At 43.3% G+C, this 60,948-nt stretch overlaps 2 protein-coding genes across 2 annotated transcripts; one reads left to right on the forward strand and one right to left on the reverse strand.

Annotated features, from left to right (window-relative positions):
- Positions 1 to 22,621: 22,621 nt before the first annotated feature.
- LOC148703053 (disease resistance protein RPS2-like) lies at positions 22,622 to 45,500 on the reverse strand. Its single transcript, XM_089923759.1, has 3 exons — positions 45,140 to 45,500; positions 24,313 to 25,372; positions 22,622 to 24,004 (listed from the first exon to the last, which is right to left on the reverse strand). Exons 2-3 carry the CDS (start codon positions 25,235 to 25,237, stop codon positions 23,403 to 23,405), a joined length of 1,527 nt encoding a protein of 508 aa, XP_089779885.1. The 5' UTR covers positions 25,238 to 25,372; positions 45,140 to 45,500; the 3' UTR covers positions 22,622 to 23,402.
- Positions 45,501 to 47,491: 1,991 nt separating this feature from the next.
- Positions 47,492 to 51,122, forward strand: LOC103713000 (uncharacterized). Its single transcript, XM_008799746.5, has 3 exons — positions 47,492 to 47,902; positions 48,946 to 49,013; positions 50,765 to 51,122. The coding sequence occupies exons 1-3, from the start codon at positions 47,579 to 47,581 to the stop codon at positions 50,916 to 50,918; spliced, it is 546 nt and encodes a 181-aa protein (XP_008797968.2). The 5' UTR covers positions 47,492 to 47,578; the 3' UTR covers positions 50,919 to 51,122.
- The last annotated feature ends 9,826 nt before the right edge of the window (positions 51,123 to 60,948 follow it).

Consider the following 60,948-nt stretch of genomic DNA (forward strand, 5'->3'; position numbering starts at 1 on the left):
TTCACCAAAAACCTTTGTTGGTTTTACGGGTTCACCAACGAACCTTTACAAATAGTTCGACAAACAAAAAGAAAGATTCAAACTCCTAAATGAGCAAATGAAACAATATTAACTACAAAGAAGAGTTAGAAAGTATTTATCGCTTTGAAGTGGCTTTGCTCTTCTTTGTCAAGGATGCTTCACTCTTCAAGGGAGGATGGAGCTCTTGATGACTCTTTGAATCTGCTCCACCCCTTTCTTTGATTCTTGAATGAAGCACTTGAATGAAGAAGATTAGGGCACTTTTGTTTTCTTGTGTACTCTTTGATATCTCTTTCAAAAGTTGTTCTATCTGATAAATAGTGCCCCTTTAAATAGCTTCCCACATCCTTTGGACAAGCCCCAATGGTTAGATTTGAAAAACTAGCCGTTACTGACCTTGGGAAGGACAAAAAGTACATCTGCAGAACTAGCCGTTATGCTTCAGCCCGTGTTTGGGTCGGCTCAACCTGTCCTTGGGTCGACCCAACTTTCACTTGGGTCGACTCAAACATTCCTTGGGTCGACCCTCTCAGAAAACATAGAAACTTGAAATTTCAGCCTTCCTTCCCATGGGTCGACCCAACCATTCTTTGGGTCGACTTAAAGTTCACTTGGGTCGACTCAACTTCTTCTTGGGTCGACCCTCTCAGTAATTCCAGAGAACCATTTTCTGTCTGCCTTTCTGTCTTGCCTTTGGGTCGACCCTCTCAGGGTTTGGGTCGACTCAAGCTTGGGTCGACTCAACCACTGTTTGGGTCGACCCTCTCAGTAAATCTAGAGAACATATTTCTTTCATGTTTTGAGGTTCTTGAAGTTTGGGTCGACTCATGCTTACCTTGGGTCGACCCAACTCACTGTTCATCTGTGCCAATTTTGCAGAAGTGTGCCAAATGACTTCTTGATGTGCCGGGGTCGACCCAATCATCCTTTGGGTCGACTCAATCTACACTTTGCTGCATCTCAAGGTTAGATTCATTCAAATGAACAAAGACATGTATCTATATCAATTCATACAAATATACTGAGAGTAATGAACTTATAAATGAAGTATCAATTTAACTTATAATATACTCTAGATAATTGCTTGTTAATCATAAAAATAACACTATCATCCTCAATCTCCCCCTTTTTGATGATTACAAAATAAAGAGTATAAGCCTATTGATACTTGTCTTTAAAAAACAGTTTATAAAAGGGTTTAAATTGCTGAATTTCAGCTTTTCATATATAAGAGTGAAATCTCCCCCTATATTATTTAAATATTGCCAATTTGACTCTTTGAATTGCTCCCCCTTTCATTTATAATTTATTAGCGATGAAACTTCAAAAATTTGAGATAAAATATGAGTTTCAGGTTATGTATCGGGGTGCGAGAGGTGCGTGCCAAATTCTGAATTTATATGTGCCAAATTCTGAAATTTGATAGAAAATTTTTGATTTAATCAATTTCATTGTTACAAATTGCTCCCCCTTAGATTTATAAGCTTTCTTATATGATTTTTAATTTGTTTGCCCAATTATTTCTCTTTTCTTGCATAAATTCTTATTTCTTTTTCTCTACTTCTCCTTTCTTTAACTTTCTTTACTTTTGCTCTTATTATTCTTTCTTTACTTACTCTAAAGATATCTTTACTTCTCCCCTTTTTGTTGCTTTATCTAATCTACACAAAATCTTTACTTCTCACCTAAGATCTTTACTTCTCCTCAAATAAATACTCTTTCTTTACTTCCTAAAATAAATAAATACTCTTTCTTTACTTCTCCCCCTTTTTGTTATCATCAAAAAGATACATGGGAAAGATGCAATAAACAACAAACTTCAAACTTCATTGATCAAAATAGGAACATTTTCATACATTCATGTCCAAAAACAAAAAAACAGATACAATGTTCCTTAATCAAGATTTAAAGATACATGATAAAAGCAAGATACATATGAGAACTAGATATCTAGCCTAGGCTCTAAACATAGATGCTAAGATCAGCCTAGGGAGACTCTAACGGCTGGGATCTAGTCCTCATCCTCCTAGTGTACGTGGCGAGGGGAGGTCGAGCCTGGTGAGACTGTGTCTGGCGTGGAGCACGACGAGCTGGATGACTCTGTGCCGAAATCTCTGACTCAGCAGCCTGTGGCACAGATGGTCCATGGGTCTCTCTCTCTCTCCGGAGTGCTCCTATCTGCTGCCTCAGATCACTGATCTCAGCAGACATGATATCCAACCGGGCGTCCAAGCGGCTCGTCAGCCCGTCAGTGATAGTCCTCGCCTGAGCTGACATGAGCTCAGTCATCCTGCTCCAGAACTCATCCGTATCTGTCGGAGGAACGGATGACGATGGTCCAGCCTCTGAGGGTGCAGTAGGATGATCCATATGCTCCTCATCCTCATCCTCTGGTGCATCTCCCTCTGGTGCCTCACCCTGAATGCCTGCTCCAGTGTGAATCCACTGCCCGTTCACTTTCTCATATCCCATGCGTATAAGTGTCCGTGCAGTGTATGTATCAGTATGATGTAGACTCTTGGATGCCTCCTCCTCGAGAGCTAAACCGTGCTGTCTAAAAATCAAGGTGAGTATCATACCATAAGGTAGTGATACCCTGTTGCTGCACATCACCTTCCTCATCTGTCTCAGTATCATGGCCGGAAGATTTAGGAGAATCCCCTGAATCATACACTCCATCACTGCTAGATCTCGCTCTGTGATGAGATCGAATCTCCCGGTCTTTGAAAATAAAATCCTATTTATCATATTGAGCAGTAATCTCATTTCAGCGGAAAGAGAACTAGCTATTACCTTCGTGGAAAAGTCGAAGTTCTCATTTTCCATGATCAACTGTAGAGCTCTCATTTTGTTTTCTGGCTTTTCCGGAGTGGCTCCTATGCAGGGTAGATGAAGTAGCTCACTCAAGCTCTCCTCGGAAACTCGAATTCGAACCCCTCGAACTTCCGAAACAAGCCCTCCCATACCAGTTTTGAGGAAGGCATAGAACTCCTGAACCAATCCGGGGTAGATCACCACATCTAGGGAGCAAAGATACTCCCAACCTTGCCTTTGGATCCATTCCCACAACCGAAACCCTTCTTGATTGAAGAACTCGGAATGGATCCTTCTCCCCGTAGTAACCGGCCTCCCCGCAAATCTTGCAAGTATCACTGAGGGGGAAGGAGGAGGAGGGGCCTCCGCACGTGCCTCACGTCGTGGAGACACCGTAGATGGCTCGGTAGGTTGCCTTTCCTCCCGTTGGATCCGTGTGACTCTTCCGGATCTCTTGGCTACGGCTCGTTTGGGTCCCATTTCTCCAAGATCTTAAGGAAATCTACTGTTTGGAGGAGTTTAGTGGAGATTGGAGAGTGGGGACTAGGTTTTTCGGAAGAAGACAAAGAGCAAACAGTGCCCTAGAAATGCTCTCGGGTCCCCTTTTAACAGTGGGGTCCCGACGTTGGGTCGACTCAAGATTTTTCTTGGGTCGACTCAACGTTGGGTCGACCCTATTCTGGGTTGGGTCGACCCAAGTGCAGACTTTTTCTTTTCTCTTCCTTTTTGCTTCTAAAAAGTTTTCCTTGCTTCCAATCCTTATAAACTCTTTATGGGACAATGATACATGAGTAAGGAATCTATAGATAACAAATTTGACTCATGTTTCATGGGATTTTTGAAGTTAGAGGAATGTATCATGAGACTACTAGCTCCCTTTTATATTTCTTCAATAAAAAGGATCACATATGCCTAATTCCCTCCTTAGCATGCAGAATCTATCTTCACTCAATGGTTTTGTAAATATGTCGGCTAATTGTTTTTCAGTGCATATATGCTCAATGCATACATTTCTATTTTGCACATGATCCCTAATAAAGTGATACCTTATTTCTATGTGTTTGGCTTTAGAATGCTGAACTGGATTTTTAGTAAGATTGATGGCACTAGTATTATCACATCTAATAGGAATATTGTCTACCTTAACTCCATAGTCCTCTAGTTGTTATTTAAGCCATAATACTTGAGCACAACAACTGCCAGCAGCTATATATTCAGCTTCAGCTGTGGAGAGTGCCACTGAATTCTGCTTTTTACTAAACCATGATACTAAGTTATTTCCTAAGAATTGACATGTGCCACTTGTGCTCTTTCTATCTAATTTGCATCCGGCAAAATCAGCATCTGAATATGCAAGCAAATCTAGACAGGAGTCTCTCGAGTACCATAATCCTATATTGGTAGTTCCTCTTAAATATCTAAGGATTCTCTTAACAGCACTTAAGTGTGACTCCTTAGGATCGGATTGGTATCTAGCACATATTCCTACACTAAATACAATGTCGGGTCTACTAGCAGTAAGATAGAGCAAGGATCCAATTAGTCCTCTATAGAGCTTAATATCAACACTCTTCCCTTTTTCATCTTTGTCTAGCTTACTAGTAGGATTCATTGGAGTGCCAATTCCCTTATGATTTTTATTCCCAAACTTCTTCAGTATTTCCTTTGTATACTTAGTTTGATGAATGAAAATACCTTCTTTGGTTTGTTTGATTTGTAATCCTAGAAAGAAGCTTAGTTCTCCCATCAAACTCATTTCAAATTCTCCATGCATTAAATCAGCAAATTCTTTGCACAGAGTATCATTAGTGGCACCAAAGATTATGTCATCTACATATATTTGTACCACTAATAGATTTTTGTCCTTTCTTTTGAGAAATAAAGTTTTATCTACATTTCCTCTACAAAAATCGTTATTAAGCAGAAATTTGCTTAGTCGATCATACCAAGCCCTAGGTGCTTGCTTTAATCCATATAATGCCTTATGTAATTTAAACACATGATTTGGCAATTCATGATTTTCAAATCCTGGAGGTTGTTCTACATATACCTCCTCCTCAATAATACCATTTAAGAATGCACTCTTCACATCCATTTGATATAATTTGAAATCCATGAAACATGCAAATGCTAGAAGTAATCTAATAGCCTCTAATCTAGCTACAGGAGCAAATGTCTCATCAAAATCTATTCCTTCTTCTTGATTGTATCCCTTAGCTACAAGTCTAGCCTTATTTCTTATAACTAATCCATTTTCATCTAATTTATTTCTAAATACCCATTTTGTTCCAATTACTGAATTATGCTTTGGTCTTTCAGTTAATGTCCATATATTACTTCTTTTGAATTGATTTAATTCTTCTTGCATGGCATTTATCCAGTTAGTATCTTTTTCAGCCTCTTCATAAGTCTTAGGTTCTAATTGTGAAACGAAAGCAAGATAATCATTTAAATTTCTAAGAGATGATCGAGTTCTTACCCCTTGAGATGGATCCCCAATGATTAAGTCTTTAGGATGTCCATGTGCATACCTCCATTCTTTTGGCACGTCTTGGGGTTGTGGTGGCACGCAATCATCTCCCTTATCTTGATTTGGCACGTCATCAATTTTCAACTTTTCAAAGTTGATAATTCCTGTATCATCATCAACAGTATTTTCTTTCCTAGCAGACTCACTATCAGACTCATCAAATATAATATTGACTGACTCTTCCACCACTAAGGTTCTTTTATTGAATACTCTGTATGCCCTGCTAGATGTGGAGTATCCTAAGAAGATACCTTCATCTAACTTGGCATCAAATTTGCTTAGATCCTCCTTGCCATTGTTTAAGATGAAACATCTACATCCAAATACTTTAAAATATTTTGCAGTAGGTTTCTTATTTTTCCAAAGTTCATAAGGGATTTTCTTGGTTATTGGTCGTATTATAACTCGATTTAGAATATGGCAAGCAGTGTTTATAGCTTCAGCCCAAAAGTACTTTGGAAGATTTGACTCACACAACATTGTGCGTGCCATTTCTGCCAATATCCTGTTTTTCCTTTCAACAACCCCATTTTGTTGAGGCGTTCTAGGTGCTGAAAATTGATGTGATATTCCATTTTTAGTGCAAAATTCTTCAAAGTGTTGATTTTCAAATTCCGTACCATGATCACTTCGAATTGCTACTAAGGTGAGTTTCTTTTCATTTATGATATTATTATATAGTTTCAAAAATTCTGAAAATGCTTCATTCTTATGTGCCAAAAATGAAACCCATGTATACCTTGAAAAATCATCAACAATGACTAGTCCATACTTCTTCCCTCCTAGACTTGTAGTTCTAGTAGGTCCAAATAAATCCATGTGTATGAGTTCAAATGGTCTAGCTGTTGATACTACATTCTTCGATTTGAAAGATGATCTAGTTTGTTTTCCCAATGAACATGGTCCACATATTTTGTCCTTTTCAAAGATCAGTTTTGGCACATCTTTTATTAATTCCTTCTTAACTAGTTTTGATATTAATTCCATACTAGCATGTCCTAATCTTCGATGCCAAAGCCAACTAGTTTCATTTTTCTTTTCTTCATTAGTAATTAAGCATAAACCATTTTTCTTGCCTAACTCATGAAGATCTACTAAGTAAATATTTTTTTGCCTTTGTCCTACAAGTACAATGCTATTATCTTTAGGATTAGTGATTATGCATACAGATGCTTCAAATGTAACTTTAAACCCTTTATCACAAAATTGACTTATGCTAAGAAGGTTATGTTTCAAACCCTTAACTAATAAGACATTTTCTACAAAAATAGATGGAGCAATGAAAATTTTACCCTTTCCAATGATATGCCCTTTACCATTGTCTCCATAGGTTACTACTCCACCCTTCTTTGATTCCAAGGTGACAAATTGATCTTCGTCACAGGTCATGTATCTTGAACAGCCGCTATCTAGATACCATCGTTTTTCCACTTTATCAGCTGCAAGACACACCTCATCGTCATTGGCCATATGACACATTTGGGCCGTCTCTTGATGATCTTCCTCCTCCGAACTTGATTCCTCACTTTCACTCCATTCAGCCATGAAATTCTTCTTTTTCAACTTTCTTGCCATCCACTTCAAATCTGGGCAATCTATCTTATAATGCCCGGGTTTGTTACACTCAGAGCAAATGGGAGTTTCTTTTTCCTTTTCTTTGTCCTTACCCTTTTCTTTGCTTGAGTTACCTTTAAGGAAGGGTTTCTTTTTATGGAATCTATTCTTACCTCTCATGAATTTTTTGAATTTTCTCCCAAGCACAGCCATCCCTTCTTCATCAATTTCTTCATCATCATCTGAATCTTCCGATTCAGTTAGTTGTTTAGGGGTGGTAGTCTTTAGGGCAATGGGCTTTCTTCTCTTGACCTCATCTTCTGAATTTTGTCTCATTATCAACTCATGGGTCATGAGTGATCCTAGAAGCTCCTCTAACTGCAGTGTGTTGAGGTCCTTTGCTTCCTGAATAGCGGTTACCTTGGCCTCCCAATTTCTTGGTAGAGACCTGAGAATTTTTCGCACCAAATCAGAGTTAGAATAAGACTTTTCTAAACTCTTAAGCCCATTTATAATGTCAGTAAAACGAGTAAACATATCAGTTATGGACTCGGTAGGTTCCATTTTAAACAATTCATACTTGTGTACTAATATGTTTATCTTTGATTCCTTAACTTGATTGATCCCTTCATGTGTGACCTCAAGTCTGTCCCAAATTTCTTTGGCAGTAGTGCAAGTAGATATTCTATTAAATTCATTAACATCTAATGAGCAGTAAAGCATATTTATAGCTTTTGCATTTAACTGTGCTAGTCTTCTATCACTTTCATTCCAATCCATTTCTGGTTTGGGTATGATAGTACCCTCTATGTTAAGTGTGGGTGTGTGAGGTCCTCTAGTGATGATTTGCCACAGTTCATAGTCTGAAGCTTGAATGAATATCCTCATTCTAGCTTTCCAATAAGTGTAGTTTGTGCCATTAAATAGAGGTGGTCTATTTGTGGATTGCCCCTCACTCATAGAGCATCCCACTTGGGTTGTCATGATCTTTAACTCTTGATTGTTAGATCAATGAGCACTATTAGAGCACCTCGCTCTGATACCACTTGTTGCCCAAGGTGACAATCCAAGAGGGGGGGGGGGGGTGAATTGGTTTCTTCTCAATTTTGGTGTTTTAAAAGCTTTCTTAATTAAGTGCGGTGGTTGCTTTCTTAGATTATTTGAATGAGTTAAACTAGAACAAAGATGGAAAATAATGCAAGAATAAATGTAAACACAAGCACAACACAAACACAGCAATATATAGTGGTTCGGTGCTCTCCTTAGCACCTACGTCCACTTCCCAAGCGACCTCTTGGGAATTCACTATAATCTCGCGGATTACAGTTGGATTGTTTTCCGGGCTCACAATCCAAAAACCTTTGTTGGTTTTACGGGCTCACCAACGAACCTATACACTTTGGTTTTCCGGGTTCACCAAAAATCTTTGTTGGTTTTACGGGTTCACCAATGAACCTTTATACTTTGGTTTTCCGGGTTCACCAAAAACCTTTGTTGGTTTTACGGGTTCACCAACGAACCTTTACAAATAGTTCGACAAACAAAAAGAAAGATTCAAACTCCTAAATGAGCAAATGAAACAATATTAACTACAAAGAAGAGTTAGAAAGTATTTATCGCTTTGAAGTGGCTTTGCTCTTCTTTGTCAAGGATGCTTCACTCTTCAAGGGAGGATGGAGCTCTTGATGACTCTTTGAATCTGCTCAACCCCTTTCTTTGATTCTTGAATGAAGCACTTGAATGAAGAAGATTAGGGCACTTTTGTTTTCTTGTGTACTCTTTGATATCTCTTTCAAAAGTTGTTCTATCTGATGAATAGTGCCCCTTTAAATAGCTTCCCACATCTTTTGGACAAGCCCCAATGGTTAGATTTGAAAAACTAGCCGTTACTGACCTTGGGAAGGACAAAAAGTACATCTGCAGAACTAGCCGTTATGCTTCAGCCCGTGTTTGGGTCGGCTCAACCTGTCCTTGGGTCGACCCAACTTTCACTTGGGTCGACTCAAACATTCCTTGGGTCGACCCTCTCAGAAAACATAGAAACTTGAAATTTCAGCCTTCCTTCCCATGGGTCGACCCAACCATTCTTTGGGTCGACTCAAAGTTCACTTGGGTCGACTCAATTTCTTCTTGGGTCGACCCTCTCAGTAATTCCAGAGAACCATTTTCTGTCTGCCTTTCTGTCTTGCCTTTGGGTCGACCCTCTCAGGGTTTGGGTCGACTCAAGCTTGGGTCGACTCAACCACTGTTTGGGTCGACCCTCTCAGTAAATCCAGAGAACATATTTCTTTCATGTTTTGAGGTTCTTGAAGTTTGGGTCGACTCATGCTTACCTTGGGTCGACCCAACTCACTGTTCATCTGTGCCAATTTTGCAGAAGTGTGCCAAATGACTTCTTGATGTGCCGGGGTCGACCCAATCATCCTTTGGGTCGACTCAATCTACACTTTGCTGCATCTCAAGGTTAGATTCATTCAAATAAACAAAGATATGTATCTATATCAATTCATACAAATATACTGAGAGTAATGAACTTATAAATGAAGTATCAATTTAACTTATAATATACTCTAGATAATTGCTTGTTAATCATCAAAATAACACTATCATCCTCAGAATTGTCAAGGCATGTTTCCATAATTTTTAAGGATTTTTTGAAGATTTTTTGAGATGAAGAAAACAGATCAGGGGCAGCCGAGACGTCTCCGGTGTGTTCCAGAGACGTCTCTGGCACGTAGAGGAAGAACTGGCACGTCTGGAGACGTCCCCGGCACCTGCCGAGGCGTCTCGCAGGGTCGGAGTCGACTCCCGACTCTGCGGAGTCGACTCTCTCAGAGACGGCAGAAAGGCCGATTTCAAAGGATACGCGCGAGTCGTCTCCGAAGGACGTGGAGTCGTCCCCACGCATAAAGGACAAACATCCCGAGACGTTCCCAGAAAGTGCGGAGTCGACTCTCTCAGGAATTCCAGAGGACTTGTTTTTCGGTGATAACACGTCGGAGTCGTCCCCATGCAAAAAGCGCAAACATCCCGAGACGTCCCCGTAAAGTGGCGAGCCGACTCTCTCAGAAAAATAGAAAAACAAGAAGTCAAGCAGTTCTTCTTCAGAGTCGTCCTCAGAAAGCGCCGAGTCGACTCCAACATCGTCAAAAAAAATTTTATACAGCCAAGACGTCTCGCGTTGAAGCGGAGACGTCTCCGGAGCGCCTGGGACGCGACTGACACACTTTTTCAGGTTTGTTTGAATTTCAAACGGTCATATTTTTGTGTCTAACGGATCTATTGCTTTTGGGCTATAAAAAGGAGCTTTTAAGTGTCTTCAAACAACTTCTTACCAACCAAAAATCAAGATCATTCAAGAGGAAAAAGAGGTTCAAGGGAGTTGGTGCTTTCAAGAGGAGAAATCAAGTGCATTCAAGTCTTCTTCATCTGATTTCGTGCTCAACTACTCACTTCCACTCGGCATTCAAAGCTCGCATTCAAGCCAACGTGATCCACATCGGAAGAACCACCATCACCCACGCTTCCAACGGCAAAAAGGGTTCTTCTGGTTTTGATATTTCTCATTGTTATATTTGCTTGTTGGGAACCCGCCCATGCCGCTGATATTTCAAAAATTAAATCAGATGGCAGCGGAAGAGGCATGTGCGGGATCGACGTTCATCGCATGAACGTTGTTTCGAGACCTTTCGTAATTAGGTAAGAATTAAAACTTTTAAAACTATTAGGAAGATCAAATCTTCACCTTGTGCGGGTAGATGATCACCGCAAATCTGAATTCGTGGTTTTTGGAAGAGGGTTCGCTTGAAGCCGTTCAAACGTCCGGTCTCTACGGGTATCCACACGAAGCAGGATCCGATCCAAGCTTTCTATCTCACCGGGGTGCTAGCTCCCTTGCAGAGATAACTTTTGATGGCTGATCTCCTCTCTTTCTTTCAACTCATGAATATACTTGAGAGGAGGAAGAAGAAGGAAGAAGAAGAGGAAGAAGCAAGGCCCCTGCAGCCTACTTTCTTTTCCCTGCGTTGGAAGGAGGAAAGGAGGAAGAGGAGGGCGCCATGGCTTCTTTTTCCCTTCTTCTTGCTGGCGGCTGAACCAAGGGAGGGAGAGGGTGGCCACGTGATGGAGAGGAGGGGGATTCCTATATCCATTAGGTCAGCCCCCAAGAGTCCTCCTTTTATAACATCTAGGGCTCCTACAAGTTAGGAGCCCTTGATGTATTACCAAGAGGGGCGCCGGCCCCTCTTGTTGCCGCACCAAGAGATCCAAGGAGGAGGGGCGTGAGCCCCTCCCTCTCATGTTGCCCTAATCCTCATCTAATGAGGATTGGGTGGCCCTAATGTGGTTTAGCCTTAATCCAATTAGGTTAGCCCAAGGGTGAACCAATTTGGATCCAATCTAGGCTAGTCCTAATCCAATTAGGACTTGAATGAACCATGACTCAATTGAACTCTTCAATCCTAATCCAATTAGGAGTCATGTTGATTCATTAGATTAATAATTAATTTAGACTTAAGAAATCCTAATCCAATTAGGATGTATTTAATTTTAGTCCTAATCCAATTAGGACTCTATTTGAATCCGAAGTCCTAATCCAATTAGGATTTCTAGAAATCCTACTCCAAGTAGGAATCCAATTTTAATTCAAAATTCCTAATCTCATTAGGATTGTAGGAATCCTATTCTAAGTAGGAATTCCAGTCCTACTCCAACTAGGATTCCCAGTCCTAATCCAATTAGGACTCCAGGAATCCTACTCGAAGTAGGATTTGTGTTTAAGTCCAATTAATTAATTCCCTTTGTTCCTTCTTCAACTTCTTATCAATCAAATTGATTACTTGTGATTCCTAATCACGATTTCAACCATCGGATCGGTCAATACTTCTAGTGTGTGTGACCCCATAGGTTCTATTCTGACTGGTAGTGAGATATATTGTGATCTCTATCTCAATATCATTGAAAACTCCTTTCAATGGGTTGGAACGATTCCAACTCAACTCGTTAGGGTTTATCGATCATCAAGATAATCCCTATGAGTCCCACCATCCACCAGTGACACCTAGCAGCATATAGTGGCTACCCAGCAGAATGGAATGATGAACCTCTAGGTGCAGTTAACGTGTGATACAGTCCTACTATTGTGGATCCCTACAGGACGGAGGTCATGGACAACTCGTCAAACCCCATCGTCTGTCATATGTCAAGATTTATTCGACTTGAGTTCGATAGTGGAAAACTCTTTTTCCACTTTATATTACTGCCCTGGTCAAGGTCTTAGAACTCAGTCTAACAAATCACATAGGATCACTCCTCTTCTATCAAGGTCGATAGATTCCTTATAGGTGCATACCCTACTCCTACAGTGAACTTACTGCAGCCAATCTACACTGCATGGACCCATATGGCTAGAGACCATGTATGTGTGTAGTCAAACTACAATAACCTCACTGTGAGTAGCCGAAGCACCGCAGGTCAAAGGACCAGTCACACTACTGCAACATCAAGCAAGTCACTGACGAGTGGATAGACATCCAAGTGACTTCTTGTCTTGATCACGCTCAGTACCCTTGTTCTCTAACAAGCACCTGCACTATCACTTCAGTGTCCCTACACTGTGGACTCAAGTCTCGTCCATCCAGAAGGAAAGTGATCTGTGCACTGATCGGATCGATCACCGTCCTCGTGATGATCCATTGATCAGGAGCATTTAGAAATTAATCACCAATGATACATGGCTTAAATTCTCAACTATTGAGAATATGTATCATCATCTTATTAATTTTTTGGACGATTCATAGACACATAAACAATATGAATGAAAAGATGCCTTTTATTTATTCAATAATAAATAGTCAAGTACAAAATTATGTCCCTAGAATCAACAATGTGTCAGCCAAATTGGCTTCTAGGGCATACATCTAACAATCTCCCACTTGCACTAAAGCCAATTGGTCATATATCTTAGGCCCATCTTCTCAAGGTGGGCTTCAGTCTTTTGCTGACTCAGCTGCTTAGTGAACGGGTCTGCCACGTTATCCGCGGAGTCTACTCTCTGCACCTCTACATATTTCTTCTCCACATAGTCACGTATGAGGTGAAAGCGCCGCTCTATATGCTTAGACTTCTGATGAGACCTTGGCTCCTTAGCAAGGGCTATGGCGCCATTATTATCGCAGTAGAGTGTTATGGCATCTGATGTCATCACGTCCAACTCTGCAATGAATTTTTTGAACCAGAAGCCTTCCTTAGCAGCTTCAGAGGCGGCGATGTATTCAGCTTCCATAGTAGAATCAGCAATGATCGGTTGTTTAGAACTCTTCCAATTTACCGTACCACCATTGCACAAGAACACATATCCAGATGTTGACTTCCTGTCATCGACATCAGTCATGAAGTCTGAATCTGTGTATCCTTCTATCTTTAACTCTGATGATCCTCCAAAAACCAAGAATAAATCTTTAGTTCTTCTCAAGTACTTAAGAATATTCTTCACAGCTGTCCAGTGTTCTTCACCTGGATTCGACTGATATCTGCTTGTGACACTCACAGCAAGAGCTATATCAGGTCGTGTACACAGCATGGCATACATGAGGCTTCCTATTGCCGATGCATAGGGAATCTTGCTCATGCGTTGAATCTCTTCAGATGTGTTGGGGCACATCTTCTTGGAGAGATGAATTCCATGCCTAAGGGGTAAGAGACCCCTCTTGGAGTTTTCCATGCTGAACCTCTTCAGCACCTCCTCTATGTACATCTTCTGTGAAAGGCCAAGCATCCTTTTAGATCTATCTCTATAGACCTTTATTCCCAAAATATAGGATGCTTCCCCAAGGTCTTTCATGGAGAATTCTTTTGACAACCAGACCTTGACCGAGGTTAGCATGGGAATATCATTCCCAATCAGGAGAATGTCATCTACGTACAGTACGAGAAAAACGACAGCACTCCCACTAACCTTTTTGTAAACACACGATTCCTCTTCGTTTTTGATGAAATCAAACGTTTTGATTGTATCATCGAAACGAGTGTTCCAACTCCGAGATGCTTGCTTTAGTCCATAGATGGACCTTTGCAGCTTGCAGACCTTGTGATCTCCATCACTGGAAGTGAAACCCAAAGGCTGTTCCATATAGATATCTTCATCAAGATATCCATTCAGGAAAGCAGTTTTCACATCCATCTGCCAGATTTCATAATCATGAAATGCTGCAATGGCAAGCAATGTTCGGATGGATTTTAGCATGGCTACAGGTGAAAAGGTCTCCTGATAGTCAATGCCTTCGCGCTGACTATACCCTTTCGCCACAAGCCTTGCCTTATAGGTCTCTACCTCTCCATCCGAACCTATCTTCCTCTTGTAGATCCATTTGCATCCAATAGGTACAATACCTTCTGGTGGATCTACTAAGGTCCAGACTTGGTTGGAATGCATGGAGTCTAACTCTGACTTCATAGCTTCCAGCCATTTCTCGGAATCGATATCAGATGTCGCCTCGTTGTAGGTTTTGGGATCCTGTATGTGATCCCTATCTCCCACTAGGAACATTTCCTCGGTATCCTCTTCTAGTATACCTAAGTATCTATCGGGAGGATGGGAGACCCTACTAGATCTACGAGGTGGTCGAGGGACATCGTGTACTGGCTCTTTATAAATGGGTTCAATAGGATCCATGACTCGTTGCTTTTCAGAGACTTTCTCTTCAAGCTCAATTTTCCTCCCACTGCCTCTATCAAGGATAAACTGATTTTCCAAGAAGATGGCATGACGGCTCACAAACACATTGTGATCCTCTGAGACGTAAAAATTGTATCCTAATGACTCTTTAGGATATCCTATAAAACGAGCACTTATGGTCCTAGCCTCTAACTTGTCCGCCTGTAGTCTCTTGACGTGGGCCGGACATCTCCAAATCTTGAGATGACCCAGACTTGGTTTCTTACCATGCCATATCTCATACGGTGTGGTAGGAACGGATTTAGAGGGAACTCTATTCAATAAATAAATCGCTGTGAGTAAGGCATCTCCCCAAAGGAACATAGGTAGATCAGTGAAGCTCATCATGGACCTGACCATATCCAATAGGGTCCGATTCCTCCTCTCTGACACCCCGTTGAGTTGAGGTGTACCCGGAGGTGTCCATTGTGAGACTATGCCGTTTTCTTTGAGATAGTCCCGGAATTTCCCACTAAGGTATTCTCCTCCTCGATCTGATCGAAGAGCCTTAAGAGGTTTTCCAGTTTGTTTTTCTACTTCATTCTTGAACTCTTTGAACTTTTCAAAAGATTCAGACTTGTGTCTCATAAGATACACATACCCATACCGTGAATAATCATCGGTAAAGGTAATGAAGTAAGAATAACGTCCCCTGACTAGCACATCGAATGGGCCACATACATCTGTATGTATTAGGGTAAGTACTTCAGTGGTCCTCTCCCCATGTCCTACAAAGGGCAGTCTAGCCATTTTTTCTTGAAGACAGGACTCGCAAGTTGGATATGACTCGGAAGTCAATGAGCCGAGAAGCCCATCTTTATCCATTTTGTTCATTCTGTCTTCTCCAATATGGCCAAGTCTGAGGTGCCACAAATATCTTTGGTTTATCTCATCTCTGGATCTTTTGGATCCTTTGGCACTTCACATCTTGCTCGGTAACATTCACAGATACATCCATATGTAAATGATAGAGACTGTCAATCATGAAACCGCGTGCGACTATTTTATTTCTTAAATAAATAGAACAGCAATCTTTGTCAAATGTAAAAACATGACCTTCCTGTGCTAGACATGAAACAGAAATCAAATTTCTGCTAGCAACAGGTACATAATAGCAGTCTCTAAGTATTAAACTAAATCTAGACGGTAGTCGCAGATGGTAGGTGCCCACAGCCACAGCAGCAACTTTTGCCCCGTTGCCAACCCGAAGGGTTACCGCACCTTCCGCCAGCCTTCTACTTTCCTTTAGACCCTGCATGGTAGTGCACAAATGAGCACTAGATCCAGAATCTATAACCCAACTAGAAGTAGAAGAAACCGTTAGATTAGTTTCAATTATGAGCAAGTCTATACCTTCTGAAGGTGTGTCACCTTTCTTGTTCTTCAGGCTCTCGAGGTATGAAGGACAGTTCCTTTTCCAGTGGCCTTCGACATTGTAGTGAAAACATTTTCCTTTGTCGTTAGCCTTTTTCTTTTGAACTTCCTTCTTTGGCTTCTTGTCTTTCTTCTGCTTCTTAGCAGGCTTCTTTTTCTTCCAAGTAGACTTTCTCTTGGAACCAGAAGTCAACTCAGCAGCAAGGACATTGCCCCTTGAACCTTTCAAGGCTCCCTCAGCAGTTACCAACATGTTTATGAGTTCAGTTTTAGTGCATTCAATCTTATTCATGTGGTAGTTTACTATAAACTGACCAAATGAATCAGGAAGTGACTGTAGGATCAAATCCACTTGTAATTCCTTGTGCATGTCCATACCGAGCTTCTCAAGCTCCTCTAGGTCCTTGATCATGGTCAGACCGTGATCATGGACAGACTGCCCCTCGCGCATCTTCGTTTTGAAAAGCCTCTTGGACACTTCAAAACGAGCTGTGCGACTCTGCTCACCATACAACTCTTGCAGGTGTGCCAGTATGTCCCTAGCAGTCTTCATATTTTCATGCTGGCATTGGAGTTCATTAGACATGGATGCCATCATATAGCATTTTACTCTAATGTCATCATCCAACCACTTTTTATGCATCTCACGCTGAACATCAGTAGGACGTGTTGGTAGTGTAGGGATATCTAAATCGAGTATGTAGCCTATTTTCTCACAGTCCAAAACAATTTTGAGATTTCTAAGCCAGTCTTTGTAATTGGTTCCGGTCAGTCGGTTGGTCTCAAGAATACGGGTCAAAGGGTTTGAAGCTGACATTGTATCTGCAGAGAGTAAAGATTCTAGTTAGACTTTTGTACTTGATCCTAATCTGTTCTAAGGTCTTTTAGAACAAATGTAACTCCCACTATTTTCTCGAATTCCTCACACTCCCCTGGTAGGAAAACGGAAATCCCACACGACTAGGGTTTCTAGTGGGTACTGCGGTCCCACCGATTTACATGCCACCTCACCTAACAGTTATTGGTGACACATAGATGGATGAGTGTACAACTCTTGTACAATACTTCTCAAGCATGGTGCAGTGTAACTTGGTCTCTAAGCCATGAAGACCTCACCTAACAGTTATTGGTCCCATTTCTTAGTTAAGTCAGACCCACCGTATAACCGTAGGAATAAAGTCGTCATTGGGTCCTCACCTAACAGTTATTGGTGCCCAACCCCACCTTTACCCTACAACATCTCATGTCTATAGAGAGGTCCAGCCCCCCGATGCAACTTGTGTTAGATGTATGCCCTAGAAGCCAATCTGGCTGACACATTATTAATTCTAGGGACATAATTTTGTACTTGACTATTTATTATTGAAAAAATAAAAGGCATCTTTTCATTCATATTGTTTATGTGTCTATGAATCGTCCAAGGAATTAATAAGATGATGATACATATTCTCAAGAGTTGAGAATTTGAGCCATGTATCATTGGTGATTAATTTCTAAATGCTCCTGATCAATGGATCATCACGAGGACGGTGATCGATCCGATCAGTGCACAGATCACTTTCCTTCTGGATGGACGAGGCTGGAGTCCACAGTGTGGGGACACTGAAGTGATAGTGCAGGTGCTTGTTAGAGAACAAGGGTACTGAGCGTGACCAAGACAAGAAGTCACTTGGATGTCTATCCACTCGTCAGTGACTTGCTTGATGTTGCAGTAGTGTGACTGGTCCTTTGACCTGCGGTGCTTCGGCTGCTCACAGTGAGGTTATTGTAGTTTGACTGCACACATACATGGTCTCTAGCCATATGGGTCCATGCAGTGTAGATTGGCTGCAGTAAGTTCACTGTAGGAGTAGGGTATGCACCTATAAGGAATCTATCGACCTTGATAGAAGAGGAGTGATCCTATGTGATTTGTTAGACTGAGTTCTACGACCTTGGCCAGGGCAGTGATATAAAGTGGAAAAAGAGTTTTCCACTATCGAACTCAAGTCGAATAAATCTTGACATATGACAGACGATGGGGTTTGACGAGTTGTCCATGACCTCCGTCCTGTAGGGATCCACGATAGTAGGATTGTATCACACGTTAACTGCACCTAGAGGTTCATCATTCCATTCTGCTGGGTAGCCACTACATGCTGCTAGGTGTCACTGGTGGATGGTGGGACTCATAGGGATTATCTTGATGATCGATAAACCCTAATGAGTTGAGTTGGAATCGTTCCAACCCATTGAAAGGAGTTTTCAATGATATAGTGATAGAGATCACAATATATCTCACTACCAGTCAGAATAGAACCTATGGGGTCACACACACTAGAAGTATTGACCGATCCGATAGTTGAAATCGTGATTAGGAATCACAAGAAATCAATTTGATTGATAAGAAGTTGAAGAAGGAACAAAGGGAATTAATTAATTGGACTTAAACACAAATCCTACTTCGGGTAGGATTCCTAGAGTCCTAATTGGATTAGGACTAGGAATCCTAGTTGGAGTAGGACTGGGATTCCTATTTGGAATAGGATTCCTACAATCCTAATGAGATTAGGAATTTTGAATTGGATTCCTACTTGGAGTAGGATTCCTAGAAATCCTAATTGGATTAGGACTTCGGATTCAAATGGAGTCCTAATTGGATTAGGACTAAAATTAAACAAATCCTAATTGGATTAGGATTCCTTAAGTCTAAATTAATTAATAATCTAATGAATCAACATGACTCCTAATTGGATTAGGATTGAAGAGTTCAATTGAGTCATGGTTCATTCAAGTCCTAATTGGATTAGGACTAGCGTAGATTGAACCCAATATGGTCAATCCTAATTAGATTAGGACTTAACCATAAGAGAGGCACCCAATCCTCTTTGGAAGAGGATTAGGGCAACACAAGAAGGAGGGATCACGCCCCTCCTCCTCTCCTTGTGTGCGGCATGAAGAGAGGGGCCGGCGCCCCCCCTTCCCTCTTTGGAAGATTGTCTTGGAGCTCCTAATTGTTAGGAGCTCCACTCCTTATAAAAGGAGGACTAGGGCCGGCCCCAAGGAAGATGAGCCCTCTTCCTCCAAGCCGTGGCCACCCTCTCCCTCTCCACCCTTGGTTCAGCCGCCATCAGCAAAGGAAAAGAAGAGGAGGCGTCTCCCTCCTCTTGGTCTTCTTCCTTGGCTTCAGCGCGTGTGAAGAGAAGAAGGCTGCGAAGGGATTTGATCTTCTTCTTCTTCTTCAAGATCCTTCTTCTTCCTCCTCTCTAGTGCAATCAAGAGTTGATTGAAAGAGAGGACATCAGCCATCAAAGCTATCTTTGCAAGGGAGCTAGCACCCCGGTGAGATAGAGAGCTTGGATCGGATCCTGCTTCGTGTGGATACCCGTAGAGGCCGGACGTTTGAACAGCTTCAAGCGAACCTTCTTCCAAAACCACGAATTCAGATTTGCGGTGATCATCTACCCGCGCAAGGTGAAGATTTGATCTTCCTAATAGTTTTAAAAGTTTTAATTCTTACCTAATTACGAAAGGTCTCGAAACAACGTTCATGCGATGAACGTCGAACCCGTGCATGCCGATTCCGCTGCCATCTGATTTAATTTTTGAAATATCAGCGGCATGGGCGGGTTCCCAACAACTTGACCACTGTGTCCAGCCGAGACAAATCAACATCAGAAAGGCCTTAGCAGCTCTACTACAGTGGAAGACCTATTGACTTAATATTGGTTAATCAGGTCTTAGTGTTTGCAACTTGAGCCCTTCATAAGAGGTAATCGAACAATTGGCCAGGTAAGCAGGTGGGAGGCTCCCCTTACTCAGAGAGTAAGGTCCTAATTAAGTAACCACCTTTCATGCTTTCCTAGACACCAATTAGATCAATTAATCTAATATGACTTGCTCATGTCGGTTCACCCTCGACTTGATTGAGGAGGTTTTGATTTAGGTCTCAATTGAGTTTGCTACATCACATGTAAGCCTATCTACCCGACTCGCATTCACATCACATGCAAACGGTACATCACAGGCAGTTATAATCGCAGCATCAAATAAAGTTAAACTTTAAATAGGTGATGATCATGGATTCTAATTAGGTCGTATTACAAGCACATGCATATCAATCGATCAAGTGGTCTTCAACTCTTGAATTGGTTCTAAGCCTCATTGATTCGATCCTTGATCAACTCTTGATCCCATCGCCATCAACCGCTTAGATCACCTTTCATCTCATGCCTTTGCTTCAACTTGATCGTTGATGTACATCACATCACAGAAATACAACCAGATGTAAAATAAAAATAAAAATAAATTACATCTCCTTTTAGGAGGCACGCAGGCCTCTCAAAACATCAAATAAGATGCATGCAAGCATCTGAAAAATTACATGACATCGCAGATCACATCGCAGGTCATTACATTTGATACCAAAAGGGGTTGAATCCTATGATCATCACCGTATGCAACAATTATAATTTTCAGATCTGAAAACTAACTGATTATATCATGGCATAGGTCGCTGATCATGCTAATCATGATTCTAAACTTTGTAATCCCATTAACAATGCAATTAGAATCATCCTTTTATCACATAAAAATCAGCATGCAAAAAATCAGCACCCCTGAAAAATCTGCATGCAGAATTTTTCAGCATGCATGATCATTCAATTTTCAGATCTAATATGCCTTTAGATATTTAATTCTTACCTTAATCTACGAAGCCTAGGCTCTGATACCACTGTTGGGAACCCGCCCATGCCGCTGATATTTCAAAAATTAAATCAGATGGCAGCGGAAGAGGCATGTGCGGGATCGACGTTCATCTCATGAACGTTGTTTCGAGACCTTTCGTAATTAGGTAAGAATTAAAACTTTTAAAACTATTAGGAAGATCAAATCTTCACCTTGTGCGGGTAGATGATCACCGCAAATCTGAATTCGTGGTTTTTGGAAGAGGGTTCGCTTGAAGCCGTTCAAACGTCCGGTCTCTACGGGTATCCACACGAAGCAGGATCCGATCCAAGCTTTCTATCTCACCGGGGTGCTAGCTCCCTTGCAGAGATAACTTTTGATGGCTGATCTCCTCTCTTTCTTTCAACTCATGAATATACTTGAGAGGAGGAAGAAGAAGGAAGAAGAAGAGGAAGAAGCAAGGCCCCTGCAGCCTACTTTCTTTTCCCTGCGTTGGAAGGAGGAAAGGAGGAAGAGGAGGGCGCCATGGCTTCTTTTTCCCTTCTTCTTGCTGGCGGCTGAACCAAGGGAGGGAGAGGGTGGCCACGTGATGGAGAGGAGGGGGATTCCTATATCCATTAGGTCAGCCCCCAAGAGTCCTCCTTTTATAACATCTAGGGCTCCTACAAGTTAGGAGCCCTTGATGTATTACCAAGAGGGGCGCCGGCCCCTCTTGTTGCCGCACCAAGAGATCCAAGGAGGAGGGGCGTGAGCCCCTCCCTCTCATGTTGCCCTAATCCTCATCTAATGAGGATTGGGTGGCCCTAATGTGGTTTAGCCTTAATCCAATTAGGCTTAGCCCAAGGGTGAACCAATTTGGATCCAATCTAGGCTAGTCCTAATCCAATTAGGACTTGAATGAACCATGACTCAATTGAACTCTTCAATCCTAATCCAATTAGGAGTCATGTTGATTCATTAGATTAATAATTAATTTAGACTTAAGGAATCCTAATCCAATTAGGATGTATTTAATTTTAGTCCTAATCCAATTAGGACTCTATTTGAATCCGAAGTCCTAATCCAATTAGGATTTCTAGGAATCCTACTCCAAGTAGGAATCCAATTTTAATTCAAAATTCCTAATCTCATTAGGATTGTAGGAATCCTATTCTAAGTAGGAATTCCAGTCCTACTCCAACTAGGATTCCCAGTCATAATCCAATTAGGACTCTAGAAATCCTACTCGAAGTAGGATTTGTGTTTAAGTCCAATTAATTAATTCCCTTTGTTCCTTCTTCAACTTCTTATCAATCAAATTGATTACTTGTGATTCCTAATCACGATTTCAACCATCGGATCGGTCAATACTTCTAGTGTGTGTGACCCCATAGGTTCTATTCTGACTGGTAGTGAGATATATTGTGATCTCTATCTCAATATCATTAAAAACTCCTTTCAATGGGTTGGAACGATTCCAACTCAACTCGTTAGGGTTTATCGATCATCAAGATAATCCCTATGAGTCCCACCATCCACCAGTGACACCTAGCAGCATATAGTGGCTACCCAGCAGAATGGAATGATGAACCTCTAGGTGCAGTTAACGTGTGATACAGTCCTACTATCGTGGATCCCTACAGGACGGAGGTCATGGACAACTCGTCAAACCCCATCGTCTGTCATATGTCAAGATTTATTCGACTTGAGTTCGATAGTGGAAAACTCTTTTTCCACTTTATATTACTGCCCTGGCCAAGGTCTTAGAACTCAGTCTAACAAATCACATAGGATCACTCCTCTTCTATCAAGGTCGATAGATTCCTTATAGGTGCATACCCTACTCCTACAGTGAACTTACTGCAGCCAATCTACACTGCATGGACCCATATGGCTAGAGACCATGTATGTGTGTAGTCAAACTACAATAACCTCACTGTGAGTAGCCGAAGCACCGCAGGTCAAAGGACCAGTCACACTACTGCAACATCAAGCAAGTCACTGACGAGTGGATAGACATCCAAGTGACTTCTTGTCTTGGTCACGCTCAGTACCCTTGTTCTCTAACAAGCACCTGCACTATCACTTCAGTGTCCCTACACTGTGGACTCAAGTCTCGTCCATCTAGAAGGAATGTGATCTGTGCACTGATCGGATCGATCACCGTCCTCGTGATGATCCATTGATCAGGAGCATTTAGAAATTAATCACCAATGATACATGGCTTAAATTCTCAACTCTTGAGAATATGTATCATCATCTTATTAATTTTTTGGACGATTCATAGACACATAAACAATATGAATGAAAAGATGCCTTTTATTTATTCAATAATAAATAGTCAAGTACAAAATTATGTCCCTAGAATCAACAATGTGTCAAGAAAATTGGCTTCTTGGGCATACATCTAACATTGCTTTCTTAAGAGCTTTTAAATCCTTGTAAAACATTTGATTATTGTGCTTGTTCCAGTCAAGGGACTTGGAACAAGGGATAGGCGTCCCATGCCTAGGTTAAATTGGGGGATTGTAGGGTTCGTTGTTAGCCCGGGGTAAAACAACGAGTTGGGTATTGCACTCGCAAAACTACCGGACTGTAATCGCTGATTATAGTGAAAATTCCCAAAGGTGTTTGCGGAGTGGATGTAGGAGCAGTGGAAGCTCCGAACCACTATAAATCTTTGTGTTTGCGATTGACTGTGCTTATAACTCTATCTTTACTTTAGCATATACACTTGTGTGTTTTCTTTTAATTAGACAAAAGTTTTAAAACACCCAATTCACCCCCCTCTTGGGTGACCATCTCTGGGCAACAAACCAATTCCTTCAGAAACTGGATTTTCCAGGGAAGCTCCTTGATGGCCGTCGAGGACAAGTCCAATACCTTGAGGTGAGACATATCGTAGAAAAACCTGGGCGGGATGTCGTGTAGAGTCTTTCCGTTCAGCACCAGGGTCTTTAGTTTCCTGCATTGGGCGAGGCCCCCCCGCATGGATTCTAGATCGTTCACCATGAGGGACACTCTCTTAGCCTCCTTCCAGTCGATGAATTCTGGTCGAGCCTCGTCAGCCCGTGTATGCACTACCAACCGATCTTGCTTCAGCCACAATGCCAACATCCGGTACATACTGTGCATCCTCACGCTGTACCTCCCATCATCATCGTCGCTTTTGCTATCACCCCTACCATAGCTATCATCATCGACATCACTGCCTCTCTCCCCGCTGCCATCATTGCCATCATCGTCATCATCATCATCTTTAGAGCAAACTCTTTCCAGTAAGGATGCATCCGTCAAATGGGTAATGAGAAATCTCAATTGAGAAGGTGAATATTTGGTGAGCCCCTCGCCTATCCAGTATTACACCAACCAGTCTCTTTTGATTCCGCATTTTCCTGGAAATAGAGCGCAATACATGAAGCACTTTCGGATGTCTTTCCCCAGGCAATCATAGGACGATTGCAACTTCTAGATGACCGTCTCGGCCAGCTCAGGGATTTGTTTTGGTTTGGTATCCAGGAAGCGGAGGGTTGTGCTCCATTCCCGTTCGTCGTGCTTCCTGCTTTCCATTATGTTCGCAATTGCTTCCAGTGCAATCGGCAGACCACCACATCTTTTGACGATCTCCTTGGCAGCTTCTTCATTGGTTATTTGATGATTGGTTTCCGTTCGTCGTGCTTCCTGTTTTCCATTCTGTTCGCAATTGCTTCCATGGCAATCGGCAGGCCACCACATATTTTGATGATCTCCTTGACAGCTCCTTCATTGGTTCTTTTGACGATCTCTTCGTCAGCCCTTTCATTGGTTTCGTGGCTGCCCTCCAGATTCTTCATGAAAAGCTCCCAGGCAGGCTGCCATTTTAAGCACCTCAGGTGGATCTTGTTTTTCTCGGCACCGAACACATTGCATATTTTGGTGCAGACTGCCTCATTTTGCATTGTGAATATAACCTTGCTCCCAGGATGACTATTGCAATTGGGGATCCCCAGGTTTTGGAGGTTCAGGTCGTCCCAAAGATCGACCATGATTATGAGAAATTTCATGCTCCGCAGGGCCCTGGAAATGGCAGTCGCCACGGACGTCTCTTTCTTGCTCTCCCAAGCCAAGCCTAGTTGCTTGGCGATGCCTTGTTGAATGCCATCCTCAGAGGTGGTCGTTTCCTCCCCGAGAAAGATCACCACATCAAAGTGATCTTCCGGGAAAAGGAGGAGCCTGCCCTTTTCTTTGTCGCTGAGGGCCTCCGAGAAATTTTGTCCAGACAACAAGTTCTCCCGGTCGGCGTAATTTTCCAAGTCGACGTAGAGGTCATTGTTCAATTTTCTCACGAGCGTGGCCTTGCCCACACCAGCCATGCTGCATATCCCCATGATCATGGAGGAGCCTTTGACAAAATTCTTGAGCTTTTCCATCTTGGAATCGATGCCCACAAGATTTGGCGCCATGGCAAACGGCAAGATGCGATCCTCCAGACTCGAGACATCACAGACGCTATCCTCCATCAGGGACTTTGCTCTATCGAGGTATTCATCTGCGTCCGTGCTTGCCCGAAGGCGTGCAAAACTGTGTCCATGCCACACGGGCATCTCGCTATTTCTGTCTTCACGCCACTAGGGCATCTCGCGACACCTGTCCACCAGTTTCGTTGCTTGCTCTTGGAGTTGTGCAACTTGGAAAATCCACTCCACCGCTTCGTCCCTTTTTTCCTCATCAGCATATACCTACTCGAGAAAGTCAATATATCAGAAAGCTCTTCTATCAGATTTTTATGTAACCATGCATGCATCCTAATTATCAACATAAAAAAAAAAAAAAAAAAAATCTGGCTGATATATCTCTGGTTAATTGCTAGATATACCGCTAGCTAGAACATGTCCCTGTTCATAATCAGAGATCCAAGATTCAAGTGCCCCTATCAGTTTATTTCTCAAAAAAGAAGAGGAAAAATGATATGTCTCGCTACTGTCATCTCTAGTTGTTTGGAAGATCTAAAATCAATCGACAATGGAGACTGTATGGTATCTCTTCTCTCTGTTGCCCCTATCTGTTTAATCACCAGCTATTCCGTAAGACAGAATAAAACACACAAAGTTGATGATAGGCAACTATATCTCTGCACATCAATCTCGAACCAGGGAGCATTCCAATTCGAGGAGAAACATATTAACCAACTTGGATCCGTGGTGGAAAAAAAAAAATATAATAAAATACAAGGACCAAAGTAATGATATTTTTTTTGGCAAAGTAATGTCATCCTCTCCAAGTGAGAGAACCTGATTCAAACTAGACTGGTGGTGAATAACTATTATATTTTCAAAAGAAATACTATTTATTGAAGAAAAAAAATCTGGGGGCATCCTTGCACCCCTTGTGCATGCACGTGGTGGAGCTCTATAAGAATATATCAATTTATATGGCTATGATAGTTGAGACAATATCATATCAACGCATGCCTGATACTAATATAAAATGAGACTTAGAAGAAAACCTTGATGTATTTGGTTTATTTTCTTAAGTTTTTTGGATCACTGATGCTCTTAGAGATACGTCTGCCTAGTGATTTCCAATTTTTCAGGTTGTTTGAGGTGCTTTTGTAATTGTGCTTTAAGCTTAAGCCCGTTTGGTGATGTTTTTATTCCTTGGTCATTCTTTTATGATACAAAGGTAAAAGAAATAAAACATAACAAGACTAAAAGATATGTTTGGTGGCACCCCCTTTGTTTTTTAGTTACTGTTTATAAAATGTTTAGAATTTGAAGTTGTTCTCATTTGCTTTTTTTTTTTTTTTTTTTTTTTGCTAATACGGGTGGATCATACCTGTCGGGTACGGATACACCCAATAAATTCAGAAAATAGGATACCTCGGAGTGCCAAAGGCAACTCCCCATCTCCAGTCCACAATGTGTCTCCGGAGTGGCGAGCTACAAATGCAGCCACCCAATCCGCAGCCCCATTGGCTTCACGGTAGATATGCTTGGCCTGAAAGGCCCCTCCATCCCTCGCCATAGTCCATATATCATGAAGCAAAGGGTGGTCACTACCGTCACCCTTAGGACCCTCTCGGATCCAACTGATAACGGTGGCAGAATCACCCTCTAGGGTGATAGACCTAGCCTGTAACACGCACCGGGCATGTCGAAGGCCAGCCCAGGCAGCGCTCAGCTCCGCGCTCGGAACCGAGGTATCAAATAAGTGACTGCCACCAGCGGCTACAACCCTAGCGAAAGGGTCCCGAATGACGAAACCCGCACCTCCCCTCGTGCCACCATCCAGGACTGACCCGTCAAAATTGACCTTGAGGAAACTCGGGGGTGGGGGCTCCCAGGTGAAAAACACCGTGTGAGATACTGCCAAAGCATGGTGGGGGCCCCAGATGTCCCAAGCTGTCAAGGTCCCTCCGGTGGTGGAGGCATGACACATCTCTGCCGCCTGACTGCGGGCACTCTCGACCACAAATCTCGGCGACATACATCGTTCACTGAATATACGAGCGTTCCTGGCCAACCAGATCTGGTAGGCAGTGCAGCTCACTCGAGTCACCTCCTGACGAAGCGCCAGGGACTCCGAGGCCAGGCGCATGGCCTGTAAGAACTGGTCCCTACAGATCCATACCGGCTGCGGGACCCCTGCCAAACGCCAAGTGTCCCTCGCCCTAGAGCACCGAAACAAGACATGGTCGACCGTCTCGGCCACTCCGCAAACCCCACACTCCAGGGGGATCCTCAAGCCTCGTCCACCAAGTACTGCTCTCGTTGGAAGACGGTCCCAGACCACCTTCCAGAGGAACAGCGCAACCCTCGGGAGGAGGCCCAATCGCCAGATCCAGGCACAATCAGGACCAGGTTCGTACTCCCGCCTAAGAATACGAGAAAGGACGCTCATCCTGACTCTGGGACTGGTCGAGGAACTCCACACTCGTACATCTGGTCCACCGCTCTGTGGCAGAGGGAGGGAGCGAACCCGCTCCGCCAGATGCTCCCCGAAGAAGCGGGCTAATCGAATCTCGTCCCATCCAGCCTCCCCGGGAGTCATAAGATCACAGACCTGTAAACCCTCCCCTGCCTCAACACTAACAGTAGTCGGCCAGCGGCACAGGGGGAGGCCATCAACCCATGAGTCCCTGGTCACATCGATGCTGTGGCCATCGCCTATCAGCCATCGAGTGTGGTCCGACACCATGGGCACATATCTCGCAATCTCACGCCATAAAAAGGAACATCCCCGCCCTCCTCGAACCCCCCCCTCCTGGCCTATCCCCCCATAGCGAGCGGTCATGATCCGGCTCCAGAAACCCTGCGGCTCCAGGATGAAGCGGGAAGCATGCCGGGCGAGGAGCAGCTCTCGTCTCTCCCGGAGAGACAACACCCCAAGGCCACCCTCCCTGAGAGGGAGGCAAATACTCTCCCATGCCACCAGGTGCACCCCACGGCCCCCACCAAGCGAGCCCCATAAGAAGCCCCGAATCAGTCGCTCAATCTTTAGGAGAACGGATCTTGGCACCACCGTGCTGGTCATGAGATAGATAGGCATAGAGCCCAAAACAGATCTGATCAGCAAAACTCTACCCATCATGGATAGAGACGCTGCTCGCCAGCCCTCTAGCCTACTCTGGACCCGTAGCACCATCCCGGAGCACTCAGATACACGCAGTCTCCTACCTGTGATCGGAACACCCAGGTATGTCCAAGTCCCGTCCTGCTCAGGCATCTCCAGAATCCTCCGAATCTCATGTCGAACCCCGGGTGGCGAACTCGGGCTAAAGGAGATAGAGGATTTCTGGGCATTCACTCTCTGACCAGATGCATGGCAATAGGCGGCCAAAGCCCGCCTAATAGCCATGGCATCTGCTACGCGGGCACGCGTCAGGAGTAGGCAGTCATCGGCAAAAAGTAAATGGGATATCGGCTGGGCCCCTAGAGCTGGGACGTAAGCCTCCAACTCTCCGGCGGCACATGCAGCCCGCAGCAATCAAGACAAAACATCAGAACAAATGATGAATAGGTACGGGGATAGCGGGCATCCCTGCCGAAGCCCCATAGTAGAACTAAAGAATGGGGACGGAGAACCGTTGATCAAGATAGAGAACCGCGGACTCCGGACACACCCCATGACCCAACCAATCCAGGTCTCATGGAAACCCAGACTCTCCAAAGCTCGCCTAAGAAAACTCCACCTGATTCTATCGTAAGCTCGTTCCATATCCAGCTTGATAGCCATCAGGCTTCGACGCTTCGGGGCCCGTCGAAGATCCCACATCATCTCTTGGGCCACCATAACGTTATCGAAAATGCTCCTACCTCCAACAAAAGCACCTTGCTCTTGACAAATAATGCCGGAGAGAAAAGGCTTCATACGATCCATCAGTATTCTTGCCACCACTTTGTATAAAGTAGTGCACAAACTGATCGGTCTAAAATGGCTCGGCTCGGACGCATCCGTTCGCTTAGGTATAAGCGTGACAAAAGTGGCCTTCCAGTCGTCAGGCATACCTGATCGACTAAAGAAACATAGGACCGCTTCTACCACTGCGAACCGAACGATACTCCAGTATCTCCGAAAAAAGAAAGGAGGGAAGCCATCTGGGCCCGGAGCCCTGTCCTCGCCCAATGCTCAGACAGCCTCTCGCACCTCCCCCTCCGTCACTGGTCGAACCAATAGTGCATTCGCAGCCACCCCGATTTGGGATTCAGCTCTCGGGAGCAGGCCGGCGACGTCCGACCCACTATCCTCCGTCCAACGGGAGCGAAAGAACTCGAGTAGGATGTGGCTAATCGCCGAATCATCGTCCACCCAATGGCCCCGCTCATCCCGCAGGGAACGAATAGTGTTCCTCTGCCTCCTAATGACCGTCGATCGGTGAAAGAAACTAGTGTTCCGGTCACCCTCTCTGACCCACTGAATTCTGGATTTCTGTCTCCAGAAGATCTCATGTTGACGTAGGATCGAGTGGTGGGTGGCTAGTAGTCCCCGGAGGCTCACCATATCAGCCTCGGGGAGCACGCCCACCTGATCCTCCCTACTTTGGAGGTCAGCAATCGCAGCCTCCGCATCTTCCAGCTTCCTAAAAATATCACCTACGACCTCCCGATTCCAGCGACGTAGCCGTCGCTTGGTCAATTCCAGTTTTCGTGAAACCCTCTGCATGGCGTCGCCGTGGACCGGCAGACCCCAAGCTCCCCGGACAATGTCCCAGGATTGAGGAAAGGATAGCCAAACTTTCTCGAAATGGAATGGGCTACGGTGACTCGGGCCTGATACCGTCGAAAACAGCAAAGGACAATGATCTGAAGCAATCCGGGTAAGATGGTGTAATAACCCCAAAATTTTTTTTTTATATAAAAAGGGATAGAATAGTCCTTTAAAATTGATATAAGGGGTAAAATTGGAAGGAATCAAAAGTTAATGGCATAACTGTAGATCCGTGGAAGTGGCAAGGGCAAAATGGAAATTTTTAAAGTTTGATTTGACTTAAATGGGGGTTTGTCTGGCGGTGGGTTGGCTGAGAAGAGGGAATTGAGACAGAGAGGGAGAGGAGTTCTCAGGCGACAGAGAGGAAAAAAAAAAAAAAAAGAAGAAGAGGGAAGGAAAGGAAGAAAGAAGAAGAGGAAGGGGATTCGAGGAGGAGGGAGATTCCGGTTGCACTTCCAGCTGAAGGGAAAAACGTAGATCTCCTTCTCCTCTACGCAAGGACCTCGATTTCAAAAAAAAAAGAAAAAGGTAAATATCCGTCCCTACCTAGTCTTTTGATGATATTAGGCTATACAAAGGGTGGATGTAGTCTAGAGGGATCAGATAAGGGTTGTAGAGGTGGTTAAAAGAGAAAGAATCGGATTTCGACAAATTTTTCCGGCACTACGGAAAAACTGTGTCGAAGTCCCAACTTCGGCGAATTATTTAGGGGGCCAAACGGCCTCCGATGATGATGCATGTTATCTCTTTGGAATCCTCTATGAGTGTAGAATGTTAGGTAAAAATTTCATCAAATTTGGAGTCCTGAAAGTGGATCAAAACCGAGATGAAGTAACCCACTGTCAGTTCGAGTTACTGTTCATCCGGGTAGAAAATAGGGGATTTCATGCTATAATAGAGTATTAAGCCTAGATCAAGCTAAAAGGGACCTTGTACTCATGCAAGGGAGTCCCTAATACACATAAATGATGAGTTAATTAATAGAAAAAGAAAAGGAGAAAGAAAAGAAAAGATTTAGGGAGCGGGGGAGTTGAATCAATTAAAGTTCCCTATATTATAATTGGCACGTAGATTATGACCTTGATACAAGACTAAATGTATGGTAAATGCATGTCACAGTTGGGCAAGAAGCTAGGAAACGAGAGGAAGAAGTTTCCCACTGCCTGCTGTAGAATTCTAGAGGCGTATCGAGGCCGTGCCGGATTGGCAGGTGAGTGGGAGTCATGTACTTTGCACCATGAGCATCCTTAATTCATTTTCATGAATGTCGCCAAGTGTGAATTGATTCCACTTGAGCATATTGATTGATATTGTAGTAGATTCCTCTATAATCTTGATTCTCCATGCTTGATTATTCTGTACATGCATTTGAGGGAACATTGAGAGGAATTACGAGGGGTTGATGAGTAATCAAATTGATTCCGAATTGTGAAATGATTTCTTTTGTAAATTGATTTCATTTCCTCTATTTTAAAGACTTGTGAGTCGTAGCTTGATTATACTCTTTTATGAGTAATTAAATTGGTTCCAAATTATGAAATAACTTCTTTTGTAAATTGATTTCATTTTCTCCATTTCAAAGATTTGTAGAGCCTTTTTAGTGGTATATTGAGTTGTATTGCACTTCCTTGACCCTCACTCCTAACCCTGATGTTAGTTTATGATTGGGTCATGATCGAGTGAGTGGTAATCTTGATTATACTCCTTTTTAGTAGAGTATTGGGAGGGTGCATTATGGCATTTATGCATGGCTTGGCAGTATCTGCAGGACACCTATAGTCGATGGGGTCGAACATCGGCCTTTGTGCACATAGTAGCCTTCTGAGTGGGCGGAGCCCAGTCCCTTCCTAGGGGGGGACACGGCCCTAGGCGTAGGATCGGCCGGTCCTACGACTTATATTCTGCTTGCCGCCGGGCATAGTAAGACCCCGCGAGGTGCAGTATGGCTTTCCGCGGATGTAGAATTCCCGCGAGGTGCCGTTTAGTATGTAGATGTGAGATGGATTTCTGTTCTGGATACTGACCGGTATTTACATGATTAGGGTGGTGTCTTATCCTGCATATGCATGTGACAGTAGGGAGTTGTTGCTGGTTCGCCTGGGGCGTAAAACCCACCTCTCGATAGCTGTCTAGCATTTATGTTATCGATATGGTGTCTTATCCTGCATATGCATGTGACAGTAGGGAGTTGTTGCTGGTTCGCCTGGGGCGTAAAATCCACCTCCCGACAGCTGTCTAGTGATGATTTCAGCATATTGACACCTGATTTGTATGTTCCAGCATTATGATCTGTTGAGCATATTCATGAGTAGCATATATGTTTGCTTGATTATTCCATATATGCTTCAGATGAGTTGATATTGATTGTGGTAATATTGATGATTTATTCCATATTCTCTATGTTGAGTTCATGTTCATGTTGTTATTGATCTTGAGATTTCATCTTGAGCCATGATTATATTCTGTCTCATGTGCATAGTACTCTCTACTCCACTCACTGAGTATTCATATACTCACTCCCCAGTTTGGTGTTTTTGATTGCAGGGCAGGTATTGTATAGAGAGGAGCAGGGTTAGAGATTGTCTGCTTACTGTGCCGCTCCATAGTATAGTATAGTATAATGTAGATAGAGGTTTATACCCTTTTGGTGTATTATAAACTTTCTGTTGTATATAGTGTAAAGTTACAGTCGTAGATCCTGTTGTGGATATGGGTTTGACCATAGATGGAATGGAAACCAGATTTTTATACATATGAGTTATATGCCTGAGATAATGTATTGATATATATTGTCCAGGTTCATTATGTGACGGATTATGTGATTGCTGCTCTGACAGGTAGTGTGTTGTATGTATTGAGATAATCCTGACAGGTCACTATAGGAAAAGTGATCATTTTGTGCATGCATCATGCCAAATTTTTCAAGATTCATTGATGATTGATAGGTAGTAGGGTTCTACGCGGTGGCTGGTGGCCTTATGCCTACCCGCACCCTAGGACCGTCGCGGCGGCCCGCCGGGAACGGGGCGGGGGTCGTGACAAAGCTTGGTATCAGAGCAAAGGTTAAACAAGAGTCCTGTCAGAGCAATAGGGTGAGTCAGGATTAAGTATAGGATTATACTATGGAGCATAGGATTTTTCTGTATATTAATTTATGAGTCATTTACAATTCAGTAAAATATATTATGGCTCTGTGTAACGACTGTCCTCTCTTTTTGACTCTTTTAGAGACATATAAAGAATACTTCCAAGGAGAATGGAGCCAGATATAGCATTGGATGCGGGTTCCGCACATGTCGAGCCCCAAAGAGAAAAATCTCCTCCTGCTGATAGACGGAGGGTTGATGATCAAGGAGAGGTAGGAAGTAGAGATGCATTAATGGAACAGTTACTGGCAGAGAATCAGGCTCTGAGAGAGCAGATTGCTCGGGGGAAATCTCCTGCCCCGTCAGTAGTATCCATCCCACCTCCTGTAGTTGTGCCAAGAAGTTTGGCCAGGCGGGCTCTAGATGATGAGGGGATTACTGTACAGAAATTTCTGAGGCTCAGAACCCCAGAGTTTAAGGGGGAAGAAGGTGAAGATCCTCAGAGATTCCTGGAGGAGACTGAAAAGATGATACGGAGACCGCCCTGTTCTGATGCAAGGGCAATAGAACTTGTAGGGCTCACAATGAAAGAAGATGCCTGGGGCTGGTACCAGAGGCACGTGGAGGACAGATTGTACAGTAGGAATCCTCCAACCTGAGAAGAGTTCAGGCAAGCAGTGATGGATGAGTTTTTGTCTCCGGCTGAGAGGCAGAATCGGGCTCTTCAGTTTGAGAGGCTGAAGCAGATGCCCGGAATGAGCGTATCTGAGTACGCTCGTGAGTTCACTAGATTGGGGAAGTATGCTTCTTACATCATCCCCACTGAAGCTGCCAGGATAGAAAGATTCAGGCGGGGTCTGATTTCCCCGCTTTATAATGCAGTACTGGCAATAGAGGTCCCCACCTTGTCTAGGCTGATTGATAAAGCAAAACAGTGGGAGATCAGAAACAAAGAGGAAAGGGCTGAAAGAGAACAGAGGAAAATGAGTAAGGGGAAAGGGCAAAGCAGCCGAGGTAGATCTGAGGGAGCAAGTCTCCCGGAGGGCCCGACAGAGCAGTCTGTACGCTCAGCTCCACCTGCCCCACGTAAGAGGAAGTGGAGGAGAAGAGGTCAGTCACAGGATGCTTCTTTACCATTAGCACCTCGTCCTCCGGTCACTATGGCCAGAACTGAATCTAAGTTCCAATCATGGCCAATGTGTGGCATATGTGGGAAGCAGCACCCTGGCAGATGCAGAATGGGTCAGGGAGTGTGCTACAGATGTGGACAGCCGGGTCATTTTGTCAGAGAATGCCCGCAGGGTGCCACCCAGCAGTTTGTGCCTTTAACATCCTACCCTTCTGTGCAGATGGACAGGCCTAGTAGTAGGGGGCCTGTAGGCAGAGGCAGAGGTCAAACACCAACGTCACAGCAGAGTGTTGGACCATCTCAGCTGTTAGCTCCAGCAAGCAGAGGGCAAGGAAGGGTGTTCACGGTAAATCCACAGGAGGCACAGGCATCAAATGCAGCTGTGACAGGTATGCTCCTCATTGATAAGATTAAAGCTAGAGTATTATTTGATTCTGGAGCTACCCATTCATTTGTGTCCCCTTACCTGTGTGGTAGAGGTAGAAGGTAAGACACTCCCAGTCGATTTGATTGAGTTGGCAGTGTTAGACTTTGATGTCATACTGGGCATGGATTGGTTATCAGACAATCGTGCCACCATTAACTGCCAAGAAAAGAGTGTTATTTTCAGACCTTTAGATAAGGGGAAATTTACATATCAAGGGGACAGGAGTGAGATCCCAATGAATTTGGTGTCTGCAGTAAAAGCAAAGAGGCTGCTGAGAAAGGGGTGTCAAAGCTATCTAGCTTATGTGATGGACACCCAGGTAGAGTCTGTGGATCTGCAGCAGATTCCAGTTGTTAGGGAGTATCCTGATGTATTTCCAGGAGAATTACCAGGATTGCCACTTGATAGAGAAATTGAGTTCAGTATTGAACTTCTTCCTGGTACAAACCCTATATCGATTGCTCCCTATCGTATGGCACCTACAGAGCTGAGGGAGTTGAAGGTCCAGTTGCAGGATCTGCTAGACAAGGGGTTTGTTAGGCCCAGTACATCACCATGGGGTGCCCCAGTTCTGTTTGTGAAGAAGAAGGATGGATCGCTGAGATTATGTATAGATTATAGACAGCTGAATAAAGTGACCATCAAAAATAGATACCCACTCCCCAGGATAGATGACCTGTTTGATCAATTACAAGGGGCTGAGTACTTCTCGAAGATTGATCTGCAGTCTGGGTATCATCAGTTAAAAATCAGAAAGGAAGATATATTGAAGACTGCATTCAGAACGAGATATGGGCACTATGAGTTTCTAGTGCTTCCATTTGGGCTGACAAATGCCCCAGCAGCATTCATGGATTTGATGAATAGGGTCTTTAAACCCTATCTTGACAGATTTGTGATAGTCTTTATAGATGATATCCTCATATATTCTAAGAGTCAGGCTGATCATGAAGAGCATTTGAGGATAGCACTACAAACCTTGAGAGAACATGAATTGTATGCCAAACTTACCAAATGTGAGTTCTGGCTACAAGAAGTTGGATTCTTGGGACACATAATATGTAAGGAAGGAATCAGGGTGGATCCCAAGAAGATTGAGGCAGTTATGGATTGGCCGAGACCAACAAATGTAACAGAAATCAGGAGCTTTCTGGGTCTGGCTGGGTACTATAGGAAGTTTGTAAAGGACTTTTCAAAAATAGCTACCCCATTAACAAAGCTGACTCGGAAGCAGGTTAAGTTCACTTGGACAGATTCTTGTGAACAGAGCTTCCAGAAGCTGAAAGATTGCCTCACATCAGCTCCAGTTTTGACTCTACCCACAGATACAGGCGGATTTGTAGTCTACTGTGATGCTTCTAAAGTGGGATTGGGATGTGTGTTGATGCAGAATGGCAAGGTGATTGCATATGCATCCAGACAGCTAAGAAAGCATGAAGTAAACTATCCCACTCATGACTTGGAAATGGCTGCTGTCATATTTGCACTAAAGATATGGAGGCATTATTTATATGGTGAGAAATGTGAAATATATACTGATCATAAAAGCCTCCAGTACATTCAGCAGCAAAGAGATTTGAATCTCAGACAGAGGAGATGGATAGAGCTGTTGAAGGATTATGACTGCCAAATCCTGTATCATCCGGGCAAGGCTAATGTAGTAGCAGATGCATTAAGCCGGAAGTCAATGGGCAGTTTATCTCACATCTCCATCCAGAGGAGAGAGATAGTCAGAGATCTGGCAGATTTATTTGCTCAGGGACTATCTTTTGAGTTATTAGAGGTTCGTCCTTTGATTGCACAGTTTCAGGTGAAACCGAGGTTGATAGATGAAATCAAAGTTTCACAGGATTTAGATCCAATCCTTGTGAAACTGAAAGGAGAAGTACAATCAGGACAGTCAGAAAGGTTTCAGATTGTAGATGGAATGTTGAGGTGTGGCAGTAGGCTATGTGTGCCAAATGTGGAAGATCTGAGACAGAGGATTATGCATGAAGCACACAATACTCCCTATAGCATTCATCCTGGTTCCACCAAAATGTATCATGATATCAAAGGCATATATTGGTGGAACGGATTAAAAAGGGATGTGGCCAAATATGTGGCTTCTTGTTTGACTTGTCAACAAGTGAAATTTGAACATCAGAAGCCAACAGGGCTTTTGCAAGAGTTACCTTTGCCCGAGTGGAAATGGGAAAGGATAACTATGGATTTTGTGGTCGGGCTGCCCAGACAACAAAAAGGATATGATTCCATCTGGGTGATTGTGGATAGATTGACAAAATCAGCCCATTTTCTACCGGTGAAAACCACATATTCAGTAGCTCAGTATGCCGAAATATATGTGAATAAAATAGTATCTCTGCATGGAGTGCCAGTTTCTATTATATCAGATAGAGGTTCACAGTTTACCTTTAGATTTTGGCAGAAACTCCATGAGGCATTAGGAACTCAGCTTGATTTCAGTACAGCATTTCACCCTCAAACAGATGGGCAATCGGAGAGGACCATTCAGACCCTCGAGGATATGCTCAGAATGTGTGTACTGGATTTCAGAGGTAGCTGGGACAGATACTTACCTTTAGTGGAGTTTGCATATAATAACAGTTATCACTCCACTATTGGTATGGCACCTTATGAGGCACTTTATGGGAGAAAATGTAGATCTCCCTTATGCTGGTCTGAGATTGGAGAGAAGCACCTAGAAGGACCAGATTTGATCAGAGAGACATCAGAAAAAGTGCCAATGATACAGGAAAGGTTGAGGACAGTGTTCAGTAGGCAGAAGAGCTACTCAGATGTCAGAAGGAGAGATGTGCAGTTTGGCACGGGGGATCACGTGTTCCTAAAGATCTCTCCTATGAAAGGGGTAATGAGGTTTGGAAAGAGGGGCAAGCTTAGTCCCAGATACATTGGCCCCTTTGAAATATTAGATAAAGTTGGCAATGTATCTTACAGATTAGCACTGCCTCCAAACCTCAGCCATGTGCATCCAGTATTCCACATATCTATGCTCCGGAAGTATGTGCCGGATCCATCTCATGTGCTATCAGTGCAGGAAGTTATAGTAGAAGAAGATCTTTCTTATGAAGAACTTCCTGTCGCTATTCTTGATACTCAGATCAGGAAGCTGAGAAATAAGGAAATATGTATGGTAAAGGTCCAATGGCACTGGCACAATGTTGAAGAATGCACTTGGGAGTCGGAGCAAAGTATGAAGAGCAAATACCCTCACCTCTTTGAGTAATCAGGTAATTTACTCTTTTAAATTCGAGGACGAATTTTATATAAGGAGGGGAGGATGTAATAACCCCAAAATTTTTTTTTATATAAAAAGGGATAGAATAGTCCTTTAAAATTGATATAAGGGGTAAAATTGGAAGGAATCAAAAGTTAATGGCATAACTGTAGATCCATGGAAGTGGCAAGGGCAAAATGGGAATTTTTAAAGTTTGATTTGACTTAAATGGGGGTTTGTCTGGCGGTGGGTTGGCTGAGAAGAGGGAATTGAGACAGAGAGGGAGAGGAGTTCTCAGGCGACACAGAGGAAAAAAAAAAAAAGAAGAAGAGGGAAGGAAAGGAAGAAAGAAGAAGAGGAAGGGGATTCGAGGAGGAGGGAGATTCCGGTTGCACTTCCAGCTGAAGGGAAAAACGTAGATCTCCTTCTCCTCTACGCAAGGACCTCGATTTCAAAAAAAAAGAAAAAAGTAAATATCCGTCCCTACCTAGTCTTTTGATGATATTAGGCTATACAAAGGGTGGATGTAGTCTAGAGGGATCAGATAAGGGTTGTAGAGGTGGTTAAAAGAGAAAGAATCGGATTTCGACAAATTTTTCCGGCACTACGGAAAAACTGTGTCGAAGTCCCAACTTCGGCGAATTATTTAGGGGGTCAAACGGCCTTCGATGATGATGCATGTTATCTCTTTGGAATCCTCTATGAGTGTAGAATGTTAGGTAAAAATTTCATCAAATTTGGAGTCCTGAAAGTGGATCAAAACCGGGATGAAGTAACCCACTGTCAGTTCGAGTTACTGTTCATCCAGGTAGAAAATAGGGGATTTCATGCTATAATAGAGTATTAAGCCTAGATCAAGCTAAAAGGGACCTTGTACTCATGCAAGGGAGTCCCTAATACATATAAATGATGAGTTAATTAATAGAAAAAGAAAAAGAGAAAGAAAAGAAAAGATTTAGGGAGCGGGGGAGTTGAATCAATTAAAGTTTCCTATATTATAATTGGCACGTAGATTATGACCTTGATACAAGACTAAATGTATGGTAAATGCATGTCACAGTTGGGCAAGAAGCTAGGGAACGAGAGGAAGAAGTTCCCCACTGCCTGCTGTAGAATTCTAGAGGCGTATCGAGGCCGTGCCGGATTGGCAGGTGAGTGGGAGTCATGTACTTTGCACCATGAGCATCCTTAATTCATTTTCATGAATGTCGCCAAGTGTGAATTGATTCCACTTGAGCATATTGATTGATATTGTAGTAGATTCCTCTATAATCTTGATTCTCCATGCTTGATTATTCTGTACATGCATTTGAGGGAACATTGAGAGGAATTACGAGGGGTTGATGAGTAATCAAATTGATTCCGAATTGTGAAATGATTTCTTTTGTAAATTGATTTCATTTCCTCTATTTTAAAGACTTGTGAGTCGTAGCTTGATTATACTCTTTTATGAGTAATTAAATTGGTTCCAAATTGTGAAATAACTTCTTTTGTAAATTGATTTCATTTCCTCCATTTCAAAGATTTGTAGAGCCTTTTTAGTGGTATATTGAGTTGTATTGCACTTCCTTGACCCTCACTCCTAACCCTGATGTTAGTTTATGATTGGGTCATGATCGAGTGAGTGGTAATCTTGATTATACTCCTTTTTAGTAGAGTATTGGGAGGGTGCATTATGGCATTTATGCATGGCTTGGCAGTATCTGCAGGACACCTATAGTCGATGGGGTTGAACATCGGCCTTTGTGCACATAGTAGCCTTCTGGGTGGGCGGAGCCCAGTCCCTTCCTAGGGGGGACACGGCCCTAGGCGTAGGATCGGCCGGTCCTACGACTTATATTCTGCTTGCCGCCGGGCATAGTAAGACCCCGCGAGGTGCAGTATGGCTTTCCGCGGATGTAGAATTCCCGCGAGGTGCCGTTTAGTATGTAGATGTGAGATGGATTTCTGTTCTGGATACTGGCCGGTATTTACATGATTAGGGTGGTGTCTTATCCTGCATATGCATGTGACAGTAGGGAGTTGTTGCTGGTTCGCCTGGGGCATAAAACCCACCTCCCGATAGCTGTCTAGCATTTATGTTATCGATATGGTGTCTTATCCTGCATATGCATGTGACAGTAGGGAGTTGTTGCTGGTTCGCCTGGGGCGTAAAACCCACCTCCCGACAGCTGTCTAGTGATGATTTCAGCATATTGACACCTGATTTGTATGTTCCAGCATTATGATCTGTTGAGCATATTCATGAGTAGCATATATGTTTGCTTGATTATTCCATATATGCTTCAGATGAGTTGATATTGATTGTGGTAATATTGATGATTTATTCCATATTCTCTATGTTGAGTTCATGTTCATGTTGTTATTGATCTTGAGATTTCATCTCGAGCCATGATTATATTCTGTCTCATGTGCATAGTACTCTCTACTCCACTCACTGAGTATTCATATACTCACTCCCCAGTTTGGTGTTTTTGATTGCAGGGCAGGTATTGTATAGAGAGGAGCAGGGTTAGAGATTGTCTGCTTACTGTGCCGCTCCATAGTATAGTATAGTATAATGTAGATAGAGGTTTATACCCTTTTGGTGTATTATAAACTTTCTGTTGTATATAGTGTAAAGTTACAGTCGTAGATCCTGTTGTGGATATGGGTTTGACCATAGATGGAATGGGAACCAGATTTTTATACATATGAGTTATATGCCTGAGATAATGTATTGATATATATTGTCCAGGTTCATTATGTGACGGATTATGTGATTGCTGCTCTGACAGGTAGTGTGTTGTATGTATTGAGATAATCCTGACAGGTCACTATAGGAAAAGTGATCATTTTGTGCATGCATCATGCCAAATTTTTCAAGATTCATTGATAATTGATAGGTAGTAGGGTTCTATGCGGTGGCTGGTGGCCTTATGCCTACCCGCACCCTAGGACCGTCGCGGCGGCCCGCCGGGAACGGGGCGGGGGTCGTGATGACCCTATAGGACGGGAATCTGATAAGCCAGTCAGTAGAAGCAACAACCCTGTCCAGTCGCTCCCACACCCGAGCTCGTCAAGATTGGTTGTTACACCAAGTGAAGCGCGGACCGGAGAAACCCAGATCTACTAGGCCGTTCCGCGAGAGGAAATCGCGGAACTCCCTCCTATCCACAGAGTCAGTGAAGGCCCTGCCTCCTCGTTTCTCACTCTCCTCCAAGATACAATTGAAGTCACCCACCATCGCAGACGGAAGACTCGGAGCAATTAGGTGGGTGAGCTCGTCCCACAGAACCCTCCTGGTTCGATGGTTTGTACTAGCATACACTCCGCACAAGACCCACGGTGCAGCATTAGGTTCCGAGATGGTCATGATGACCTGTTGGGAGCAGTTGTGGAATACGTCAATCGTAGCCACACCCCGCTTCCACAGAGCCACAATACCCCCCGACAACCCCTGGGAGTCAACTGCATACGACTCCCAGTCAACCTCTAACCGTCGTAAGACACGACTGAGTCCTCTACCGGAGAGTCGTGTTTCATAAAGTAGACAGATCTCCGGACTATGGATCTGGACCAGCCGCCTAAAGGATGACATAAAGGCCGGCTTTGCCGCCCCCCTACAATTCCACGCAAGAATCCTCATGGGGAAAAGTCCGAGAGGTCGGCCACAGGCACATCGACCCTCTGGGCCATAGGGTCTATCTCCACCTCGCGATCAGGATCAACCTGCTGACCCTCATCCGAACTAGTCCCGGACACTACTCGCAACACAGCCGCCTTCACCCGTTGAACGACAGTCGAGTGATCCACGGTCGTGCGAGCAGCCCCCTCATGACCACTCGGGTCCCTTACCCCTGGCACCACCAGTGCAAGCGTATCCCGCCCCACCAAAGGGTCACTCATGGGACAATCAACGCAGACAGGGGCCTCACTCATCCTAGCCCCCTCGGGGCCACTCGAATCATCTGCCCCTATCTCCATAGGTGCAGGCATATCCTGCTCCGCCAAGGAATCACTCATAGGGCCGACAGCGCAGGCATAGACCCCACAAGTCCTAGGTACATCGACCGAATCAGGCCTGCCCGAGACACCATCCACCTGCCCCACATCCCCCTCTAGAGAGCCTAGAGTGGAGAGCATCACAGCTGGCGGATCCACTCCCAGGGACTGGGCCCCAAACTGGAAGTCACTGGGCCCCGTGAACTGGGCTAGTGGATCAGGCCTGGACTCAGGCCCCATATGGCCCAGCTGGGCCGTGAACAGTGGAAGGCCCCCGCCCACAGGGGCCTTCCCAGGGAATCCCGTGCGTGGCCCATCCGATTTGGGCCACGCACCAAGCTCCACGCGACGGTCCCCCAGGACCGTCGCGCGGTTCACCGAACGAAACACGCGGGGCACGCGTGCCCCGCGTGCTGCTGTCCCGACCGAGCCACCCCTGTGGCCCGCCCGCCCCCGGCCCAGGGACCGGCCCAGATCCGTTAGCAGCCCAGTGTTTCTGGGCCGCTTCTTGGGCTTGACCGTGGCCTGGCCCGCCGCTCCAGTCGGCCCGCCCTGGTCCGCCGAGTCAGCCCGGGACTCAGGCAGCGCCGACTCGTCAGCCACAGGCACCGGGTCGACACGTCCCACGGGCGGGGCCAAGTCGACTCGGGAACCCTCCTCGCGCCCGTCGGAGGCCAGGACCGCCACCCCCGGCGGGGAGTGGTGATGGGCCACCTTGACGGGCTTTTGCCAACCCTCGAGATCCGGTGGGGACACCGGAGGGCTAGGCGAGGCAATCGGCGGATCCGGCTGAGAAAGGGGCAACCCAGCGAATGGCTCGGTCGTCTTCCCCAGCTCCGGCGGCCCTTTTCCCCGCGGCTGTCTGGCACGGGAGGTCACCAACCACGGGCCATAGATCGGGCCGGGGACCTCCTTTTCAGGTGAGCTATCGCCAGTCGGAGCCGGAGCCCCAAACCGGCACACGGGCCCAAGATGCCCGATTCGTCCGCACCGAACGCAGAGGTCCGGGATGCTCTCGAAGACGAAAGGCTGCCAAATAGCCTTCGTCCGCCCGAGTATCCGTATCCCTGGGAGGAGAGGCGCGGATGCGTCGATGGCCACCTTGACACGAGCGAAGCCCATAGCCCGTCGGCCCTCGGTGACACCGTCCACCGCCATTGGCTTTCCTGCCTTGGCCGCAATCTCTAAAATAGTCGAAGGCGACCAGTATTCCGGGGGGAGCCCAGGTAGCCGGAGCCAGACCACTGCGGTCTTGACCGGAGACTCCCTAGGTAGGAAGTCCGGCGCCCACGGCTCCAGGGCAAGCAGTTGCCCTGCCACCACCCAGGGCCCCTCCGCTAGGGCGCGATCCCGGACCTCCGACGACCGGAATCGCAGAGCGAAGTGGTCCTCGGCGAGGGTCACCGCCACCACCTCCCCTGTTTTCTTCAGCCGGGCAGCCACGTCCTTGGCCACCCACTCGACCGGCACCCGCCGGCCGAGGCTCCGGCCGACGAGTGCTAGCCCCTCCCACTCCCGGCGGGCAGCCTCAATGGGCTCCTCCGAGAGCTCGAAGACCGACGGGAAGCGAAGGCTCAAGCGAGCCACCTCCTCGTCCGTCAGTCGACGGGTGATCCAGGGCCCGGGCTGCGTCCAACCACCCGGTCGGTCCCCTTTCCCCCCTTCCCCTTCCCCTTAGACGTACCTGGTCCTTGAGCTACCACCTCCGCCCAAGACCTCGTCGACGACGATGCCGCAGTCTGCTTCGTCGCGGCAGCTTCCGCCGTCGCCCCCGACCCCGGCTCCCCGACCGAGCCCGCCGAACCCTCCATCGTCGTCTTCCCCTTCATCAGATCCGGTTGACACCCTGCAAAACAAAGGAACTGGGCTCACGGGATGGCCCGGACACAGCAGAGCTCCCCCACCACCGCTCAACGCCGGCGAAGGAGACCGTTAGCACAGCAATCCTTTCTCTCTCCTCAGAGTTTCTCACTCTAAAGAGCCGTTAGCTTCTCATTTGCTTTTGAAAATAAGAATATGAAACAAGAAAGATAAAAAAATAGTATGATTCACATGCTTCCCCCACTACAAAAAAAAGAATATTTCTCGGTGTTTTTTAGAGTCCTTACCGATGCTTTTAAGTGTCGGTAGGTTTCCTGCCGACGCTTCCAAAAGCATCGAGCAAGTGTGAGTGGGATTACTTTGCGCCGACGCTTTCAAAAAGCGTTGACTAAAAACGAAATCTATACCGACGCTTTTAAGCGTCGTTTTACTTGGAGTTAACCGATGCTTAAAAGCGTCTACCGATATGAACCGATGCTTAAAACCGTGGGTTCATTTTGGACTAAGCCGACGTTTATTAGTCGCATCGGCCTAAGTTCGTTCTTGGCCAACACTATAAAGCGTTGGTAAAGGTGTGCCGAACTTGCCGACGCTTTTACCTAGCGTCGGTATAAAAGGGTGGGAAAAACCTTTTTTTTTTTGTAGTGCCCTCTCTCCATCCAACTTGAAGCAAAAGAGCGGTCCACATCCATGTGGTGGTATCATAGAAATATAACAACCAAAGAAATGGCAACATTACCAAATTATGTCCTTAGTTTTCTGCTTTAATTTTTAGCTTTAATATTGAGCTCAGTTGTTATTGTTTAAGTTATGTTGAAGCTTCGGTGTTCTAATGGCCCATGGCACTTCACGCCATGAAAGATGGAGACGGTTGAAGTTGCTATCAAGATTGTATCAGAGCCCCGTGAAAGATTTATCAATGCGAAGTTCCGACCATAAATTTGATCATTCATAGATCATCAAGGACCCAGAAGTAGAAATTTGCATGCTTTGAATCCATAGTCAGGTAGGGTAAGAAGATGAGTTGTATGATACCAAAGAGCCAAATGAATGGAAAAGTGTAGATCCGTTGGGTCTATGAAAGCTTATGAAGACTCCCGACCCATAAATCCAAGTGAAGTCACGTAACTAAGAATGAAGAGAGCAAGTGGATAATTTTGAACATTTGGAGGCCTGTGAAATTGAGCCACGAAAACATGTTACGATAGGAGGGAAGGAGATACATGCAAGCATCTTCAAGATACGAGCAAACAGAATATGAAGTCTCAAACATTGTATCTATGGGATTAGATGGATTTATGTTCATATATGTATGCAATTAGAAATAGGGGTAATCTCGATTGACAACTTTGAGGAGAGGACGTTGCACCAACCTCACAAATCAAACTAATAATTTAGTTCAACCTTTTCTTTTTTGATGGAACAATTTAGTTCGACTTAACTAATAATTTAGTTAATAAGATTCACATAATTGTTTTTAGTATATAATATCGTTATTTTGAACCAAAAAGACAAAAAAAAGTTTAATATATAACAATAACGTTTCAATCTGATAAAAACAGTAAAAAAAATCAAAAAAATCATGCTTGTAGAGGTGATGGGAAGTAGGATTACCTTTTTTTGCACCTGCCTGCCTTCTTTCTTCAGAGTTTGCAAAGCCCCTTCAAGTTTTTTAAATTTGTTTTCTACCGTGCATGGGAGAACCTGATCTTTTAAAAGCTGTACCACATCACAAGGGATGCCCCCAATCCCACAACCACTCATTTTTATTTCTTTACCCCCCTTAAACCTTACAGCAAACTCAGTATTAAAAAGGAGGGATCAATCTGGGAGAAATAGATGATCGAGTTTGCTGATTCTGTGCAAAAGGAAGGAGCTACAGCAAAGAAAGGCCAAGCAAGTAAAAATGTGGATTGAAGGGATGATTTGAAGATGAACAACCCCACAGGATATGTGCGCAATTTATAGGCTTAATCGCTAGGGATGATTAAATGCTACTCCCTAATGGTCCTATTCATGCGAATTAATTGCATCACATCTATCCTCTATTGCCAATGGTGGGTAACTCATTGAGCAAGGGCCAACATGCTCGATTCCTGCAGGAATACCCAAATAGGCACTAAGAGGTCGGTAAGCATTGCAATCCAATTTAAACTCATCGGCAACAACTACATTAGTGTGATAGGGAGAGACCATAAGTGGTGTTAAAGATTTTAAGGTTGATAATAACATTAAGGTCAACAAGCGTCGCAGTCCAATTTAAACTCATCGACAACAACCACATTAGTGTGAACAGGAGAGATCATAAGTGGCGTCAAAGATTCTAGGTTTGATAATAGTATTAATGCCAAGAAAATTAGACATAAAGAATTAATGAAAAATGATTCAAGAGGATTTGATTCTACGTGGTTTTGTTACCTTTTGGTCCAGTATGTTTAATGCGACCGAGTAAATCCTGAATCAAGTAGTCTTAGCATGGTTATTATTAATGGACCATTGAAGAATGACTCATCAATCCATCTCAATTTGCAGCATTATTTTTTTTAAAAAAAGGTCATATATCATTCAAAAAAATTACAAACTTGTTCACGAGCATCTATCATATGCATCAATGATAACTTTCCTCTCCAAGTGAGAGAACCTGATTCAAACTAGAATGGTGGTGAATAACTATCTTATTTTCCAAAGTAATACTATTTATTTTAAATAGGAAAAAAATCTAGGGGCATCCTTTCATCCTTGTGCATGCGGTTACTAATCGGCAGTTTAGAAAATATCATAACAATGGATGTCTGATACTAATATAAAGTGAGACTTAGATGAAAACCTTGATCTCTAAAGAGATAAGAAATCCTTTTAATGGGTGTATTTGATCTATTTTTCTTATGTCTTTTGGATTACTGATGTTCTTGGAGATATATTACTAGAGTTTGCCTAATGATTTCCAACTTTTCAGGTTATTTAAGCTGATTTTGTAATCGTGCTTTAAGCCTAAGCCCGTTTGACGATGTTTTATTCTTACATCATTCTTTTATGACAGAATGGTAAAAGAAATAAAACATAACAAAACTGAAAGATATGTTTGGTGGCATCTCCTTTATTTTTTTAGTTAATATTCATAAAATATTTCGAGCACATTTATCATAATTATAATGAAGTGATAGTCCTGAGGCTACGACGACCTCTAAGCATCAAAGATGATTTCTATAGCCCTTACTCGATAGTAGACCTGTTTATGGGCCGGATGCCCTACTCGGCTTGCTCAAGTCCAAAATATTTAAAATGGGCCTAGATCTGAGTTTTAATTTCAAAGAGCCGTGTCGGGCTTGAAATACGAGCCTGCTTGTTAAATAGGCTGGACTCAGGTTTTGGTCAGCCCATCTTGAGCTCGGTCCTCTATCCTCCTCATCCTCTCCTTTCTCCCCTATTTCCTTCCACCTTCCATTCTTTTTTCCCTCTCCCCTCTCTATCTCCCCTTTCTCTGCTCTTTCCTTCCACCTTCCATATTGTTGTTAAATCAAAAAAGATTAAAGAAGCTTGAGATCCGGTCTAAAGCCCGACTTGTCTTGGAAATAGGCTCAAGGGCTGGGCCGGGCTAGGTTGGGCCTGGGCCTGATTAATTTTGGTTATATTTTGAGCTGAGCCCGTCTGGCCCGCTCAATGAACAAATCACTCGATTTGTCATCAAAGTTCCCACTTTATAGTTGATTTTATTGGAAAAAAAAAATGACTGGCTTTGGATGACTCACAGCCTTCACCTTGGATCACCCGTGAAAAAAAAAAAAGGCAAAACCCTGAGGCCCTTGCTTACTCAAGAGGTTTACGTGTAATATTTACGGATGTGAAGGGGTTACATGTTAAAAATGAGTACGGTGAGTTTCAATTGTACAAACTGCAAAACAATAGCGGGAGCTGTATTATTTTACCATTTAACCCCTGTAGAGCGTCAATATTTTTGTGACAGCCGAAAAATTCCCCAGCTCTTGGAATAAAGCAGCGGAGCCGAGCGCCCGAGAGCGAGAGAGACGAGAAGGAAGAAAAGGGGGGGAAAAAATGAGAGCCGAGGCGCTGGCGATGCGATCCTCCTCCTGTTCCCTCGCCTCCCTCTTCCGCCGCTGCGTTGCATACCCTCTTCCTCCTTCGTCTTCGTATTCTTCCTCGGCGGTGTTACCCTCCGCCTCCGCCTCCGTCTCGTTTCTGAGGAGTGGGAGGATTTCCCCGCCGCCGCATCCGGCCGCGGCGAGGCTCGAAATTCGGCGTGATGGACCGACCCGATATGGAGGCGCCACGGCGAGGAGGTTGTGCGGCGTGCCGGCGGCGCACGTCTCCGACTCCGGTTCCATCGACTCCCCCATGATGCAGTCCATGGAGAATAAGGTCCCTCTTCCTCCTCTTTGGTCTATCAAGAAATTCCTCCTTTTATCCTCCTCTTTTTATGTTCTTGATCGATTAGTCATCCGATGAGAACATTGGAGCAGGTCGCTTTGCTTGGTAGCGGTCGTGTGCATGAATTTTCTTCTTCTTTTTTTCCCCGAAATTTTGGGAGAAACTTGCGATTACTCTGCAGAACGGACGGCAATTTTAGCATTGCAGTTTGTGGGGGCTCGTGGAGTTGGGGGAAAGTTGTTGTCTGTAATGTGTTCGTTCTATTGTCACCGTGTCAATATATGCTCAGCTGGGTCAAAAGGAAGCTCAAGCTGCGATTTTGATGCTTCGAGGAAGATTTTTTCCCCTACTCCCTCCAGAAAAAGCTGATTTGTGAGTGCATTAGGAGGACTTGATTGCTGGCAATTTTTTTTCCTCCTAGTTGAAGGCATCGACATGAGATCAGCTGGTTGATATCAAAGGGTGGAAGATTGAGAGAGAGATGATAAAACATAACAATAGAAAAAAAGATCCAGAGATATTGCCGGTTGTTATGAATTATGATTGAATGCTTAAGTTTTATTATGATTGGAATCAAATTTATAAATATTGATTATCTAAAGGCTGAATCAAGAAAATCAGTTAACTTTTGAAACTGTGGTTTCGGAGTCTGCATGATCTCTATATGTGTGATTTGTGGGTCTGTATAAATGCAGTTTCTGTTTTTTGGTTGATTGTCACCTGATGTCAACCTTCCATACCTTGTCTTAAAACTTCTCTCTTATTTCCATTCTTGAAAAATCAAAGTTAGCTTCTAAGTATGGATTGTCTCCAGCATGCCATTAGAAACGCCCGTCTCATTTCAATTACCCAGCTTTTATCATGTTTCTTATGCTTTCCTCCATAGCTATTTTCTTTTGTGAAGTAGATCCATTGACATGATTGTCTTGCTGTAATTAGTAATAAATTCTGTTGCAAAATGTTTAACAACTGCATTTATGTATTTCCTAAACACTTCTATATATAATTGTTATATTCATCCTGCATTTTAACAGATCAAGGAGCAACTAGATGCAGATGTTGTCATAGTCAAAGATGCATATGGAGATGGTCGACATGTCAGGTTAGCTTGTTTATTCTGCTATCATGCAATATTGGGCCATGCTTGTGCACTGCTGCTTTTATATATTTTATTTTGTATATATCTGCTTGTGCATCCAACTGACTCAAAATGACTTAAAATGTAAGAACATAGTTTCTAAAGTGTTTCATATCTTCAATTCCTTTTCTTCTTCCATACCCTTCAACTACGGGGCACTTTCTAGCTGTTAGCGGCTTTCTGTAGTCAGAATTTTCAATTAGTCGGACATTTTCCTTAATGCATAACCTTTTATTGACATACTGTCACAATGATTGGAAGGTTGTCACCCACTCTAATCTAGGAATCATGAACTTACCTGCTTCTTCCTGGTGCTCATAGAGTGACTTGTTAGTTATGGTGCTTTTCATTTGCGAATACCGGATAACATGAATTGGTTGCCTATTATTGTTGTCGTCATTGTGCATGCTTGCATGTGTTTTCTCATGCTTTTGCATGAACAAGACTGTTGACTTATATGAGAAGCCATTTGTGACTTAAATACTAAAAGTTTTTTCTGCTTATAGAAATTTTTTGACAGTTATTTGCTGGAAATTATTGTCATGTGAGCTTGCCTCTCATTGCATCAATACATTTTCTAGGGCATGTGTTCAGATTTCTTCTTTTTATTTGGCCCTTCTAACATTATGCATTGCGACCCTGGTGATACCAATATTTTTTGCCTTTGATTCCTTGTTTCTACTTATTGTTCATGTAAGAATAAGTAGAAATGATTTAGGGCAGGGATGAAACTTAAAGGTTGCTGGGACTTAAGGATTTAACTGGTGGACAAAGATCTGAAATTTAAAAAGAAAGGGTTTGCAAGGGCTGTTGAGCAGCTGATTTGTGCATCAAGGGTCAAGGCTCCATGAGGGGCTCTCTAGAGATCATTAAAATAGAAAAATCAGGACTAGATGCAAAAAGAGGGCGCAGAGAGAGAGAGAGAGAGAGAGAGAGAGAGAGAGAGAGAGAGAGATACAAACAAGAAAGCATAAAAAGCTTAAGAAAAAGAGGAAAGGGAAGAGGAAAGACAACACTGGACTTACTCCATGATATACGAATCACTACTAGGGTTCAAAGGTATCACGCTTATCTCATGGAATCACACCATAAAAGAAATAGATGCAAATCATCATTCTTCATTAAACAATCATGCTAGTTCATTATATAAAACCCTAAGCCCTATTTCTTATAAAAGGCACACCATTTTTTTTCTAATCCCAAAATTAACCTTCACATGGTGCAATTACTGTTCAAAGTTACTGCTGTGTGAATGGTACCACGTCATAGTACCATAGGGGTACCACTATAGAAATTAGGCTCATCCAGCGGTCAGATAATATCTAAGGTTCCAAAACTCAGTCTTCTGTTCAAAATAATCTGTTAAAAACTAAGAATAATAAAAAAAACGAAAATGCAGCAGATAGACAATTGAAATTAAATCTAGGAAAGTCTGGCAACTCTCTGATGCATCAGGATACAATCTAGGATCTCTATCAATATTGTAACTTTATATTTATACTGCAGCAAGATCCATATCTAGCAAGCATCATTAATCATGTTTCACATGACAATGACCTGCTTTTGTACCTTCAGTTCATGGTATGACATTATCTATATCTTTCGGTTTATTAGAAGTTCTCCATTACACTGAATAGGTGTTATTGTTTGCCCTAGCATGGTTTTCTAACGTCAAGAATGTCTCGTGCTTATTCATTTGCTTGTTTCTGCTGAAGCATCGATGTAATTTCAAAGGCATTTGAGGGACAATCTACAGTAAATAGGCAAAGGATGGTGTATAAAGCTATATGGGAGGAGCTTCAGAGTACTGTGCATGCTGTTGACCAAATGACTACCAGGACTCCTGCTGAAGCTGCTGCAGAAAATTAATTATCATGGGTGAGAGGGAAAATGCCTGGACAATGTTCCTCATTTATCACAAGTCATACAGGCCGATTTGCTTTTGTTCTGTAACAATTCCTGCCACTTTAATTTGTTTGCATGACTTGGATCAGTTTCGTGCTTAATTTGTTTTCTGTAACGATTATTTGCTTATGGTTTCAAAGATCCAGCCTTATGAACATATTTCCCAAATTTTTATCTCTTGTTTCCAGCTCTAACCTCTATGTGCGATTCCATTCAACTTTCGGCGACTCTCAATGGTTTTCAGATACTCGGATTTCCCTGGCCTGTCAAAAAATATATATGTGTGTGTATCTATCTATATCTATATCTATCTATCTATCTATCTATCTATCTATCTATTTTTTTGTGATATTGGCTATCTATCTACCAATATCAATATCAGTATCAGTATCAAGATATATATATGTGTATATGTATATGCATATGGATATATATGCATATGCATATATATATATATATATATATATATATATATATATATATATATATATATATATATATATATATATATATATATATATATATATATATATGCATATATGCGTATATGCGTATATGTGTGTGTGTGTGTATATATATATATGTATGTATGTATGTATGTATGTATGTATATGTATATGCCCTTATTAGCTGTTGATTGGGCAATTGCCTATCTTTTTATGCCTATCTCCTTTGGTCTTTGATCCTCGATCACCTAGATTGGTTGCTAAGGTCTGGTGGACTTTCCACATCCTCCACTGTGCTTGCGACCTTATAGGACCACTTTCTGAGAATGTCTTCTTGTGTACCCATCTTTTTGATGTACCTATTGTACAAAGCTATACTGTTTGTGTGATAGCCATGGCATTGTAAATGGTTCGGGGAAGAAAGGGATACATGGTAGTTGGAAATTCAGCCATTGAAAATCAAGTCTAATAAGCTTGGCTTTGGTTTAGTTTATCCGATGTAGGCGGACTATTATTCTATCCATGGATTAGTATATGGGAGTGTGGAGGTTTAGGTAGGCAAAAAGAATCAATTGGATTTTGATATCATGTCAAAATTCTATCTAAAAATCCAGACATTTAGATGGATAAGCCTAAGGGATATAACTACCCACAAGAGGCCTTAACCTATCCGATGTGAGACTATTATTTAGCTACTGATGCACTGTATTTGCTTGGGCAGAAAAGAAATAACTTATAAATTTTTTATGTTTTGGCATCTGCATGTATTGATTTGCAGCGAGTGAGTTTGTCGAGAAAATGTACTTGAATTTTTTGAGATAAATAACGTGAAAAGATTTTCAGATGAGGGCTTAAGAAGAATGAAAAAAGATTTATACCATATCTAGGAAAATATTTGAATAAACAAAGAGCGTCCTGAGTGTACTAGGTTTCTGCAGTTGCAGAGTCTTATCTCTGCATGGAACGATTATTTTTCTATTTTAAACTTGTGATGTTTGGCTCATTTAGATTCAGTTTGTATGCAACTGCAAGCTAGCGTCCCCCCTGAGGGGGGGAGGGGGGGGGGGGGGGGTTGCACTACGTCGCCAATACATGGTTGATCGGGAGCGGCCATTGGGCGGCCTTCTTCTCAAACTAGGCAGTTCTATTTTCTGCCCAAGTAAATCTCTTCGCAGCTTGGGAGGCCCGAAGCTCGGCTGCAGTGACCGCATCCCTTAGGCAGTTAATCTACACGTCGGCCTCCTTCCTCGCATGGGCCCCTTCCTTGCTGATGGCATGCTGCATCTCCTACAACCAAACGACCAGTCGTTCCAGCTCTATCTGTGAACTTTCAACCTTAAAGCTGAAGAAGCTAGTTTGTACCTCGGCCTCCTTTTTTCTCTTCTCGGCCTTCATTCGTTCTGCCTTAGCATGGTCCTTGTTGCTCTTCGCCTCTTGGAGGAGGCAGTCAGAGACCTCCAACCTCCGCTGATGAGAGTAGATGATCTCAATAAGTATACGGGGCAACGTACACACCCTATATAAACAAAGAAAAGATTGATTATTCAAAACAACAAATAGATGGAAGAATCGATATGATTACCTCAACGACAGTATGATAGGATGAGTTGATCACGCTCTCCAACGGTCTCCGTCGCAGCTTCTCTTCATCACCAAGGAGCATGAACTCCTGGATCATCTCCCACATCACTTGTGGATCACCCTGGCACAGTACCGAGTCAGTGACCCTCACCGACCAGTTCGGTATAAACGTCCCCGACTCAGTGCTATGTGGAACTAGCTGGAGTGAAGATGCCAATGCCTGTGTACCCCCAGCGGGAGGGTTGAAGGCTGGCTTTGACACCCCGACCGGTATCTTGGTGGGGGTGTAACCGAAGGAAGAATACAACCCCCTCTATCAGGGCCGAAGAAGGACCAACAGCCTCTAGTGTAGCCAGTGAAACTGAAATGGCCACAGAGGCTATCCTAGAAACCGGAGTGGTCGCTGGTGCACATGATAGTACACCAATGGAAAGGGTAGTAAGCACCTCCACCTCCGATGATCCTCCTCCGATGGGCTCTATCTCGATTCTGGAAACTGGTCTCGTAGGTACACTTTTCTTATCTGAGGAAGAACTGCTCTTGCCCAATTTTCTCTTCCTTGAGGAGCGGAAGAGTTCTTCTATCTCAAACATCATGGTTGTGAGAGGGAGAGAAATGAGTTAGTCATATATTTAGATCGATAAAGAAGCATAACAAGATGAAAAAATATACCGACAAAAGGGGCTAGAACTCAAGCCGTCGTCGACCAAGGCCGTCTCCCGAAGTAGCTCAGCCAAAGGTGGAGCCTTGATCAGACCAAGCAGATTAACAGACTCTCGCTCTTCATCCGACAAAAAGGGAAAGAGACTCAAAGCTTGCATCTCGAGTGTCCCCCATAGGGTCGAAAAATCCGAAGGAATTGCCGAAGACATAAAGAAATATTGACCCTTCCACTCGTGGATGGACGAAGGGCCAGGAGGAAGAACGTTGTAACCCTTCCTACAAAAAAGGTACTACCACTCCTTATTCCGAGAATGGGCCTTCCCTTGAAAGAAGGCCCAAGACATCCCCAGTGTAAAGGTGATCCCTTAGAGCTGGACAAAGCAAAGAAAACCCACAATCATCCTCCAAACATTGGGGACGAGTTGTACGGGGACAAGTTGGTACTGGGCCAACAGGTAAGCGATAACCGACGAAATCGAAAGCTTTAGCCCCGTTTTCAGGGACTCCTGATACAGGGCTATATGGTTCTCCCCGGGCGAAGTCACCCAATCTGAAGGACCGAGGTACTCAAGGACAAAGTCCTCGACAATGAAAAATGCCATCCGAATCCGATCGAGGTCGAACTCTCCAAGAAGGTTTATCTCAGTAATTGGACCTAACGATACCTCGGGAAGAACTCCCCCTGAGGCCACAGAGACTTAGTCAGGAGAACCTTGACCCATTACCTTATCATCGGGAGTCTAACCTCCAGTGGATGGGTCCATGGATATTCCTTAAACAAAAAAGAAGAAGACGGGGATAAGAAGACAATAAAGGAAGGAAAAGCAGAACAACCTACCAGAAAACAAAGACAAGATTTTGGTCAGGACAAAGAAGGAGAACCTTGCAACAGAAGCACACAAGTCACGCCCTACGACTTCTAGGGGTGCAAATGGGTCGAGTCAAATCTTGAGTGAACCCGATCTGACCCGACTTCTTGTTCGAATCTTAATTTTGGACCTAGACCCGATCGGGTCCACGACTATAATTTTTGATCCGATGGGCCATTCAGGTCTGGTCCAGGTCCGGGTGGGACGAGAAAGAGAGCGAGATCGAGATCGAGATCAAGAGAGAGAGAGGGAGCGACAAAAGAGAGAGATGTCGAGGTGGAACGAGGGGAGAGCCTTATCCGTGGCTTTAATGGTAACAAGGGCGACTTTCCCTACCGGTAACTAACCTCAGTAGTCTCCTCCCTTCTTCCTGTCTTGCCTCTTTCCCTCTTCTTTGATTTCCATGCTTGCGATGTAGGGAGAACCTTGTCCACTACCCCGACCACCTCACAGTAGCAAACAGTAATGGAGGACCTTGATGCCTTTGATGTCGTGCTCTCCAATAAGATCCGCAAGTCCTCCACCTGAGTGAATCCTCCTCCCTCCTGGAATCGAAGCAGCAGTAGTAGTCACTGCGGCTCCTTCCATTTCTACTGCTCTGCAGCTCAAAAAATCCAAAGAAATGGGGAGAAGTGAGAACAAGGAAGGCCACCGCATGGGAAGGAAGGAAGACGGGTCGTCCCATCATCATTAAGGGTGACATGATGTTGCCCTGGGGAGTGGAAGGCCACTGTATGGGAAGGGTGAAGAGGGGCGTCCCATCATCATTAAGGGCCACATGATGTTGCTCTAGGAGTGGGGAGGGTAAAAATAAAACATGGATAGGCTGTAAGGCAAGTACTACTATACCACTTCCTCCACCTTCTTTTGCTTTTTTTTTATTTTTTTTTTGAATATAAAATATTTTTAGTTTGATTTTTACTATGAGCATGTGGGCGGTGGGCCTAAACGGGTAATTTGGGTTCGGATCGGGTCGGGTCAAGTCGTTTGATAAACGATCCAAAATTGATCCAAAAAATGGATCAGATCGGATCTAGGTCGGGTCGAGATTTTGTAAACCCAGACCTGATCCGAAAAATAGAACGGGTCCAATTTTAGGACCCGACCCGGCCCTGCGGGTCCTTCAATTCGGGTTGGGTCGGGTCACATGTCAACCCGACCCATTTGCAGCCTTAGCGACTTTACACCTCTTCTCTCTCTAGGTTCTAGAGAGTAAAAGAACGAGGTGAATGGATTACGACTGCAGCCTCCCTCATTTATCGAGGGTTAAAGCAACTCATTCCTAGGCAATGCTTCACCTAGCCTTGGACATGTGTCTCTTAGGCGTTCACCCTAAGACGACCTATTCAGATCGCCGTCGAGATCGAATCGCCTATTAAACTCACGGACACCTCACCCATGATTACGACACTTCGAGAAGGATAGCAAGGCCACACCCTTCATAAATACGGAATCCGGAAAATCTTTGTTTCTTCAATGAATAGGCACCATGCATCCTTCTCAGCTAACTTCATTAAAGTAGCCTTTCTGAAAAAACTACTTCCGCGGCCCAAGCAAGATAGCTCAGCTCAGTTGCAGAAGTCGGGGGCGAATAATATGCCTCCAAACTGGCTATAGCTCACCAGAAGGTTCAACCAATTGAAACACACCATGACGCCAATACGTGGTGGATCGGGAGCGGCCATGAAGCGGGCCCAGCGCCATACTGTCGAGTTTGTATATCAGGAGCTCCTCACAGTTGGCCGCATTCTAACCGGGAGATCTAGTGATCATCGAGATCCCACTGAAGTGATAGGCATGACGTCATCTGTGTGCAAAGCATTCAAGCTTGATGTCCGAGCCATACTCAAGCCAGTCACTTCTGGTCGACCTACATGCTCTAATTCTCTGGTGGTAGGTAGGCTCCTCCATCGGACATACACAAAAAGAGAGGCAGAGGAGGTGAGAAAGAAAAACCTCCTAATAAACTGAAAGACAACCTCTTCTTATTTTCTGATTACTACATTGACTTAGGCATTGAAGGGTCTCCTGCCAGATACATTCCGGCTAAAGGACTTTTTTGCTATGTGCTGTTTTAGGTCGAAGTGCTACCATCCGACGAGGATCTCACCTGTATCAACTGAGCGCCACTCGTCTCCAATTCCGATCAGAGCAGCTGACTACCGAGCTCTCCAGCGTCGCCACACTTTGCACTGCGGTGCCTAGAACCAATCAGTTCTCAGCGGCAACAATTGCCATGGACGTAACTAGATAATATTTTGAGCTACGTAGAAAATAAAATTCAAATTTATCTTATTAAAATATTATAAAGATGTTGTACTTTACTTTCATTTTTATATTTATAATCTTTGAATACCTTTTGCACCTGGCTCTGTAGATGCAATATTATTGCATTTACAAGAAAATGTTTATATATTCATCTTTGCCTAACCATACCATTAGGATTATAGAGAAAAGTACCCAAAAAATTTAAAACCATCCAAGTGACTCCTGAGAAAGAAATAAAAATGGTTCGAATCTGCAGAATAAAAACAAATATATTGATCTTGTGAAATTCTCAATAACTAATATGTGACGAAACAATTAGGATCCTGTTAGACCATGCTCCAACTTTGTTTAATTACCTTCTCCCTCCCATGCGAAGAAAGAAAAAACAAAGACAGAAGATAATAATAATAAAAAAAAATCTTAGCGGCTAAGTGAGCGAGGAAGGTCATTCGCTTTAGCTCGGCACTTCACCAAGCTGACGTGGCATGTTGACACATCGAAACCAAACATATATCCTCCTGGGACGCAATCTTTGGCAAGTGGTCAAGCTTGACAAAAGTGCCACGTGTGACCTCACCCTTGTACCTCGTTGCCTAACTTATCACCATCCCTCTCCTCCACCGGCGGGCTCAATAGCAACATTCACCTAACATGTTGATGCTCCAAGTTACGCTTGGAAGTAGGCAGGTTTGATGTTTTAATTTGGCCAAGTTCTTTTGGAAGTAAGCTTGGATCTTCTAGTTATAGACTTTATGTTGGAACCGAGCTAATAGATTTGGATTTATTGGACCAGATTTAGGTCCAGGGTGGGCAAATTTCACCGTCGGAGCGGACTTAGTCTAATAAGATAAGATGATATAATTTTCTTTGGTGGTTTTGTCATAATTTTAACTTATGTACTAATATCTAGGGGCAAAAGAGATTTGTGACTCAAACATAGAAATACAAAGATAAGAAAAGTCTGGTTAGAAGAAAAAAATAGTAATCAACAAGGACTCGAGGATGTGAACTTTTTGTGAGGCAATGTTTACGATTCATGAAACTGTCTCAAATAATTGGGACAAGACCTGATGGTTATGGTTATGATTAGCACACGAAATAGCCAAGGACCATGCTTGGGATTTTCTGAAAAGAAACATTTAAAATGTGGATTTGATTTACACATGGCTTGCAAAATTTGTAATATTTTGGAGCTAAGCCTTGCCACTTTTGATGAGGAAAGCAGCAAACTACCATTTTGATTAATGGCAGCTACAAGGGAAAGTAGGATGTGCTTTAGTCAAGCTGCTTAGATCTTGGGTTGACACCTGGGTGGTACGGCGTACTAACTCAGCAGAACCGTTTACTTTCGTCCTCTTTACAACCATTCTTTTCTAAGAGATTAATGGGATCGGTGGTTGGCTTGATTGATAATAATAATTATAAAAAGAAAAGAACTTCTTGTTCGTAAGGTAGATTAAGACTTAAGCTCCTCAAAAACATTAATTCAACCAGGATTGAGCAAATCTAAAATCTCAAGTTATTTACTGACAGTCTCTTCCTCATCTGTTTGAGAAAATTTTATGGAATCCAGATTATAAGGTATGTGAACACATGCATGCTGCTGAGGCACCCATGCTCATCATGACATGCTCTACTGTGAATGATTTTTCTTCTTAAAATTTAAGCAAAAGCTGGAATTACAAGAAGAAATTCCATACATATATATAAGTAAAGGCTTACAACCTTTTGAGTATACCTATCATCAATAAGAAATCACATAGAAATGAAAGAAAGAAGGCCAATACCAACCAACACTTACATGTATATCGTATTAACTGTTAAACTCTCCTCTTGACAAAAGTTTGCAAATAAGAATTTGGTGGATCCAATCCTTACAACTATATGAAATATATCGATCGATGATCGAAATCTGCAGTCTTCGAGTCATGGAGCCTTCGACTGGTCCAGTGCAGCGGAGTCGGCGATGGAGTTGTGCCGCTTCGAAGGTCCTGATGGCGGGATGGGCGTGCCTCTGGGTAGGAAGTTGAATGCAGGGAGCCGTTCAATCTTGAAAGAGAGATGGCCGTTGTAGGCTTTGAATGGCAGCAGTGGGATTCTGTGCATGGAGCCATGGCAGGAGAAGGGGAGAATGGCAAGGAAAATGAGGAAGACGAGAGGGAGGACTTTAGGAGCCATTGGGGACTGAGAAGAAGACTCTTATTTCTCTCTCAGCACTGAGTTTCTCCTTTGGAGTGAGAGGTGGATGGCTGTGCATGCTCTCTGCAGTCCAGTCCCTTGTTTCTCCTTTATAAATCCTCAGTAGTTAGTTCTAACTTCTATGCCTTTGTTTATCTTTCTTCCAGGTCAAAGAGGAAGTTAATTTCTTTTCATTTGAGACAGGAAGAGTCGATCAAGGGATATTTTTCTCCACACGCAAATGGTTTGCAGGATTTGTCAAAGGGGGAAGCATTACGGAAGGTAGGGCGGTGGCCACGGTTCTGGGAAAACAATGTTTTAAATGAGCAGATGGGTTGATACTTTTATTTGGATAAAATAAGTCTTTTGAGAAATGGATGATATAAGTATTTGAGTTGGATTATACTTGCATTTAGTTGTGCATGGGATGGAGAACAAGGTTTTGAATTATAACGCATTATTTTGTCACAATAGTCCCTTGATGAAACCATTATTAACCTTTAGAATGGTTATGACAGCCACTATTTGTCTCAAAAAAATAACTTTTTAAATTTTTAATATTAAATCAGTCATTAAGATAATGACTGCTACTAACAGTATTAAAATGAAAAGTAATAGACACTAATGAAAAGTTGATAGTTTTATCTCCAACTTAATTTATGGATGCAATTTTGAAAAAAAAATATATGAAAATACTAGTTTATTTAAAGAAGTATGAGTGAAAATAATGATCGTTGTTTATGTTATAATGATCTGTTACAATAAAAATAATAAAAAATAATGATCATTATATTATTTTCATGTTACTGTTCTTGTAAACCGTGATTAAACATATGGGAGAGCTTTGATTCAACTCCATAAGATACACCTGCAAATGGTTATATAACGAGTAAACCATGTAAATAAACCAATATAGCAACATGATTATCATAGCTTCAAAGTTTCCTCGACTCATATCTTTTTCTTCCTTTAATTTACATCTTTACTGAAAAATATAGAATCTACTCCTTCTCAGTGCCATTTCTTCTGGTAAAAGCTCAGCAATTCCATTTTGTTAGGAATATTAGGATGAAACTTACCTACTTTCATTTGCTTCCACCACCTCCGAAATTTAAGGATATGGACCATAGAAAACTTAAAGGTGAGAATAGACTTGTCGCCTTATTCCTTTTGAGCAAAAGAATTTTAATTTTTCACTCAACCTAAAGTTTGATCCCATTTCCACACATTTGAAGTCCACTTTGTTTAGAAAGGGACAGGGATAGAAAGAAAAAAGAAGAAAATGTCAAAAAAAGATACATCAAATGTGAGACAGGATCCTGAAATATACTATCAAAAGTCCTTAAAGAAAGTCATGCTACAAGATATTACTAGTGGCATTTGTTAAAAGCTAGCACACAACTTCAGAAAGTTTTAGTTTTTAGGTCTATCATAAAAGTATATATCAGCATCCTACCCATCAATTAGCTCAAGATGGAAATGTTGGGACTATCCATCGGAAGGATGATGACGGTGGACCGGCATTCATAAACCCACCCAATCTTGTGTGGAGCCGTCTTGTTGAGACTAATTGCATAAAGTTGATCCTTGTCAAAAGAACAAAGATTCTGATTTATCCATCTTTGATGCTGTAGTGTTGAATAAATGAAGAAAGAATTTGTGGCAGCTTCAAGTGCTTTACTTCACTTTCCATGAAATATTTGTCTATATGCGATTAAATAATGTTATGGTTGCATAGTTTTGTGCATAGAAAACTTCCTATACCATGTGGCATAAGAGGATTTGTGTGATTCATGGAAACTAATATGATATATAGAGGATCTAATTGAATACTGAGTTTGTTTTGCTAAAATGGTTGAACACTGAGTTGCCAAATAATACATGACATGAATCTACATGCTCAAAGTGGAATGAAGATGTTTTTGTTGTGTAGGAGAAACCTATACCACATGGTATATTGGATCGGGTCGAGGGTTGGAGCCATGTTCA

The sequence above is a fragment of the Phoenix dactylifera genome, chromosome 6 (assembly GCF_051530095.1).
Source record: "Phoenix dactylifera cultivar Ajwa chromosome 6, Ajwa_hap1_PhDact_Kaust_v1.1, whole genome shotgun sequence".
Classification (NCBI taxonomy): domain Eukaryota; kingdom Viridiplantae; phylum Streptophyta; class Magnoliopsida; order Arecales; family Arecaceae; genus Phoenix; species Phoenix dactylifera.

What these genes read in the sequence shown, in the direction of transcription:
- LOC148703053 (XM_089923759.1), bottom strand. Translation starts at nt 25,237, where the DNA reads ATGCCCGTGTGGCATGGACACAGTTTTGCACGCCTTCGGGCAAGCACG. An exon ending in GCACGACGAACGGAAACCAA is followed by an intron (nt 24,005 to 24,312) that starts TCATCAAATAAC and finishes AATACTGGATAG; the next exon opens with GCGAGGGGCTCACCAAATAT.
- LOC103713000 (XM_008799746.5), top strand. Translation starts at nt 47,579, where the DNA reads ATGAGAGCCGAGGCGCTGGCGATGCGATCCTCCTCCTGTTCCCTCGCC. An exon ending in TGCAGTCCATGGAGAATAAG is followed by an intron (nt 47,903 to 48,945) that starts GTCCCTCTTCCT and finishes GCATTTTAACAG; the next exon opens with ATCAAGGAGCAACTAGATGC. An exon ending in GGAGATGGTCGACATGTCAG is followed by an intron (nt 49,014 to 50,764) that starts GTTAGCTTGTTT and finishes TTTCTGCTGAAG; the next exon opens with CATCGATGTAATTTCAAAGG.